A 72,089-nucleotide genomic window follows, 5' to 3' on the forward strand; every position below is an offset into this window, starting at 1 on the left:
TCTAGGAACTAGTTCTTAATCTTGCTGAGCTGGAAAGGCTTTATTCTCCCTGTCCTTACTGATTTTATCGAGTTCACAAAAGGTGATAATATCTGAATTTTGATACTGACCTCTCTCCACAGAGAGCCCCTCTTTCTAAGTGCAAGAATTCCTCAGAGGTGTCCAATGGGACTTGATCCTGGGGAACAAGCAGCAGGAACCATAAAGACGGTGAACTTTTCGTGCATAAAGTATGAATTCTTATTCACAGAGACCGTAATGTTTTATCTATAAAAACTACACATTATAAAAAACCTTTTTCTTTTTTAGTGAATGGAGAAAACATTGAGAAAACCAGATGAACTTGTTAGTACTACATTTTTAAGGCATTTTATATTTGATGGTGCCGTACTTTTAATATACCTGAAGTTTTTTAGTGGCAATACTGATTTATTTTTTAAACCAGAAAGATAATCCATAGTGATGACTTAATACAAAAGGGAAAAAAATGCCAAAAATACAAAATTCATTTGAAGCAACATAAATGTTAACTGAGCATTTGGCTTCAGTGCTCAAACTGCATAATCTTACTATATGTGTTTGGAATTATTAACCCCACACTCAGGATTAACACAAAGTTCTGGGTAAGTTTTAGAACATTTACCATACCAGCTAGGATCTGTTTTACAACTCTAGAAAAGGTAGGCAGTCTTACTTCTAGCGAGTTTAATGCCAACCCTAATTATGCTGTAACTAAAAGTCTTGATCCCATTCTAAGATTGTCTTTATGGAAAATTTTTTATCATGAAGTCACTGTACATTTGATTAAGTCTGAAAGAGTCAGCTCAGGAACTGCAGCAGCAGGGAGCTCTAAACACAAGCGGCGCCCTGCTCTGGCCCAGAGCTTAGGCTGGGGTCCCTCTTGTTCTTTCAGATCCGTAACCCAGCAGTACCACTTCAGGCTCACTTCAAGAACCTGGTAACTCCCAGATCATAGCAGATTTTGCATAATCAAAACTAATTGCAGAGTGATGGAAATGACGAAGTAACATAAAGGCAAAAAGAACTGGGAGAGATCAGGTTTTAAGTATCTAAATATTTTTTATGACAATTCTCAGTGGTGTTTGCTATAAACCAGACTTTCATTTTTTAAAAAATGAAACTTGGTGGTATTTAAAATCTAGACATACCATGTTTGCTGTTTCACCTTCATTGCTTTAGTTGCTTAATATTTAAGCTTTGCTTCATGCTACCTTCATCTGTATTTCAAATCTTCACAAGCCTATTTCATTTTGTAGACTTGAATGACAACAATTGTTTCTCATCTAAACTATGCTGAGACCTAAATGTTAAAGAATGTTGTGTAACATATATTCAATAAAGTCTTGATTTTTTTAAAATTTAGTTATTTAAAAACTATTTGTTTACTACTTAGGAGTTAGGTTTTAAAGATCACTTTTAAACTGTTAAGATTCAACCACTTGTTCTCTAGGAAGCTGTTTTTAAGTAGCACTGCTTCCTTAGGAGAACCACCTATAGTTTTAATCACTGGGAGATTTTATGGGATGTCTTTATGACCACGGATAGAGGAAGGGAAACTAGCTTAATAAGGAACTTGTGCACAAACATTACTGTTTTCTGATAGAAACAAATAATCTACCATTCAGAGCTGGATGTAACTAAACATCTACTGTTGGGTTTGTCTTAATTTCAAGTAGTTCTACTCTTATGGATAAATGGTTGCTTCTTTAAAAGCCAAGTACCTCCAATCTGAGGTCAAGTGTTTGACCAGAAACACTCAATTGTTAGGAAAAATTACACTCTGGATACCTACCAGACAGCTGAGATTTTTTTAAGGCTGATTCAGAAACTAAAGTCAGGTAAATTTTTTTTTTTTTCATTTAAGTAAAGCAATCCTTTAGAAAGCTGCCTGTTATTCCAGAGTGTATATACACAGAGTCTTTAACCGCAAACATTCTCCCATTTCAGTTTTCCTAAATGAGTAACAAGGAAACCACTGCAGTGTCTCCCTGGGAATGCTGGCATGTCACTGCACATAAAAGTAAGCCGTTTTCTAGCTTTTATACGTGACAGCTCATTTCTACTCTTTCAAGTAATGATTCTTCCCTCAGTGCTTTGAAGAGAGTATACTGTAAGTGTTTCTTAAGCATAGTTTTCTCTGGTGAACAGCACCCTGCCAAATCTTGGCTTATTCACAAAGAAGTTTCATGTCCTTTGCTTTGATATCAAAGGGTGATGACCTTGGAATGAAAGAATACAACTCAGGCCTTCTGTGCCAGAGGAAGAAAGAGCTGGCTAAACCAGTGGCTAGGTCACTGTCCTAAAGAGTGAGTACTTCTAGGATTAGCCCCTCATTGCACTGTGAAGCACGGTTTTAGAAGCAACCTCACATTCAGGAGGCAAAGTGAGTGGGTGATATTAGGATGATGCTTCTATCTGAATAGGCACTTCCCTTGCAGCTCAGTTGGTAAGGAATCTGCCTGCAGTACAGAATAACCTGCTTTACTCAGAGACATGGATTTTAATCTTAGTTCCATCAGTTACCTTATTGACAGAAGAATCACTTAGTGGCCACACTGGCCAAGATGAGGTATGGAAAATAGGTCTCAGTCAACCAGCCCGAGTTCCTATTCAGCCAAGGCCAAAAACATCAGGGAACTCTACAGAATAGTTCGCTTGGGGAATAATCTTACTTTTCTGAATTCTGCCTGTGCCCAGTGCCTGACACCTGTAGATACTGAGCAGACCGCCCACACCTGTAATCTAATGGAGGCAAATGGATTTAGCAATGGGCAGTGCCCTGAGGTAAAGAGGAACTTGATGTGTCCCTGCCCTAGAAAAGCATGGCCAGGGGCTTCAGTGAGACAAAGCGACTTTACAGAAAGTGCTTCCACAGAGCTGCTTTCATGCTGGTAGAAAGGAAGCGGCTGGAAAAGCTGCCTCCTGGCCTCTGGAGCCGACTGAGAATCCAGTCAGTCACACAGCTCTTGGAAATAAAACTTTGTCTCCCAGCTAACTCCCTGAGGTAGCGCTGCAGATAGCATATCTATTCTGGGCAGCCAAACTGTCCCTACACAACAGTCCTGTGTCCTTGAGACCAAGTACCAGAGAGTCCTCCAAAGCCTCCATCCTTTGAAATGTAAACAGTTTCCCATCTCACACTGTTCCTTCGCTTCCCAACCCTGGCCTCCTCATCTTCAGTTTGCTTGATGACTTCATGCTAGCTGATTTCTGGCTTGGAGGGTACTGTGTGCCTGGTGTGATAGGGTGGGGTGTCAGATGTGGACCTCCCCTGGCACAGCACTCCACCTGGTACTGGGAGGTTCCAATGTCTGCAGATCTGGCTCCTCACACCTGGAACTAAAGGCTTCCTGAAGAGCATCTGGGTTGATTCCCTTCACATCTGTCAATCATGACATGTTTGGAGGAGCGAGCCCCAGTGCCTGACTTGGGGTTGCCATCTGGGTAGGCTGTATCTTTTTTTTTTTTTTCCAGCAAGGTAGAAGTAGCAGCTGGGAATCGATCTCAGCCACAGATTATTAGCTGTGGCCTCCCCGGCAGTGGGGGTGACAGGCTTTGCCATGCTTTAGCTAAGGCAGGAATGTGAAAGGAAGCTGTAGGGAGTCTAATTCTAGTCTGGCCGATAGAAATTCTCAAGAGTTTATTCCTAGCTTGCAGCCCTCAGAGGGTTGAGAAATTAGAAGAAAATGGAGTATTTTTTAAATCCTAGAACATTTCAAACATCTGTAAAAGCAGACTAGTATAAGAAATAAACCCCATGTACCCATCTTTACCTTAAAAAATTACCAACTCACAGGAAGACTGAAATTTTTGATACTCTGAAATACAAGGACTTCCTCACTAGTTTCATAAACTAACCTCATTAGCGTCCTTGATTGCCCTTTGGAAGTTCTTAAGCAGTCACTCTGATGCTCTATGGGCTGGCTGGTAGCAAGTATCCCATTTTTCATTTTCAGGAGTACTAATGGACTCAGTCTAGTGTGAGCTCAATGCTGCTCTCCAGACAACAGATAGTGACTGGAAACTGCCATTCTCTGCTTTAGCTGTGCAGCTTCCCTGAAGAAAGAGAATTTCCAGCCACTTTTGCTGGAATGTTCACATATCAGCGCTTCCTTTTCTAAAGGGAATCCAGATGATAGAAGGACTAAGCTGCTTACTACTGAAGTGCAGAGAGGGGTAGGCTGCAAAGGATGAGGAACTTGCTTCCAGATTTTTCCTAGGGTGTGGGAATGTGTTATCAGGTACACAGTATACACCCACAGGAGGATTAGAAGATTTCAGTGCCTCAACAAGTAAGGCAGGGTCAAAAGCAGAAGTGATCAGAGAGCAGCATGGACAGAACTGTGGGCTGGCAGTGACCCCAGGGCTGCAGGCTCAGCAAGACTGAGCTCTGGCAGCCATGGGCCTTCCTTTCCCACAGGGGAGCACGCACACAGAGCTGAGGAGGAAATGAGTTTAAGCTGCTGATGGCTCCTGTCCAGTGTGGTGTCTCAGACTTACACTCTAGTCTTGGAAGGTTATTGGGTCCTGTCCTTTAAAGATCCTTCTCAAGATTAAAGCAGCCATTAACTTCTTTCGATCCTCCTTGAACTCCTATCATAGCCTTCCCCTCTGACATTCCAAGTTTTACTAAACCGGTTGTAAGGCAATTTGCAGGTCTGCTCATTAGCTCTTGGGAACAGATAACCTTCCGAATACACCTTCTAATCGGGCTTAGATTTAACAGCCACTGCCAAATCCCCATTCCAGGCCAGTCCAGCCTGACGGTAACATGCCTGCATAAAGTCCCTGTGCCTCTTCCTAAAGCAGTCTGGACTGAGAGCTGTGAGAAACTCAGCAACAGGCTCGGACACCAGCAGAGATCAAGGAGCACCAGCGAAAACCACAGGCCCAGCCACACTTCCGCAAGCAGTTCTCAGTCTTCAACTACACAAAGTGCTGTCAGTTCAGTTCAGTTGCTGTCCGACTCTTTGTGACCCCATGAATCACAGCACGCCAGGCCTCCCTGTCCATCACCAACTCCCGGAGTTCACTCAAACTCATGTCCATAGAGTCAGTGATGCCATCCAGCCATCTCATTCTCTGTTGTCCCCGTCTCCTCCCACCCCCAATCCCTCCTAGCATCAGACACTTTTCCAGTGAGTCAACTCGTCGCATGAGGTGGCCAAAGTATTGGAGTTTCAGTCCTTCCAATGAACACCCTGGATTGATCTCCTTTAGAATGGACTGGTTGGATCTCCTTGCAGTACAAGGACTCTCAAGAGTCTTCTCCAACACCACAGTTCAAAAGCATCAATTCTTTGGCGATCAGCTTTCTTCACAGTCCAACTCTCACATCCATACATGACCACGGGAAAAACCATAGCCTTGACTAGACGGACCTTCGTTGGCAAAGTAATGTCTCTGCTTTTTAATATGCTATCTAGGTTGATCATAACTTTCCTTCCAAGGAGTAAGCGTCTTTTAATTTCATGGCTGCAATCAGCATCTGCAGTGATTTTGGAGCCCCCAAAAATAAAGTCTGACACTGTTTCCACTGTTTCCCCATCTATTTCCCATGAAGTGATGGGACCAGATGAAACTCTGGAGGTCCAGTGTGTGAGGTCTTGTCATCTTGCTGCCGCTCAAACACAGGCCCAGTGCCGCAACGTTCAGGTCATAACCTAGCAGGCTCGGCCAACTCCCTGCCTCAGCATCTCGGCATGAGGTAACATTCTCTCGTCCAGTAAGCACGATAAGTTACGGTATTTGGGCAGTGGGTCAGACAAGAAGCAAAAGGAAAGGGAAAAAACCCAGCTGCAGTACTTGTAATGGAAGGGAAACGCAGAAAAAGAGTTCTTAGAAAAGGGCTGGATTTTAAGAACATTAACCATATTTCAGGTCCATGATGTGTGCGCAAAATGAACTAAATCCACAGCATACTCTGCACAGAAAAACTACCACCCAAGTGTGACTGTAACAGAGCCAAGCCCTGGGTAAGCCTACTGCAGAGGCTCCTGTGAATGAAAAAGCTGCTCACGTGAGAACCAGGAGGTGGCTAAGACAGTGTGGACTCACAGAGAGAACATAAGGTGACCTGGAAGATGGAGGGGAGCAGGAAACCAGAGGACAAGCTGGGGATTTCTGAAAGTCTCAAGACAAATCCTTGTAAATATCCAAGATGCAGAAATGAAAATATAAAAATCAGGAGGCATTATGTTTACAGGCCAGGGTGAATGATCACCAACTGAGGATATTCTACATGGCTGCACAACATGGGCTTGACTGGCTTTAAGGGACTCACTATATATGTCTTTTTAAGCTGCAAAAAACGAACCAACCAACCAACACAGGTACTAAATAAAGAAATAAAGGCCACAGAACCTAGAGACGTTTGGATAGAATGATTGTTCACACTGAGACCACTTCTTGTGGAATAATATCCTTTAACAACAGTTTACTAAGTTTCTAGTTAAAGCAGTAGGGCCCTTACCTTCCAGAAGCTCACGGTCTATTCATGGAGGCAGATAAGGAATAAGTAATACTTTAAAAAATGTGTTTGAGTCTTCAAGGAAATTATAGAAGATCCAAAATTTTTGGATCCACTGCAATGTCACTGGCATAAAAATAAATGTCACAGCGTGGATTACCTTAGAAGTCTATTCTGGTATACCTTTTTTGTGGGGTGACAGAAGCATCACAAACTTTTAAATCATACACCTTGTAACACAAGAAAAATAACAGGCCACCATAATCTGACAAAATGACTTTCAAGGTGGTCCAAGGCTCCCCAAGGGTTCCTGGGACCCTTTCAGGTGTCTACGAGGTCAAAACTTTTCATAGTGGTTATTAAAATAACTTACTAACAAAAAATAAATTTTATTTTAAAGGAATATTTTTAAAATTTCTATTTTAATTTCTCTATAAATATTGATAAATATCAAGAGACTAGTCCACATAAATCAAAGTGCTCTTTAAAATTTTTTTTTTTGCTTTATTTTTTTGGCAGCACAGTGTGGCACGTGGGATCTTAGTTCCCTGAGCAGGGACTGAACCCATGCCTCTTGCAGTGGAAGCATGGAGTCTTAACCACAGGACTGCCAGGGAAGTCTCCTCCTTCCATTGTTCTGAGCGTGGAGTAGCGCTGAGATCAAGAGGTTGGTGGAGTGCTGGGCCAGCAGGGTGCTGCTGCACAGGGAGCATGTGCCACCACCAGCTGGACCATGTAGCTTTCAGCCAAGGTTTCTGTGCTACTTTTGTGATTTCTCACACACCTTCTGGGAAAAATTAGATGCCAGATTTATCATAAAGACAGCAAAGCAAAATTAACCACATTCTTTTCCCTTCTCCCCTTCCCCCTTATAAACTGCATGAAGAATTTCATTTCCATCTAGGAGACAGGACTTCCCTGGGGGTCCAGTGCTTCCACTGCAGGGGGCTTGGGTTCAGTCCCTGGTTGGGGAGCTAAGATCTCTCATGCTGCCCCTGCCAAAATACCTGGGAGACAGGCTTAACGAACCACAGAGTGTGGATACAGCAGATCATTCCACTGCCTAACAACACACGCTAAGAGGCTTTGAGGAACTGATCAAAAGAACAGCACAATTCTTAACACTGGGAGCATGCTTACTGCATGTCATTTACAGAATTATATGTGTACTTCATTTCTAACATGAAACCTGAATGTCACCGCTTTGAACACTTAAACCATAACAATCAAAAGCTTTTCACCAGCATTGAGGATTAGAAAAAAACTACCTTTGAAACTTCTGGGTTCATGGAATCTAAAAGAATACAGTTTTGTTCAGGGATTCACATACCAGCATTCCTAAACGAAGTTAAGTTGAAATCACTAAGACTGGTACTTGGGTCAAAAACACTGATTTCATAAGCATCTGCACAAACCTGGAGAGGCCCGAGACAGCTTGTGAAGTGGGGTTTCTGAATCTTAGTTTATGGTGGACGCTCAGCTCCTCCAGATCGTCTTCAAGGTGGCAGCTAAGGCTCTGGGAGGACTGGACTCCAGTAACACTGCTTGAAATCAACACTGCCTCCTACAGCCAGGACACCTTCTGCTCTAGCTGTTATTTTGGGGACAAAATTCACAACCCAGCTCAGACTGTCACAGAAAGCATTTATTACCAGAGGAAACCAGGAGATGCTGGAGCCCACGCAGGGCAGTGTGCGCGATTGGGGCGAGGGGACAGCAGGCGGGGACCCCATCACGCATGGCTGGGTGGTCTCTGTCCGGCAGGTTTGCTTGGCCCAGGAGACTCCAGCTGGCTTTGTGTTTGTGGAGCTCAGGGAAGTGAGTCTTGATAAGCAGGCTTTCTCCTGGACAAAACAAAGGACAGCCGGAACCAGGGCAACAGCAGCACAGACACCACCGTAAAATGGAAATCAAATTAGGCTCACTGTATCAGGAAGTGCGTTTTACCCTGATTGTAAAACAAGGGGGAGGAGGGAGCGCTGGGCTCTACGAGACAGCCTGTCTCTGAGATCAGATGCTTTTAGAAGTTAAACACTGGCAGGGCCTTTCCCCTTGCTAATCCAAGCAGCACACAATTTCCAAGCCAGCTTTAAAAGCTACTGTTATCTTTGTTATCTGTTGTTATTTGGATTTTGAACAAAATTGATGGAGTAGGAGCCAGTAGAGGAATCCTGTTTGATCTGGAAATTCTCTGTGGAGAGTCCAAAAGGCCGGAGAACCAAGTTCCCAAGATCTTTAAGTTTACCTGCAACGTAAAAGCAAAAAGTCCAGTAAAAACAGGGAGTCAGCAGAAGCAGGAGATTCCAACTGCCTTCCTATCTGAATACAAAATAAGAGTATTCCTCTGCAGTTAAAGAAACTCCTGCCTTTAAAATTATGAAACCCTCAGCCCCCAATGTACCAACAGCAGAGCAGTCATTTCACTGCCATCCACCTGAGCCATTGCTTGCACAGATGAGCACAAGGGGCCCCGCTGGGACAGGAAAGCTTCTTGGCCACACTGGCCAGAACCCCCAGGGGACAGGCTCTCTGGGCTGAGTGATGAGCTGCTGCTCTGGGGACTGAAGGCCAAGCCTGGCAGGGAGGGCCGAGGCGCCTCCAAGTCTGTTCTCCATGAAACAGCAGAGCTACTTGCTGAATCTAATTCCACTCAGCAGATTTCTACTGAACCTGGGTTGAAACTCAAGAGCCTCCTACTTTTCCAAGTCAAGTCTCAGCTTCCAAACCAAACTCATCATTTCTGGGGAAACGGGAGATCTTGTTCTCCTGCACAGCTCCATCAACCATTCAACAGCCTAGTTTCCCTCCCCAAGTTTCGGGCTTTCTTTGTCAATCACCAGGTGAGTTCATGTCATAAAGTCAAATAAACACACACAGCATAACCATGGATTTTTATGTTGATTCTCCATGTAAGGGGGACATGGAGCTTATACAAAAGTTGGAGTTTCCAGGACATTTGAGAGACCGGGATTTGTGGGCCAACAGGATTGAATATTTGAAACTAGGGTGTTTTGGAAAATCTTGGCTAGGATGGGTAGATACGCATTTCAATCACTTCTAAACTGTTCTAATTTTTCTTGCAGGTCTGCTTCCAGTGAAGAGGAGGAAGAGGGTAAAAGAGAAAGAAACCCCTGCTCATCAGAGGTACAGGTTCCTTCTCACCTTGCTGCCCTTGTTGGCAGCTTTGTTGCTCTGAGATCTCCCACTTTGAAATAAATCCCAGGTAAAGAACGTAAGATGCATGCCTTTAAATGCCAAGGCCTTTCCTGGGAACTCTTGGAAAGAACTTTTGGACTCAGAGACTTAGCCCCCAGAGAAGCTCACCATATTCACAGAAATCCAGACGGACCACTCTCCAGACAGGCTTCCCAAACCCGGAACACACATGCTCAGTGCTGCTGACGGAGGAAGAGTCATAGCACAGGCCTTGTCCCTGCGCGCCTGGGGCAGCAGAGAGGCCCCATGCGTGGGGCAGGAGACGGATGCGTGAATAGGAAGCCAGGAAAGATGGGGCCTCCCCAGGGGAGCATGAGTCAGCCAGAACTCTGGCAGTCTGTCTTGGGACTGAAGAAAGAGGACAGGGAGGGAACCAAACATTTAAAGAAGCCCAATAAAATGTCGCTGCTGGCACAGTCCTTGGCCCCTCTGACACAGAGCGAGTGAAGCAAGGAGGTGCCTGTCCCAAGACTCTGGACTGTCAGCCAAGCCTGGGGCCACCACCCGGGGGCCGTGGTGTCCACGGCCAGAACAACAATCTCCAGGGAAATGCGTGTATCATCTGGTGTCCACTACAGGAGGCGCTGGGATCTAAAGAGTATGGGTTACTCTGGTGTAGCTTCTGAGATGCTCACAGTCTAGCGGGCAGACACAGATTGGGGTGAGCACAGAGGAACTGCCTGGCCTGTGCTGGGGTATGAGGCAGGTATTTCAGGAGGGCGGAGGCTCTGAAGGATGGGAGCAGGTAATGAAGGTGTTGAGGAGGCCCCTGTACCATGGAGATGGCAGTGGAGCCAGGGCACTGGCCCTCGCTTTGCCCATCCGGCTGAAGCACCTGCACTGCAAGGAGCTGGGGACCTCGGCCTGGCTGATTCCACTGCGTGGCAGCCAGAACATGCACTTCTCTGGGTCCAGGGTGCCTCCATGCCAAAGTCGCAGGTCCCACGGCTGTTCACTCAGCGACCGAGCCCTGCAGGACAGAGCAGGGCCCCTGTGATAGGCGGCGTTGGCCCCCCAGTGGTTTTGCTGGAGTGTCCCCGGGACTAACCTGCAGGGCAGGACTTCTCTGACCCAGGTCCCTGCTCCTCTCAGGGACCTGACGGGATCCCAGTCAAGTCCAGTTCCCTCTCTCTGCTCACTTCCCCTTGCAGGTGTTCCCTCCAATAAACCCCTCATATTTCTAATCCAGTCTTTGCTTCTGTTTCTCCAAGGTCCCAACCTAACACACGTGGCATCACTTTTTCCTTTTATTCTTGTATCTCTGCCTTCATAACATTCCACAACAGCTTGACTATTATCACCAGAACAGCAGAACAGAAGATGGGAAGTCTGCCTGCTAAAGAGATAACACACGTAAAGTCCCTGGCAGTTACCAGACACGTAATAAAGACACATGATTAAACAGTCTCCACGTAAGAGAAGACCTGAGGTTACCTGACTTGAATTAACCAACATGAACCAAGTATGTATGTGCAGTGGGGGATGCAAAGATACATGACACTGTCTTTACACCAAAATGACCTTAGGTCTGATGGAAGAGCACACACACACACACAAGCCAGTTCACATGGAGTCGAGATGCAAAATGCCGTGAGGGGCAGTAAGCAGATGACCCCCTCCAGCTGGGGCAGGAAGGAGGGAGACCTGGCAGAGCCGTGTGTGTGAGCCTGCATCTCAGTCGCCAGAGAGGCAGGACTGCAGTGTCTGAGACAGAGGGAGCAGGCAGTGCAGGCGAAAACGGATGGAGACAGGTGGCCAGGGAGGGCAGCGAGCCCACAGGACCGAAAGGAAGGCAGGAGGCTGTGGCCAAGGCCACTGATAGTTGGAGAACAGCTTTCAGTGTTCATAATGCTGTGGGGCAAAGTGAAGAATAAACCCAAAGGTTCAGACAGAGAGCTAGTGCAACATGACAGGAAAGAGGCCATTTATTCACCAAACAAACCGCTGACGTCTATGCTGTCGGGTAAAGAAGCTCTGAAATTAGGGGAATGGAAATAAAAGACACAAAAGACAAACTACTATAGATAAGCAAAAAGATACACTGGGAATTATACCCGTTATCCTGTAAAAACTTCAAATGGTGTGCTGCTGCTGCTGCTAAGTCACTTCAGTCGTGTCCGACTCTGTGTGACCCCATAGACGGAAGCCCACCAGGCTCCCCTGTCCCTGGGATTCTCCAGGCAAAAACACTGGAGTGGGTTGCCATTTCCTATAAGCTGTAAAAATACCGAATCACTATGCTGTACACCCGAAACTAACACAATGGTGGTGACGGTTTAGTTGTCAAGTCATGTCCGACTCTGTGCGACCCCATGGACTATAGCCTGCCAGGCCCTTCTGTCCATGGAATTCTCCAGGCAAGAATACTGGAGTGAGTTGCCATTTCCTTCTCCAGGGGATCTTCTCAACCCAGGGATGGAACCTGCCTCTTCTGCACTACAGGTTTTTTTTTTTTTCTTCTGCTGAGCTAAATCAACTACAGTTCAGTCTGACGATGCTCTAGAATCAGCATGGGACCAATGGGGACATAAGGAAACAGAGCCCAACATTAAGGTAGAACCAAGTTGCAGTATCTGCACAAGTCACCCTTACTGTTTACGATGGTGGTGGTGAAGCGCCTTCAGCAAGAGCAAGCTTTTGGCTGTGCACACGATCACATGCTCACAGACTTCCTGCTGCTGCCCAGTCAGGCTGGACTCTCAGAGACTCAAGCAGTTTCTCCAGACCCCAGACAGGACCATCTGCCATCTGGCCCATCTCCCACACTCTCCACTGGCTGCCAGATTTCACCCGCCCCTTATCTGGGCAGTAATCAACCAGGTTCCCTTCCTTCCACTTGTAGCAAACCTGGCAACCACCACTCAGCCTGAACGTGTCCACATGTCCTTACCTGTAAGGATCTCATCTCTCAGACCAGATCCCATGGTAAAGAGAAGAGCCCAACAGTGCTTGGGCTCAGACAAGAACACTTGCGACTAGAGACCAAGGCTTGGCACTGGATCCAGTTCAGATAAATATTAAATTTCTGCGTCTGCAAGCAACACTGTATTATAATAAAGCAACTGACTTGTTAAACATCACTTCTCTTTGGAGACAGTGACTGTGCAGCCGTCAGCTTACTGTCAGCAGAGGCAGGAAGACCATTTGTTTTCACCTTCTCAAGATCACTGAGGTCTGGGCCTCGTGGAGTAGATCCTCTATTAGGAGAACCAGAATGCACCCAAGTGAATCCTGACACAGAATTTCCTCTTCTGAGGCAGGAAACTAAGCCGGGCAGCTGACTCCTAATTTCCTCTGAGCAAAAGGCAAATTAAGAGACAACATAGAATACAGAAAATAAAATTTACACCCAATTCAAATGCTTATAAATTAGCTCCTGGGTGAAAGCAGAAGCTCAAAGAAGCCTTACCAAGAACTAACTATCAAAGCAGCAGGACTGATTCTCCCGAGAGGAGGAGCTATGGGAATGAGGCAAAAGGCAGGGAGGGCACTGAAAACCCCAAACTGGCATTCATTCCCTACTGAGGGGGCGCAACAGCAACGTGGAACTGGCTGAGATTCTCTGGTGGCCAGATCACACCGCATGGCAAGCGCACAGTCTGAGGTAAGTACTAGGGAGTGCAGCAGGAAGAAAAATGTGGGAGAGGAGCCTGGATTTCCACACCCACACGTATGGCTGCAGCAGCTTTCAGGGACAGTAACAGGCGAGGGAGCGACCCGATTCTAGGACCCTGAATCACTTGCACATAAGCACTTAATGCATAGAACAGTCAAAAGAACCCTTACAATGACATGAACAAGTTACCTCCAGCTCCAAATCTCACTTTTTAACACGTATCATACAAGGTGGTGTTCTTTAGCTCACAAATGCACACGCATTAGGATGCTAATGGCCAGGCGCGAACACCTGAGTAACTTCAGGGCTCAGGGGACCGGTAACATGTTCCAAGAAGGTGGAAGGAGGGGATGGTACAAGTGGAAAGCTGGACTGGATGACAAATAAGGCCCCTGCGTGTGCCAAGCAGCTGGAAGCTAGTGAAACAAAGGCAGGGTCACTGGGGCAACACCTCGCCCACGGCTCTTGACCTTTGAGGGAGTCAATGAGTTTCATGTCCAGCTCTAGGTTTTCCAGGTCAGGACAGACTCTCAGCTGACGTGGGAAGACAGATCATCTGGAATGGGTGGAACAGAAGCTAGATGCTCTGTCCAGGGCATCTCTCCCACCTCATCAAACCACTGATTATATCCTGCTGTTCTTTTAAACCTTATGTTCCCTGGCTACAACAGGGAGGCTGTCTTCCCAGAGAAGAGAAGAGGGCAAACAAGTAAACACTCCAGTGACTGACCCCTTCCCTCCAATCTAACGTCGGCACGGTCAGCCTCTCTGGCAAGGACTGTGGTGCTATGACCCATGGCCACTCCTGTTCTAAGGATGACATTTACAAATGACAGGCCAAGAAGAGAGGAGCACATATGTTCCGCCCACTCATAGTTTCAATTAGAATTTTTTTCCCAAGGAGGGGGGAACATTTCTAACAAAAAGGAAGTCAAGTTACAGAGAGAAAAGGAAAAGAAAATCAAGGGTACTGAACAAACTAGAAGTCATGCAGTCCATTGCAAAAAGCCTGCACAGGACTTCTAAGTAAGTGACATGGCTCTGCGCCTCTGGAGGGACCAGCCTCCAAGGATCTCAAAGTGCACGAATCAAAGCTAGTTCATCTGTAACGAGGAAGGAACACGCCAGGAAGCTCATACAATGCTGAGAGTGACTTCTCCCTGTAAGGGTCTCTTATGGTAGATGACACCAAGAAGCAGTATCTTGTTCACTATCATTATATTCATGAAGAAAATAAAGGAGTCCAGTCATTCACACTACTGATGTGTAACAACAAACTGACGTACCATTTACCAAGCAACTTAAGTTGTTCATGAAAGGAACAACATTAAGTAACTGCCAAAAACACAAGAAACATCAGCTTATGAGAACTGAGTGACAAGGACAGAAGGAACTTAATTCCATCTGGAACTGACAATGGCAGTAAGATTCAGTTTATATCTATCCATTTATCGTTTCGTGGTGATTAAAAAAAAAAAATGGACCCAGAGATCAGTGCCTAAGTGACCAGTACGGTCATTCACCAAGTCTTCTCTTTCAGCATGAAATCCAGCTCAGCTAAATGCAAATACCTTAATCCTTTTTGCTAAAATAAATAATCATTGTGAATAGGTGAGGAATGCTCTTTTCTTCCTTCTTTGAAGAAAAAATACCTCCAAAATAACTTTTTGGCTCAAACATGGTGTCAAATTTGATTAAAAATGTAAATTAGGGGAAAAGCCAATTCTGGAAGAACTGAGGAAGGCTCCAGAGATCTGACCATGTCTGAAGCAGCTCTCCTAGGAGTCTGAGTCCAGCCAGCGGAGCCCACACTTGGATTTACTAGGTCAGCAGTTTCTCCTCAATCAACTCTCTGTCAGTGATCTTTTGGGAAATTTGTCTCATTCTCTGATACTGATGCCTAAAGGCCATAAATGGCCAGGCTCAATTTAAGTGATCTTTCTTTTTGGCCCATGCAACTGCAATTCATGATATAGATTATTCATAAGGAAAACATACAGGAGGTCATGAACAGACAACTATCACAAAGGCTATAAGCAGACTGTGCTGGGCAGGTCTCTGTCCAGGAACCTTTACTCCTCTTGGTCAAGCAGAATGTTTACAACGAAGAGCCCTCTAATCCCAACCATAAACACGGTTTGGCCAATCTAAGAACTAACTAAAACATGGGTCAAATGGAACCATTTCCCTGACCCTCCACCCACACAGTTTTTTCCCCTCTTCCCATTTACTACTAACTCTTACCCTCTTTTGTCTTCTCAAATACTAAAGGGCCTCTGAATGTTATTTCAAAACAAAAATCCCCTTGGTTTTCACAGGGTACTGGCTTGTACTGATTGCATCCTAATGAACTTAAAAATGAAGCTGTTTCCTCAGTGAACAAACTCAATTGTTTCTATGAAACTGATGATCTGAAAGAGAGGTTGGTGGCACCCCCAGGGTTGGGAGTTAAGTATGTTTGCATTTTGAAGGCAGGAAGACTTACCAAAACAATAAAGAAAAGCAAAATGGAAGTTTAGTTTTTGAAAAGCTGATATCCACTCTAAACCACATTGGTTCTTTAGAGTCAAAATTGAGTCAGAACTCACAAGCCCCAAGGTGCTGGTACTGAACCGCAGAAGGGCCTCACAGCTGTCTCCAACTACTGAGTCCTCCTCTAATGAGGAAAAGGACGGAGGGCCGCATCCCCCAGCTTCTGAGCTATTGATGGTAAAGAGCAGGTAAGGGAGGCAGACTTACCTAACATCTCTTCCTTCAGTCTTTCATTACGTTCTTCAATTTGCTTAGGTAATCTCTGAGGGAAAAAGCACCAAAACAAGGGTTGTGAAATCTTTTGGCTTTATTTTGAATTTGAGAAACATTTTTACAAACCTTGTGTGAAAATGAGATCAGGTTAAAGCACACATATATGATCCCACTAACTACAGAAAAATCCCAAATATTTCTCTGTTGGGGCACTACAGAGACAGGAGTTTTGTTTGGTTCAATGCTATACACAGTTCCTAGATCACTGGAGTGGACTCAATAAAAATTTGATGAAAAATACACACACACACACATATAGCACATCTGAAAGGATAAACATCAGATGTTTACAGTGGGACATTCAGGTGGTGGGACAATGGCTGATATTTATATATATTTTCTGCTCACTTGTAGTTTTTAACTTGAGGTCCTTTCTTTATGTAACCTAATTGTTGAGAAAGCATCAGATCGATATTAGATATTCCGAAATGATCATCCAGTTTAGGGTTTTTCAACCTTGGCATTACTGACAGTTTGGACTGGGTACTTTGTTGCTGGGGTTGTCCTGCGCACAGTGGAGTGGTCAAAGCATCCCTGGCCTTCAGGTATGCCAACAGGATCCTCCCCACCACAACAAAGTGACCCCCACATAGCCAAATGTCCCCCGGAACCAGACCACATTCGGCTGACAGCCATAGATCTTCTCTGGGCACTTTTAGCTCTGGAGTTGCCCCCACACACTCTGCGATTCCAGTTTTAACTCTGCTGTAATAATTCAAGATAAAATAAATTCTTTATGCCTGTAACAAGCTTTAATAAAAGACTCGCTTTGTCTTAACACTAATTTGACAAGGATAAAGGCCACCATGAATTTAGCCAAGATTTTAAGTCCTCTATTTCCTTTCCTCATGTCCAATTTAGGTTAATCCTAATACCATTCAGAGATATGTTAAAAGTCAGATAAAGGATTAAAACCGCTTTCAAATTGTGTATGTATTTTAATTATCCAAATGAACCTTTCTCCAATTACTCCATTTCGAGGTAAATAAAACACCCGTTGTGACCAAAGGAACTCACCTCAAGTGGGTACAAAAACAAAACAAAACCAAACCAAAACTACCCAGGATATTGATATTAATGCAGGGAGATGAGTCAACATTTCTCAGGTCTGCTTGGTGGAAAAACAGTCCCATGAACTAAATGGGAGATCCTGTGGAGCAGGGGCTCAGATGCCCTCAGGGGACTGACAGGAAACGTAAATAAGTAATGGACTGGGTGTAAGGCAATAGCACTGGTGTGCTCAGCCATGTAATCGGAGCACTCCAGCCCCACGCCAGCATGTGCCAGTTCAAGGAGGAGCCTGCATGTCCACAATTCCCAATTATCAAAAGGAACCCGACTTAGATTTTTATCCATTTAAATTAAAAAAACAAAACCAAAAAGTCTGGCTAAATAAAAGATGCTTGTAGCTCTCTGGCTCCTGCCATCTCTGCTACATACTGGGTTCAGGACAGACCTCCCCATTCTAATGCCCTCTGAAAAGTCTGGCAATGAAGAAACCTGTTTAGTTAAAGCCAGTGTCAATCGAACTTATTTGAAGACCTATTATTTTGGGGCAGTGAGATACACATCGAATTTTCTAGTAAATCCTTAAGAGTATATGTTACTCTATGCATTGGAGATAAAGAGTGGTGCTAAAGGGCTTCCCTTGTAACTCAGTTGGTAAAGAATCTGCCTGCAGTGCAGAAGACCCGGGTTTGATTCCTGGGTTGGGAATATCCCCTGGAGAAGGAAATGGCAGCCCACTCCAGTATCTTTGCCTGGAAAATCTCATGGACAGAGGAGCCTGGTGGGCTGTAGTCCATGGGGTTGCAAAGAATCGGGCACGACTGAGCGACTAACACTTATTTACTTCCTTACTAAAGATAAAAGCACAAATATACAGTTATTTTTAAAGACAGGAAAACAAGTAATATTTAGTTTTAATTTACTACTGACATAAAAAATGACGTTTAGAAGGAAAAGGATTTTTAGTGACAAGGATAAGAACTGGAGTCATTTTAAGAAGGATGCAAAGATTAGGATATATTCAACTGGAAATGTTCTGCACACATGACAGTGAGCAGAAAGCTGGTGGCTGAGTAGGGAAAAGAAAACCAGAAATCTACCATCTATAATATCAAGGCTCACTGTCGACTAAACTGCACACCTATATGCAGACAAGGTTTCCCAAGTCCAACAACGAAATAAAGTTCTTGCTAACCCTAGAGGTCAAAGGTTTATACCAGACAACAGTTTCAGAACGAAGGTTAAATAGTACAGGGCGCCGGGGGTTGCGGCCACCACTTCAAAGCTCTATCTCCTGCATATTCCTTCCAATAAGCTTCTCAAAAGCATAGAAATGGCATGTAGTTGTGTCTCAAAAGATTATTTAAGATTCAATGACTAGTAACACAAGGAATAGAAAATATTTTTGTAAAAAATCAGGTTTACCATGCAAGCTTCTCTTGCTTGATGTACTGACGGGTCTTTTTCTAATATGGATTTATAGTCTTCCAGGGCTTCATCCAGCTTGTCAGTCTTCTCATACAACTCTGCTCTCCTCAGTATTGCCCTGATATAGCTGGGGTTTAACTGAATTGCTGTAAAAAGGGAAGAAGTAACTGTTACCATGAGGAAAAAGGGCCCACACACCCTTAGTTATATCAAATTTCCTCAATAATCATTCTCCATGGCTCCGTAGGAAGAGTTATTTGTTAAAGGTTATACCGAGGGTCAGCAAACTTTTTCTGTAAGGGGCAGGTAGTAAAGATTTCAGGTTTTGTGGGACAGACTGTTACGACTACTGAACTCTGCTACTGCAGCATGAAAGCAAGCACAGACAATGCATAAGCAAATAACGGTGATTGTATCACAATATAATTTTATTGATGGGTACTGAAATCTGAATCTCACATAATTTTCATGTGTCCTGAAATATTACTTCTCTTCTGATTTTATTTCCAATGATTTAGAAATGTAAAAACGATTCTGAGCTAGAAGGCTGTAAAAAAGCAGGTGGCATGCAGGCTGCATTTGGCTTGTGGCTGTAGTTTGCCCAACCCTGGTCTATACCCCAAGTCCTGGTTTCCACCTAGTTATCCTTCACCCACTTCAGAACAGCCCAGAACAACAGAGCTCAAGTGCACAGTGAAAAAGCAAGAGGGAATTTGAAGGTGCATGTTAAAGAACTGAGGGAGGACAGCGGCAGACTATCATTCACTCTCGTTTTCTAGGCCTCAACTACGGAGGTCACACAATGACAAGGAGGTTATATTTTTAGCTAAGTGCTCACTGTTCCTCCACACTCTTGCTCTAACACCCTTAGGTCACTAGTGTATAATATTCTTTCTTTTATCCAACAACAAATACCTTAGAGTAATCCGGTGCCCATGTTTTGGTTCAAGTACACTACATTCTTCTACTCTTTTTTGTGTTTTTCCTTTTTCTGTTAAAAAGCAGTATCATGGCTCTAAAACTTTTTTCTTTTCAAATGATATCCTCATTTTTAAATTCATTCATGCTTTCAGTAACTGTTTGTTTATACCTAATATATGCACCTAGGGTAGTGACCCTCCAGAGTATAGTGGTAACCAGAACAGACCAGGTCCAAGTCCTCATGAAGCTTTAAGCTATTCTAGGAGGCAACAGAAGATGACATACAAATAATTTCAGATAGCTACAGAGCTACAGAGAAAAATAAAACAAGGGGATGTAAAGTCAAGAGAAGAGGGGAACAAGGGACTTTATAAAGAGTGGAAAGAATATGAAAAGGGATTATTTGAGGGAAGCCAGCTATTTGAAAAGCTGAGGGAGACAGTATAGGAAAAAGAACTAAAAAGAGTAAAGGATCTAAAAGCAAGAAAAACTTTGGCATCGTGGTGACAGGCAGAGGTGCAGAAGAGATGAGGCTGAAGATACACGACAAGCAGGTCATGGAGGCCTTGCTGGCCACGGAAAGGAGCCTGGACTTTTCCTGTTGTGTATTTTTTAAAAAGCTTTTATACTGGAGTAATACAGTTGATTCACAATGTTGTGTTAGTTTCAGGTGTAGAGAAAAGTGATACATATCTATTCTTTTTCAGATTCTTTGCCCATTTAGGTTAATACAGAGTACTGAGTAGAGTTTCCTGTGCTATAGAGTAAGCAGGTCCTTGCTGATTGTCTATTTTAGTTATTTATTATAATTTTTATTGGAATACAGTTCATTTATTAGACCTTTTAAGTGTGATAAGAAGCCACTGGAATCATTTCAAGCAGATTAAGACATAATCTGATTTACAGTTTTAAAAACTCACTTTGGCTATAGTGTGAAGGGTATGGGTGGAAGCAGTAAGACAGCTGAGAGGTCACTGCAGCTCCTAAGGATGATCACTTAGTGAGGATGCTCACTAAACTGCTAAACTTGGAGATGGAAAGGAGAGGCCAGATTAAGGAAATGTCTCTGAATCAGAGCCCGATGGACTTGCTAATTAATTAAGCCATGTGGAATGAGAGAATAACTCAGGGATGACTCCAAAGGTTTTAGAGTTTCAGCAAGTGAATGGATAATAATGCCCTTCATTAGTATGGAGAAAACTAACTGCAAGCTGTTTTCATGCATTCATGTACGCACGGGGACTGGGAGGCACCAGAGTCTGTTCTGGGCACGTTACATCTGCCACACCATGGGGCCAGACGTCCCAGGGAGATGTCAAGTTTGCAGTGGGATACAGGGCTCCAGACTACAGGGCAGGGCCGAAGATATAAACTACACGGTATGGATGGGCTACTTAATGTGCAGAGTCTTTCAATGAAGCAGATGACAGAAATGGTGCAGTGGCTGGAAGGGGATATTGATTCAGGAGAAGGTTTTCTGAAAGAATCTAAACTGTAGGATTTCAACTTTACACACTGTCAACCTCCCCTTAGTCTAGCACACCATATTCTCGTAAAATACTCCAGTGACCTCTACTACATCATCTTTTAAAAAACTGAACACCCTAATTTACACTTTAACTCCTAAACTACCCCTTTCTCAACTAGTGGATAACTTCTAACAATGCAAGCATTGTCTGAAGAGATGAAATCCTTCCAGGATTACTCTTTTTATTGGCCGCGCAGCTGACAGGATCTTAGTTTCCCAACCAAGGACTGAACTCGGGCCCCGGCAGTGAAAAAACTGAGTCCCAACCACTGTACCACTAGGGAATCCCCTATGACTACTTTATAAAAACCTCTAACATCAGCTTATCACTCTAACTTGAGATTTGCTTTCTCAATCCATATAAAGAGAATTAGACTTTACTTACATGCTAAGGCTAAAAGCATAAAGGTGACTGGCATTAAATACTGTTCCACAGTTTTCATACAGTTTCTTATATAGTATTTCATAGTAAAGAGCTCCAAATGAGTTAAGTCCTTTGCCAAAGTTTGTACATAGTGGGCATGTGTTCATTTGGGGGGCAGGGGAATGAAAGATCCTGTATATCCAGATAATCTGTACTACTTAATCCAAATAAACTGTACTACTGTTAATGTATTTTGCGCATGGACTCAATAAACCATATGTAGCCATAACAATTAAGTATAAGCACATGTATTTTGGTTTAACCAAAACCAAAAACAAATCTGGAAAACATACACTTCCCCCCACTTCCTCTTGGCTCCTAGACTGAGGGCGACAGCTAGAAATGTACTGTTTTCTAGTGTATTCCCCGCTAATCAGCTTACAAGCCATTTTCTCACCATTTGGTTACCAAGAAAAGAACTGAGAATCGCAGCTTGTTCCTAACTTAAACTCGTCAAACCTACACATCTCACAGAGATTAAGGTTAAACACCTTCTTCCAAACAAAACAGTACATTTAGAATTAGTTCCAGCCCAAGATAGTAATAGATCAGAATAAGTTTGCTAGATCCTAATGTGTTAAGTTTCATTCAGAGACTCTAATGAATTGCCAAGTATAAAGAAGAGAGGGTGACTAATTAATGTTATTAAAAAATCTCAAGAAACAAAACAGATGAGGGAATTCATGCTCGGTCTGAGAGGATTAGATAATATATAAGGTTCTTTTTTCTTTTTTAAATAATGTTCTTTTAAACTCTGATTCTCTCACAGAAAACATTATCCAAAGGAGAAAATACTATCCAAAATGGAAAAGAAAATACAAATTTAAAAAACAATATTAGCTTGAAAAACTCATGCAAGTAGCAAGATGCAAGGAACAAGATTATGTGTGTTCCCTACACCAAGCAGGTTATAAAGACAAGACAACCATCTGGCCTGTCAGGAAATTTTTGGGGAAAAAACCGAAAACAGTAAAGACCCTATGTCTGGAGCTGTGTCTATGAGGCGGCAGAATGAAAAGATCATTATGAAACTCGGACATCAGATGACAAACACTGGATTCACTGTGTTGAACTTGATAAAAAATGATGGCAACGAGGTTTGGATTAAGTACAACGACTGAACGGAGTACCATTTCCCTAAGAGCAACCACCACCACTATCCAAGCACATAGATTCAGAAGCCCCAACAGCAGCTAAGATCCTCAGTTTCAAAGGTGAGCAAACGAGAAGTACACACTGTTCTGTGGCCAAGGTAGGTGTGGATTTTCTCCACGTATTTACCAATACAGGGTAAACTGACTGAACTACCCGTTCAAAAATGCTTTCACTAAGATGACTACCGTGCAGTACACCTCTAAGAAAGACCCTAAGCTTCTCACTTAGCAGCCCCAGAAGGGTGCATGTGTACAAGTACACACCTGACAGACAGCCTCTGTATTTGCTGTCTAGCTGAAGTAATAGGCTTCCCAGGTGACTCAGTGGTAAAGAATCCACCTGCCAAAGCAGGAGACAAAGGTTCAATCCCTGGGTCAGGAAGAGCTGCTGGAGAAAGAAATGGCAACCCATTTCAGTATTCTTTGCCTGGGAACCCCATGGTCGAAGGAGCCTGGTGGCCTACAGTTCGTGGGGTCACAAGAGAGTCGGTCACAACTCAGCAACTAACCAACAGCTGAGGTAATGCTCCTGTATGTTAACATGTACAAGACCAAAAAGCTGTACCTTTGCTGCAGTCACTGATGGCCATCTCTTTCTTGTCCTAAAAGGAAATAGATCATTAATATGTGTCACCCTAATTCTGTCTCAACAGCTCAAAGGCTCAATGACATAAACTGATCATTAATAATTGCTTACAGAGATAGATGCATGCTTTTCAAGGAAATCACACCAAAACATGCATGCCACTTTCAAGCTAAAATTCAAACCTGGCTGACAGCTGACTTGAAAGCCTCCTGACAACTAATTATTCAAGGAGCTTCCTTGGCCCAAGACATTTTATATTAGAATGTTGATAGTGAGAAAACTCTGACCAATAAACAGGACAAATGACTGATACATGAATAACGGCATGAGTAACCCTCCTCTCTGGTGAACTGTTACATGTCACACCCAAAGTGGTATTTTCCAGAAAGTACACAGGTGGCCCATATACAGACAGAGCATGGCTTGTCACGTAGTCTCAGCTATGAACCTTAATTGATTCACTGACCAAACAAAAATACAAAAGAATTTGCCAAATAGCTAATTTGCTGAATTGAGAAGCATGGCATAGTGAAAAGAACACGGGATTTCAAAAGAACTAGATTTCTAGCTTGAGAACCAGATTCTCAAAAGAACTAGATTCTAGCTCTGATATTCATCTATTTAATTTTTCTAGGGTCTAAAATGTCTCTTTTTTTTCCAAATTGGAAATGTTCTACAATGTTAGAGAGATGTTAGTTCAAATAGGTGTTTAATACTTCCATAATGGCTACTATGGCAAATGCCAAATAATTTGTAGAATATTTTAGAGTACTTACTACCAAATTGAGTTTCAGGATTCAATCAAAAACAGTTCTAGGATGGGGAGTGACCGCTTTAATGGGTTTCTCTTAGGGTCATAAAAAAATTTCTGGAACTGGACATGATGATCATTGCCTAATACTATGAATGTATCTAAAAATGGTTAAAATGGTCAATTTTATAGTATATGTACTTTACCCACAATAAGCAAAAAAAGGTTCCAGAGTCATCTGGGAAACACTAACTACATTTTATCTCTTCCGATGTCCAAAACAACAATTCACATATTAAAAACTCTTTCAAGAAGTCCTGAAGTACAGAAAACTGGAAGTCAGTATTTCCCCAACTTTTAGATAACTGTTAAGTCTGAGACATACAATGTCATACAAGTTTCTGATATAGGAGTAAACCTCTATAACTTGTGTGTACAGCTGATGTGGTGGTATTCTTTGTGCCCCCAAGTAACTATTCTTAGAACCTATTTTTGGGGGGACTTTGTTTACTCTTGTGTAGTCAGGCCTAGAGCTGAAACCTGCCCTAACTCCAACTTTGCCTTTTTCCCCTCCAGACATGAAACATAAAGCTTGGCCAGGCATACCCCATCGGGGATGCTGAGTCTGCAAACTTGTCTTTCAAAAATTCTTCTTAAAAATAGCTAACCCATCACTTCCTTAAACTCAGAATAGGCTCCTTAAATCACTTCAGTGCATTCCTGAAAGTCTCCAAATCTGCAATTTTAGAATCTTTTTAAAATATTAAGAATGAAAGTTGAAAGAATAAAACAAACAAAAAGAGCCCACCAGCAAACCTATCCCTTGTAGAGGTCAGAGTTACACAGCAAGTCTCTTCTGAGTTCCCCTCGGCTGTGACAGACAGAAGATTAGCAAGGCCATCCATTTTCCTAACTTAGGAACAAGTTGCTCATACTAACCTAATGCTAGCCATGTCATTAATTTGCCAATTGTGAGAACAAAGAATCCCAAATTCCAAGAGCCAAATGGGTATGGTGCATTTTCTCTGACACTGAAGGTGTCCTCGATCTCAATTCATAAGGACAATTTCCAGGCTATGAATGTGGTTTGATGTCTCCCAGAGGCAAAAGTGAAATCAGAATTTTCCAGCTTAGTGGAAAGACCGTTAGTTGCGAATTCTGACCGATGGTAGGATGTATTAATGAATGTTGTTTTAAATAAATCTAAAAATTGTTTTATTTCCCTTAATACAAAATGTCTGTTTGTATACTCCGTATACTCTAGAATTATTCCCTCTCTCATGTCACATGAATCGCTCTAAAAATAGTAAAACTTCACCCCGGACACTGAAATCCAGTAACAAAACATACAAGCCTGGATTAAAATAAAACTTTTTGAATGTCCAAATATTCAAGCGCAGCCCCCCTACTTTCCCCTTTAAAAACCCTCATCAGTCAACATCAAAAAGAAAATGACATAGATACCTGATCAAAACAAACAGAAAACCACTTCACCCAATCTTACACCTGGTTTGTGGTTGCTTAAAGGTGTGTTAAAAACAAACTCTACCCTTGTGCTTTGAATATAAGTAGTCTTTAACAAGTGGTACTGTTTTTTTTTTCAAGCTCTCACCATTTCAATCCAGCAAGATTTACTATGCTGTCTAAACAGGAATATCAACAAATCACCAACCTAACTTTTAATACCAACATGATACTAAACAAGTATCACTACACTCTCCTCTCCTCTACATTCACCCTACAATACCAGGTTCTCAATCCTTTGGAAACACAAAAATGCTTTTGAATTTTCCCTGACACCTATTTTGCATTTAAGGGTATTTTTCACCCCAACTCTTGGACGCTTCTCCCTATGTCCATACTTTCAACAGAAAATCAGAATCTCAGGGATAAGCACCTTGAAGTCCAGTTTCAAGCACTGCTTCCTGTCCCTTCGAGTCTTATCTAAAGTTCCAGAGGCCTGGAATAAGCAGCTGGAGCTATTCTAGGACATGTACTACTTGGCTGTTTGATTCATTAACCTACCCTGGTTTGGTAGAAACTGTGCCAGGCTTCCTTCTGTGAAAGTCTTCACTCAGCCACTTTAATAAGGACTACGAACAGTAATCTGACTTAAGTTTTTCAAAACTATGCTTCTATCCTTCCCATGCCCTTTAAATCAGCGAAATACAGCGGTAGGAAAAGAGAGGCAGCAACTTTAAAGCCCCTAAGCTTGTTTCTGGAGAGAAGCTATCCTACAAAAACAGTGCAAGTTCATGTGCTTCTGAAAAAGACAGGGTCCAAGATACACACCTGTTTCATCCTTGCCGCAGCTCTATTTGAAAACAGAATAGACCGGTCTTTCTGGAAGCAGGAGGGACACGTCTGAAGGGCTCGAGTATAAGAACTTTCAGCTTCTATGTAATCTGAGGATAAGAGAAAATATAAGAAGTCGTTATGATTTTATTTCTGATATCACTGTATTCCAAATGACCTCAGAATGTATAGCTTTCCATTCTATACACTCACCTTTCACTTGGCTTATCAATTTAGTAAAGAGTTTTGAAAGGGGATTAGGAAACTGGACAGATGAAAGAGACTAAAATCTGGAATTGACAGCCCAGGATGAAGAAAAAAATTCTCTCTCTATATATTTTTCATTAAAGATATTCTGCTTTCATGGAGTCAACCTGGCTAAAATTGCTTCCATGAAATGTCTGGAGAGACATTTTGTAGAGCCAAAAGCAACTATGTTAAAAACCAGTAGTTGACTAAACACCTTAGAAAATGGTGATAAACTCATATATTCATTCTCACATACAGAATTATAGTTAGGGTACTAAAACATAACTGCCTCATCACTCCTTTCTCAGGTTTGAAATATTTAATACTAAAATATAAAGAGATAAAACTTTCAGAGAATCCTTAGTTCTCTTAGAAAAAAGAAGTGATAATTGATAAATCAGGATATATGGAAAAAAATTTTTTTTAATCTAACAATAACAAAGGGAAGAGGTTACTACTCCTAGATATCCAAAGCATACATATTCTGAGATGTGACAAATTTGATAATAAGATCAAACAGTTCTCCCAAGTTATAAAAATGAACTTCAATTATCCCTAAGCAAACACAAGAAATGCAGAAGGACCATCTCTCTAGTTAAGGCATCTACACAAAAAGGAACTTGAAAGAGCAACTGAAATGGAAGCAAAACCCTTCCCTAGGCAGCACAGGACGCACGGGGCCAGGATGCACAGCAGTGTCAGAGTAGGGGACTGAGACGCTCTTTTCACGGCACTGCAGCCAACAGCCTCTTAACATTCCAGACTAGAGTTTCCCAAAGCAAAAACTCAAAGGGCTTTGTTCTTCAGTACTGTCAGCAGTTCAGATCTGCTAGCTGTTTCCAAACATTCTTCAGTGTTTCTTCACAGACTCTACAAAAGAATGAGGAGTCAAGACAGCCAGCATCGGTGCTGAAAACACATCTTACCTCCCTTCTTAAACTGCTCATTTCCCTCCTCCTTTAGTCTAGAGCTCTCTTCTCTCCTTCTCTGAAAAAGATCAGAGAGTGACATAAATACAGTATTATGATAATTGAACAGAAAGGCCAGCTTTCATTACACATTAGGCTTTTCAACGGGCAGCAGCTTGACTTTTGAGAACTGGGTCAGTTTTATCTAAATCTCAAACACACAGAAAAAAAACACATGACCATCTGGCTAAACATCAAGTGAATTCTTGACACTAAAAAGATAAAACCCAGGTTTTGTTTCCGGCTTTTGCATGGAACAGTAATTTCCATTTACTAAAAATGAAACTAATATACCCACGGGTATGCTTTATAAATTAAAATTCTAGATCTGCTACTTATTAACTGTAGATGATCTTGGACAAGTTTCAGATCTTTCTGGGCGTTAATTTCTTCATCTAAAAATGAAGGCTAATAGATTTATGGGTTAATGTGATAATGTATGTAAAGCTTCCAATACACTGGTGAATAAGGGTTCAAAAATTAGCTATTATTTTTCTGTAAAATAAATCATGTAATACTTATTTAGCTACAACTGCACTCTGTGTCATAAAGCAGACGTACAGAGACTAGCAGAGTGCCTGATGGGGGATGAGCCTTATTTGCAGGGTCAGGCTACGGTATGCTGTCAGCAGGCTGACACAGGGAAATCTGAAGAAACCCAGAGAAAACTCTTTTCCTAGTCTCTTCTAGCAACAGAAATTCATGCAGATGGCAGAGCACTCATGGGACTCAAAGGCAGAGTGAATGTTAGTCTGTGGAGCAAAAAAGACACTTGCCGAGTCCCTCTGTGCTCTCAGCCCCGAACACCTCAGCAAGCTGGCCGGCACACGCAGAGCTAGCATGCCACCTTTGACAGCATTAAAAAAAAAAGAGAGAATCTCCAAAAATCTCTTCCTTCATTCTAGAAGTTTCTGACTCAATAAAAACTCCAATGGGAGGAAACAAACTTAGCAGACTTTTTCATCGACAGTACAAGCTGACATCCTAAACAATTGGTACTCTAAAGATTAGGAACCAAATTAAAAAAATATAATGCTTCTGGAGAAGATCTGTAAATGAGCTGCTGAGATCTGGGTGCTTTCCAAATACCTTATTACTATACTCTGGAAGAAACAGAACATTTGATGAATCTCAACAAAGAAACTTAAGAAGTAGGTATAAACAGAATCTAATTTTTACGACATCTATTATAGGCCAGATATTCAGCAGACAATAATAACTCATTTTAGGATACATCTGAAGAACGCCTATTCCAAGGGAATACAGGAAAAAGAAAGATGGGTAGTGGTGATGACAATCAAAACACAAAAATGCGGCCACACTTACCTACTACCACCCAGAAGAAGGTACCTGAACTGTAACACCCTCTATTGAACTGGTTAGGATTTTTTGTTGTTGTTTAGTCTCTAAGTCATGTCTGACTCTTTTGCAAACCCACAGACAGTAGCGCACCAGGCTCCTCTGTCCATGGGATTGCCCAGGCAAGGATACTGGAGTGGGTTGCCACTTTTTCCTCCAGGAAACCTTCCCGACCCAGGGATCAAACTCATGTCTCCCTGCATTGGCAGGCAGATTCTTTACCACTGAGCCACTTGGGAAGCCCACATAGGACTTCTGGAGGCAAGCAAAAGGACTATCTCGGGCAAAAAAGAAAAAAAAAAAATTTTTTAAGGGCATAAGTTTACTGGAAAGCTACCGTGGGGCTCACACGATCACAGGGAGGCCTAAAATTTGGACTTATAAAACAGACAGGACTCAAGGAAACTCTGAAGTCAAAAAGCTAAAAAATATTGATGTGTCTTCTAGGAGAAGAGTCTTGCCAAGATAGGGCTGTAATAACAGCCAACAGACCCTAACCATTCCCCTTTTTTGGTCCTAATTTAAAGTTTCGGTCAGAAGCATCCACTGAGCCAAGCACAGTCACATGCCTTGGCTGTCAAGAGCACAGAGTGAACAGCAGCCCCTGCTCACCACACGAGAGAAAGCCTGCACGTGGCAAAGACGACCCAACATAGCCAAAAACAGAAGAAACATATCTCAAAAAAAAAAAAAAAAGGACAAATGGGTAAATAAACTGTGGTTATACACACACAAAGTAATATTATTTAGCCATAAAAAGAATGACATCTTAGAAAAAAAAGAAAAAAAAAGGAAAAAAAGAAAAGAATGATATCTTGCTATCTGCCACAACATGGACAGACCTCAAGGGCATTATGCTAAGTGAAATAAATCAGAGAAAGACAAACACCATATGGTCTCTCTTATACGCAGAATCTAAACAAATTATGAAACAAAAAACACCAGGCTCACAGGTTGGGGCAGGAAGGTATGTGGAGCAATGGGTGGAAAAAAAAAAAAACCACTTAAAAATTTCAAAATAATTTTAATTAGGGTAAAATGAAAACCCTATAAATAGTAGTGACTTCAATCAATCTTAAATTCACACAAACACAAACAACCATATATCACTGGCTAATAAAGTTCTAACAGTGAAATGAAAAATTGGTTTCACGTGAGAAAATATATTAATGCAGGGTAGCATATTAATGAGTTAAGAGAAAATTACAGGATCACATGAATAAATGCATCTCAGGTCTGTAATATATATATTTTAAAAACAGTACTATCAAAAATAAAATTTCTTCGGGGAAGGGCGGCTCATCAAGTTATTAAGAGTTCAATGCCCATCCATTAACAATTTCAATCTCTCTAATTTTAAGCTACTTTCTGATCTATAATCTGTTCTCCAATGCCAACTTACCAGGAACATTCTATGAACACAGATCAATCATTCAGACTGCCAGATCAGGCTCTCATGAAGAGTGTGTTTTAAGAGTTTAATCATTATTTGGTAAATTTAGAACATTAATATTCCAACGAGAAAAGCCTAGATCCAAAGTACACCGAGAAGGAATTACTGACAGGGGCCAGCCTGAGCAGGCAGCCTGAGAGAAGTTCACAGTGTTATTACAACTAGGCCTCAAAGTTGAACTGGCCAAGAGGCTCTGGAACATACTTCAGAGGCCAATTATTCTAAGGAAGGCATTTTATTTTTTTGGTCTGATAAATCACAACTCAGTGACCCATTAAGTAATAAACACTGGAAAAGAGCTGGTGCTTTCACAGATTGTTAAATTGAGGATTAATGCAATTATCAATATCATGCTGAATATCTCCTTGGCAACAGCTAAAAATAGCACTTTGAAAAGAAAGCTGCACTGTCTCCCGGCTGTGCCAGGAGACTAACTTGATCCCAGTACAAAGACTAGGATTTATTCTGCAGCTGGAACACATTCTTTAACCAAAGGATGGCACGCACACTGTGTAATGCTATGGAATCCAAGGACAGATTCCATAGGGCATAAGTCTTACTCAGCCTGGTAAGTGCCAGGAGCATTCACACATAAGTCAACTGGTAGGGCTGGTATCCTGCAGCATTACTGGGTGCGAATCTTCCAGGTTCTGGTCTATTGTGATTAGGGGCCCTGTCACATGCCTCCACATTCTGAGGAGGCCTCATGGGGTAACATCTGTTCTAGAATTTTATTTCCTTAAGAATGGGAACCAAAGAAATTTTACAGGGCTCTAAACTCAGTAGACCTCCCCATCACTGAAAGCTCAGGGGGAAACAATGACGACATTTTGCATTGTGAATCATCACAGGAACTGCCAAGGAAAACCTCAAAAACACAATGCCCTTGATGAAGGGAGTTTACTTCAACAGTTATCACCACAACTGCCAACTTTTCAGCAGTTATTCAGTTCACTATAAACTCTACCAATATAGATTTCACTGCTTGACATCTGCTGTCGTACACATTAGAGCTCTACTCATCTGCTTCCCTGGAGAAGGCAATGGCAACCCACTCCAGTACTCTTGCCTGGAAAATCCCATGGATGGAGGAGGCTGGCAGGCTACAGTCCATGGGGGTCGCAAAGAGTCACACATGACTGAGTGATTTCACTTTCACGCACTGGAGAAAGAAATGGCAAGCCACTCCAGTATTCTTGCCTGGAGAATCCCAGGGACAGAGGAGCCTGGTAGGCTGCCGTCTACGGGGTCGCACAGAGTTGGACATGACTGAAGTGACTTAGCAGCAGAAGCATCTGCTTCCCAAGACAATTCTGAGAGATGGGCATGGAGGTATTTACCTATTTTACAGGTTAAAAAAAAATTCAAGATTCAGCAATCTTTTATTTTTTGCAACACAATTCTATTCGAACCTACTGAGCCTTGTCTCCTATTACTACACAAGTCCTCTCCTCTACATAGTCGATCTCTTATTCTTCATTCCATTCTCTTGCTTACGCACCCATCTTGGAAACGCCATTGTTTTTCTTCCAGATTTTCCTTTCAACTGCCCAAACCAAATTTTGCTCTTTTCCAAGTCTAACAAAAACCAGATTTCTTCCTCCGGACTACCTTCACTTCCTTCCCCAAATGATCTTCCTTTGAATGTAAACTGTACAAAATGCCTCTAACTGGGCAATTCAATTCTACATCAGGTTATTTTTAAAAATTAAAAGAGAATTTTTTTTTAAAAAGCACTGCAGAAAGTCTAGAAGGTTACAAAATGCTTAGATGGTTTCATGAGCTGAAGAACACTGCACATTCCTTAGGCCTGGGCAAAACAGGCCAGTCAAGGCCCTCCTCTGACTGCACTCTTCCTCCCGTAGGGCCCCTTTAGGCCATACTCCAGATTTCTTACCCAAGACTTCTTAGCCCACTCTCAGGATCTGCATGAATCTTTGCCTGGATCTATCCCCCTAAGGGTAAGCGTTGTTGCAGGGGTACATTATATTCCAAGGGCAATACTTTGTAACTCTGCCTTCCCCTTACCAGGAATCAGTCATTTCTCCAAAACCAAGATCTAGGTGTTATGAGGGAGTCATTGCTTTTAGTGAAGAGACTCATGAAAATACATTTTAAATAAAACAAAAATACCAGGAGTCAAAGAATACCTACAAGTGAAACCTTCATTATGTATGTATTCATATAAATGAAAGTGAAAAAGTGAAAATGTTAGTCACTCAGTTGTGTCCAACTCTTTGCAACTCCATGGAATGTAGCCCACCAGGCTCCTCTGTCCATGGAATTCTCCAGGCAAGAATACTGAAGTGGGTAGCCATTCTCTTCTCCAGGGGATCTTCCTGACCCAGGGATCGAACCCACGTCTCTTGCACTACAGGGCAGGTTCTTTACCATCTAAGCCACCATACCACACCAATTCCCAGTAAAAACTCTGATTCCCAGTAACAGCAAAATACTTAACTCATTTTGCTCTATTCAACAATAAATAAAAGTTTCGAATACTATGCGACTATCACTACTTATAATCTACTACATAAAGTTCAAGATTTCATTTTTTTCCAACTTTAGAATATATTCTACTAAGGATATACAGCCAGAGTATTATATCCAAATTTATTGTAATTACCTTCTCTATGTAATTAACTTGAAATAGTTATGCTAATATATAATCAATTTGATATAGTTACAGCAATTTGTTTCTGTTTATAATCCATTTTAAGGGTTAATTTTCCTTATCCTTTCTGATTTAATTTTAACATTTGAAAGTGTAAAATACTTACACAGTTCAAAACAATACTAAGTGAGACTTCTGATGTGGCTAAACAAGGTTTCCAAACCCTCTAAGAGAGCCTACAAAACTGGACAAAAAGATCAAACACAACCATTTCAGTGTCCTGGAAATGGATTACAGGCTTATGACAATGTGAATAATGCTTATTTAGGAAAAACTACTGAACTTTGGGAAATCACCTTGAAAATCCTTGGCATACTTCCTAGGGACTGCTCCCTTTCTTCCTCCCACCATTCAGTGTGGTAATTTTCACACCACAAGGTAGGCTGTGAATAACCAGCAGTTTTCCTGCTGGAGGACTGACTTGATTTAAAGAAGGTGAAATAATCCACGCCTTGTGGTGCTGCAATCTGAGAACCAAGCAAATGGGGAAAGCCAGGGGTTCTACTGATCTATGGTTGCAGTCCTGGTTGGGCAAAGACAAAAGTAAAAGAGACACGGGCCAGACAAATGTAATGGGAAGATAAAAAGAGAGAGAGTCATAGAGGCACTTGACAAGCGCTTCCAATATCCTGACTGACTGGAGTTGGTGTGCACACTCAAGAAGGATGGAACTGTTCACTCATCCTTGTTCTATCAGAAGCCTGTGCACATGTGCTAAGGAAACACAAGAGTGCAGACCTGAAAACAATCTAAACTTGGAATATACTTCTAAATTCACATACAGATCCACTGACAGTAAGTGGAAGTCATATTGGTTTAATATGTTTGAATATAATCTCTGGATGGCCACTACACTGTGTGGAAACAGATACAACCTCAAGAAAGCCAGAATTAAAAAAAACAAAACAAAACAAGAACAAAAACAAAAACCAACTAAACAGAGCCATCAGTAGCCAGACATCCCAGAGGAAATGAATCACACAGCTAAGTCCAGGTAACTCCAGATAAATTACTACACATATAAGCAGACAGGCAAAATAGCAACAACAAAAATAATTGGGGCGTAGGGAATAACCTCAGATATGCAGATGACACTACCCTTATGGCAGAAAGTGAAGAGGAACTCAAAAGCCTCTTGTTGAAAGTGAAAGAGGAGAGTGAAAAGGTTGGCTTGAAGCTCAACATTCAGAAAACAAAGATCATGGCATCTGGTCCCATCACTTCATGGGAAATAGATGGAAAAACAGTGGAAACAGTGTCAGACTTTGTTTTTTTGGGCTCCAAAATCACTGCAGATGCTGATTGCAGCCATGAAATTAAAAGACGCTTACTCCTTGGAAGGAAAGTTATGACCAACCTTGATAGTATATTAAAAAGCAGAGACATTACTTTGCCAACCAAGGTCCGTCTAGTCAAGGCAATGGTTTTTCCCGTGGTCATGTATGGATGTGAGAGTTGGACTGTGAAGAAGGCTGACCGCCGAAGAATCGATGCTTTTGAACTGTGGTGTTGGAGAAGACTCTTGAGAGTCCCTTATACTGCAAGGAGATCCAACCAGTCCATTCTAGAGGAGATCAATCCTGGATGTTCACTGGAGGGACTGATGCTAAAGCTGAAACTGCAATACTTTGGCCACCTCATGCGATGAGTTGACTCACTGGAAAAGACTCTGATGCTGGGAAAGGTTGGGGGCGGGAGGAGAAGGGAACGACGGAGAATGAGATGGCTGGATGGCATCACCGACTCTGTGGACATGAGTTTGAGTGAACTCCGGGAGTTGGTGATGGACAGGGAGGCCTGGCGTGCTGTGATTCATGGGGTCGCGGAGAGTCGGACACGACTGAGCGACTGAACTGAACTGAACTGAGGGGAGGGTCAGACTTTACAGCTGCAACAATATTACTGAAAATACCCAGATTCGTCAACAACAAAACCATAAGACAGGCAAAGAGAAAGTCTGACCACAATCAGGAAAAGGCAGTTGACAGAAACATCTGATTATACAAGGATACTGGATCTAACAGACAAAAAGCGGCTATAGAAGGGAGGAATCAAGATGGTAGAGTAGGAGAACATGGAGTTCATCTCTCCCCACAAATGCATCAAGAATACAACTGCGAGTGGAACGATTCTCACAGAGTACCTGCAGAAAGCTAGCAGAGGACCCTGGACACCTGAAAGGACAAACAAGATCCCCACAGGAGGGACAGGACAGAAGAGAGAGAGAAAGAAGAGAGGAAGCAGAACAGGACCTGCCCCCTGGGGAGGGGTGAGGAGCTGGAGGAAAAGAAAAAGTCCCGCACCTGGGGAAGCCCCCTCACCAGCAGGGAGATCAGCAGGGTCAGAAAAGGAGCTCTGAGGGCTTGGAGCAGAGTGCAGCAACTGGTCGGTGGCAGGCAGGACAGAGTGAGACCTGCCCGCATGGTGCCTGCCACAGCCCCGTGCACCCCAGCCTGAAGTGTGGGTCTGCTAGTGTGGATGGGGGCTGGGGGCTAGAACGTGGGGTTTGGAGAACAGACCCGGGTAGAGGGCTGCTGTTGGCTATGAAGAAACAGCCTGTAGGGATGGGAGCAAGAAGTCCACAACTGGGAACCAGGAATGTTTGTGGAAGAAGCCCAGGCCACCATAGAAATGAAGCTCCGTGGTTGAGCGGCGCATGACGGGTGGGTGCTACTGCAGCCTTTCCCCCCACAGTGGCCCCTGCTGCCACAGGCGCGGATTGACATCCGTGCTGCTGACTCTGTAAATTCAGCGCCTACAGAACATCCCAATAAACAACGAATGCTCCCGAAGCTGAGATGGGTCCAGCTTTAGAACTGTGGTCTTTGTGGGCAGATACACATGGGGCTGGGCCAGGCCAGAGCCTGAGCCGCTTCCATAGCTACCACAGCAGGTCCAGGGGCATAACTACTACAGTGCTGAGACTACCTTCAGTGAATCTGTGCTGGCGGCCTGGTGAAAATAACACCTGAGAGATACCAGGGCCAACCACAGGCCTACCCACGGTTACAATCAGGCTGAGAGCAGTGCCAATAATGGTGTAACCTGTGAGCCTGCACAACGGTGAAAGGTGACAACACAGCACACTCACAGGTGAACAGCTCAAAGGAGGAAGCTTCAGTGACTTCTCTCCCAGTGGGAGTGCCTATCCCACCTATCTTGCACCACAGCTCAGAATTGTAAATCAGAAACACATCTGGGGGCTTCTACTCCAATAGCAAGGGAGCAGACTCCGCCCCTAACAGGGCAGTGACAACCACAGAGCAAAGGGGAGGTCCCGCTCAATATGCCCTGGTCACCACAACGTCAGTCTGCCTAAAGCTGTACTGAGTTCACAGACACCTCAAAACATACCCCTTGACATGGCCCTACCCACCAGAGGGACAAGACCCATCAGGGGGTAGTCACTAGAAGCAAGAGCAACTACTATCCTGCACCCTGTGGAAAGGAGACCACAAACACAGAAAGTTACACAAAATGACATGGCACGAGAAATATGCTTCAGACAAAGGAACAAGATAAAATCCTACAAGAACAACTAAATAAAGAAGAGACAGGCAATCCACCTGAAAAGGAATTCAGAGTAATGATAGTAAAGATGATATGAAATCTTGGAAAAAGAATGGAAGAATAGACCAATAAGATACAAAAAGTGTTAACAAAGAGCTATAAGATTTAAAATACAAATAGAGATGAACAGTATAGTAACTGAAATGAAAACTAAATTAGAAGGAATAATAGCAGAAAAACTGAGGCAGAACCAATAAGTGAGCTGGAAGACAGAGTGGTAGAAATTATCACCACAGAACAGAACAAAGCAAAAAGAATGAAAAGAAATGAGGACAATCTCAGAGACCTCTGGGAGAACATTAAATGCACCAACATTCACATTTTAGGGGTCCCAGAAGGAGAAGAGAAAGGCCTGAAAAAAATATTTGAAGAGATTATAGCTGAAAACTTCCCTAATATGAGAAAGGAAACACTCAAGTCCAGGAAGCACAGAGATTACTTTACAGGATGAACCCAAGAAGGAACACATCAAGACACATATTAATCAAACTAACAAAAATTAGACACAAAGAAAAACATTAACAGTAACAAATAACTTTAACATACAAGGGAATCCCCATAGTTATCAGCTGCTTTTTCAGCAGAAACTCTGCTGAAAAGAATGGCATGACATATTAAAAGTGATGAAAGGGAAATATCTACAACCAAGAATACGCAGCAAGGCTCTCATTCATATTTGACAGAGAAATCAAAAGCTTTATTTACAGATAAGCAGAGGCTAAGAGAATTCAGCATCACCAAACTGGCTTTACAACACATGATAAAAAGGAACTTTTCGAGGCAGGGGGTGGGGGTTGGTGGGGGGAGGAAGAAAAAAGATAAAGGCCATAACTAGAAACAAGAAAATCACAAGTGGGAAAGCTCACCCATAAAGGCAATAAACAGTAAATGTAAAACTCATCCACACGAATATCTTAATACTTATTTATCAAAACCAGCAACTGTGAGATGAGACTACAATTGTAGGAAGTGGAAAATGCATTTGAAAATAAAAGTCCAATAACTCAAAAACAACCTTGTATAGTTGGCTTAAAACTCAACACTCAGAAAACTAAGATCATGGCATCTGGTCCCATCACTTCATGGCAAATAGATGGGGAAACAGTGAAAACAGTGACAGATTATTTTTTTGGGCTCCAAAATCACTGCAGATGGCGACTGCAGCCATGAAATTAAAAGATACTTGCTCCTTGGAAGAAAAGTTATGACCAACCTAGACAGCATATTAAAAAGCACAGACATTACTTTCCCAACAAAGGTCCATCTAGTCAAAGCTATGGATTTTCCAGTGGCCATGTACAGATGTGACAGTTGGACTATAAAGAAAGCTGAGTGCTGAAGAATTGGTGCTTTTGAACTGTGGTGTTGGAGAAGACACTTGAGAGTCCCTTGGACAGCAAGGATATCCAACCAGTCCATTCTAAAGGAAATCAGTCCTGAATATTAAGTGGAAGGACTGATGCTAAAGCTGAAAGTCCAATACTTTGGCCACTTGATGCGAAGAGCTGACTCACTGGAAAAGACCCTGATGCTGGGAAAGATTGAAGGCGGGCGGAGAAGGGGACAACAGAGGATGAGATGGTTGCATGGCATCACCAACTCAATGGACATGAGTTTGAGTAAATTCCAGAAGTTGTAGATGGACAAGGAGGCCTGGGTGCTGCAGTCCATGGGGTCGCAAAGAGTCAGACACGACTGAGCGACTGAACTGAACTGATACAGACTGCTATATCATAACCTCATGGGAACTACAAACCAAAAAGCTACAACACACACAAAAAAGAAATGCAATCCAAATACAACACTAAATAAAGATAATCTTCAAGTCACAAAAGAAAAAAGGGGGAGGGGAAAAAAAAGACCTACAAAATCAAGCTGAAAATAATTCACAGAATAGTAGTTAAGAATTCAGATAGATAATTACCTTAAATGTAAATAGATTAAATGCTCCAACCAAAAGATATAGAACAGCTGAATATATACAAAAATGAGACTTCTGAATAGGCTGCCTATAAGAGACCCACTTGAGATCCAGGGACACATACAGACTGAAAGTGAGGGAATGGAAAAATGTATTCTGTGCAAATGGAACCAAAAGAAAGCTGACATAGCAATACTCACATCAGATAAAACAGGCTTTAAAGAAAGACTGTTAAAAAGAGACAAGGAAGGACACTACAAAACGATCAAGGGGTCAATCCAAGAAGATGATGTAACAACTATAAATATATATACATGCAACCGAGTCACACCTCAATATATAAGGCAAATGCTAACAGCCATAAAAGGGGAAACTGACAGTAACACAGTAATAGTGGGGGACTGTAACACCCCACTAACACTAATGGACAGATCAACCAGACGGAAAATCAATAAGGAAACACAGGCCTTAAATGACACATTAAGCAAGATAGCCAATTGATATTTATAGAAAAATTCATCCAAAAGTAGAATACACTTTCTTCCAAGTTCACATGAAACATTCTCGAAGATATGTCACATCCTGGGCCATAAATCAAGCCTCAGTAAATTTAAGAAAACTGAAATCATATCAAGCATCTTTTCTGACCACAACACTATGAGATTAAAAATAAATTACAGAAAAAAAAAACTGTAAAAAAAACACACACACAAATATGTGGACACTAAACAATTTGACACTTAACTACCAATAGATCACTGAAGAAATTAGAGAGGAAATAAAAAAATACCTACACACCAATTATAATGAAAGCATGATGATCCAAAACCTATGAGATGCAGCAAAAGCAGTTCTAAGAGGGAAGTTTATGGCAATGCAATCTTACCTTAGGAAACACAAAAAATATCAAACAACATAGCCTTATGCCTAAAGAAACTAAAGAAAGAAGAACAAACAAAATCCAAAGTTAGTAGAAGGAAAGAAATCATAAAGATCAGAGCAGATAAATGAAACAGAGATGAAGGAAACAAAGGAAAATATCAATGAAACTAAAAGCTGGTTCTTTGAAAAGATGTAATTGATAAACCTTCATACCAATACAAAAAGGCAGAAGGCTCAAAACAATAGAGTTAGAGATGAAAAAGGAGTTACAATAGGCATCACAAAAATACAAAAGATCATAAATTCTTAGAAAGGTACAATCTTCCAAGGCTGAACAACAAATAGAAAATATGAACACATCAATCACAAGTACTGAAATTGAAACTGTGATCAAAACACTTGCATCAAATGTTAAGTCCAGGACCAGACTGCTTCACAGGCAAATTCTATCAAACATTTAGAGAAGAGTTAACACCTATCCTTCTGAAACACTTCCAAAAAACTGCAGAGGAAGGAACATCCCTAAGCTCATTCTATGAGGCCACCATTATCCTGATACCAAATCCAGACAAAGACACCACAAAAAGGAGAAAATTACAGGCCAATATCACTGATGAACAGACGCAAAAATCCTCAACAAAATCCTAGCAAATCAAATCCAACAATATATTAGAAGGATCACACACCATGATCAAATGGGGTTTACCCCAGGGATGCAAGGATTCTTTGACATATACTAATCAGTGTGATACGCCACATTAACAAACTGAAGAAGAAAAACCACACGGTCATCTCAATAGATGCAGAAAGAGATTCTGACAAAATTGAAAAACTCACTTATCATTAAAAAAAAATCTCCAGAAAGTGGGTACAGAGAGAACCCATCTCAGCAAAATGAAAGCCATATATGACAAACCTACACTCTCAGTGGTGAAAAATTTAGATCATCCAGGTGGCACAAGTGGTAAAGAATCTGCCTGTCAATGCAGGAGACGCAGGTTGGATCTCTGGGTCAGGAATAGTCCCTGGAGAAGGAAACGGCAACCCACTCATTTCTTGCCTGGAAAATTAAATGGAGAGAGGAACCTGATGGGGACATCCCATGCACAGCAGAGTTAGACATGACAGCACACACACGCCATGCCTTCTAAGATGAGAACAAGTATGTCTACTCTTCCCACGTTTATTCAACACAGTTTTGGAAGTCCTAGCCATGGCAATCAGAAGAAAAAGAAATCCAAATTGGACAAGAAGCAAAACTGTCATTGTTTGTACATGACATGATACTATCCACAGAAAATCCTAAAGATGCCATCAGAAAACTATTAGAGCTCATCAAGGAACCTGGTAAAATCGCAGGATACAAAATTAATACACAGAAATCTCTTGCATTTCTATAAACTAACAACAAAAGATCAGAAAGAGAATTAAGAAAACAATCCCATGTACCATCACATCAAGAATAAAATATCTAGTAATAAACCTACCTAAGGAGGCAAAGAGACCTGTACCCAGAAAACTACAAGATGCTGATCAAAGAAACTGAAGATGACACAGATGGAAAAATATATAGTGTTCTTGGACTGGAGGAGTCAATACTGTCAAAATGACCATACCATCCAAAGCAATCTACAGATTCAATGCAATCCCGGTCAAATTACTGACGATATTTTTCACAGAATTAGAACAAAAATTTTAGAAATTTGTATAGAAACACAAATGACCCTGAAGCCAAAGCAATCTTAAGAAAGAAAAATGGAGTTAGAGGAATCAGGCTCCCTGACTGCAGACTATACTACAAAACTACAGACATCAAAACAATGCAGTACAGAAACAAAAACAGAAATAAAGATCAGTGCAACAGGACAGAAAATCCAGAGATAAACCCACACACCTATTTTCAACTAATCTGTGATATAGGAGGCAAGACTATACAATGCAGAAAATATGGTCTCTTCAATAAGTGGTGCTAGGAAAACTGGACAGCTATATGTAAAAAAAATGGAAATCAGAATCCTCCCTGACACCACAGACAAAAATGAAAAGGATTAAAGACCTAAAAGTAAGGCTGGAAACTATAAAACTCTCAGAGGAAAACATAGGCTCAACTTAAGTCACAGCAATATCTTTTTTGACCCACCTCCTACAGTAATCAAAATAAAAGAAAAAATAAACAATGAGACCTAATTAAACTTTAAGTTTCCCACAGCAAAGGAAATCATAACAAAACAAAAAGACAACTCACAGAATGAGAATAAATATTTTTAATGAATGCAATTGACAAGGGGTTAATCTCCAAAACACACAATTCACGCAGTTCAATAATAAAAAACAAAACCCCAAACAACCCAGTCAAAAATGGGTGAAATATATAAATAGACATTTTTCTAAAGAAGATATACAGATAGCCAAACAGCACATGAGATGCTCAACATCACTAATTACTAGAGAAATGCAAATCAAAACTACAAGGAGATATCACTTCACACTGGTCAGAATGGCCATCATCAAAAGATTATATTAAGTGAAGTTAAGTCAGACAAATATCATATGAAATCACTTGTATGTGAAATCTAATAAAAAATGATACAAATGAACCTACTTACAAAACAGAACAGACCCACTGATCTCAAAATCAAACTTATGGTGACCAACGGAAAAACACAGGGGGGAAGTGATAAACGGGAGATTAGAATTAACATATACACACTACAAGTAGGCCTTAGGAAGCATCACTACGAACAAAGCTAGTGGAGGTGATGAATTCCAGTTGCTGCTGCTGCTGCTGCTAAGTCACTTCAGTCATGTCCGACTCTGTGTGACCCCATAGACGGAACCCCACCAGGCTCCCCTGTCCCTGGGATTCTCCAGGCAAGAACACTGGAGTGGGTTGCCATTTCCTTCTCCAATGTGTGAAAGTGGAAAGTGAAAAGTGAAAGTGAAGTCACTCAGTCGTGTCCGACCCTTAGCGACCCCACGGACTGCAGCCTACCAGGCTCCTCCATTCATGGGATTTTCTAGGCAATAGTGCTGGAGTGGCTTGCCATTGCCTTCTCCGGAATTCCAGTTAAGCTATTTCAAATCCTGGAAGATGATGCTGTGAAAGTGCTGCACTCAATACACCAGCAAACTTGGAAAACTCAGTAGTGGTCACAACACTGGAAAAGGTCAGTTTTCATTCCAATCCCAAAGAAAGGCAATGCCAAAGAAAGCTCAAACCACCGCACAATTGCACTCATCTCTCACGCTAGTAAAGTGATGCTTAAATTTCTCCAAGCCAAGCTTCAGCAATACGTGAACCGTGAACTTCCAGATGTTCAAGCTGGTTTTAGAAAAGGCAGAAGAACCAAAGATTAAATTGTCAACATCCACTGGATCATCAAAAAGGCACAAGAGTTCCAGAAAAATATCTATTTCTGCTTTATTGACTATGCCAAAGCCTTTGACTGTGTGGATCACAATAAACTGTGGAAAATTCTGAAAGAGATGGGAACACCAGACCACCTGACCTGCCTCTTGAGAAACCTATATGCAGGTCAGGAGGCAACAGTTAGAACTGGACATGTAAAAACAGACTGGTTCCAAATAGGAAGAGGAGTACATCAAGGCAGTATATTGTCACCCCGCTTATTTAACTTATATGCAGAGTACATCATGAGAAACGCTGGGCTGGAAGAAGCACAAGCTGGAATCAAGATTGCCAGAAGAAATATCAATAACCTCAGATATGCACATGACACCACCCTTATGGCAGAAAGTGAAGAAGAACTAAAGAGCCTCTTGATGAAAGTGAAAGAGGAAAGTGAAAAAGTTGGCTTAAAGCTCAACATTCAGAAAACTAAGATCATGGCATCTGGTCCAATCACTTCATGGCAAACAGATGGGGAAACAGTGGCTGACTTTATTTTTCTGGGCTCCAAAAAAACTGCAGATGGTGACTGCAGCCATGAAATTAAAAGATGCTTACTCCTTGGAAGGAAAGTTATGACCAACCTAGACAGAGTATTAAAAAGCAGAGACGTTACTTTGTCAACAAAGGTCCATCTAGTCAAGGCTATGGTTTTTCCAGTGGTCATGTATGGATGTGAGAGTTGGACTGTAAAGAAAGTTGAGCGCTGAAGAATTGATGCTTTTAAACTGTGGTGTTGGAGAAGACTCTTGAGAGTCCCTTGGACTGTAAGGAGATCCAACCAGTCCATTCTAAACGAGATCAGTCCTGGGTGTTCATTGGAAGGACTGATGTTGAAGCTGAAACTCCAATACTTTGGCCACCTGATGCGAAGAGCTGACTCACTGGAAAAGACCCTGATGCTGGGAAAGATTGAGGGCAGGAGGAGAAGGGGATGACTGAGGATAAGATGGTTGGATGGCATCACTGACTCGATGGACATGGGTTTGCGTGGACTCCGGGAGTTGATGACGGACATGGAGGCTTGGCATGCTGCGTGCGGTTCACACGGTCACAAAGAGTAGGACACGACTGAGCGACTGAACTGAAATACAAAACAGATAACTAATAAAGACTGACTGTATAGCACAGGGAACTCTACTCAATATTCTGTGGTGACATATATGAGAAAAGAATTTGAAAAAGAATGGATACACACACACACACACCTGATTCATTTTGTTGTATATATGCACTAACCAAATTATAAATCAACTATACTCCAAGAAAAATTTTAAAAATTTTAAGATGATAAAAAAGTTATAAATAATTTGTTGAAAAGAAAAAACTAAAAAGAGTATGTTTAAAGACTTAAATGAGCATAATGACAATGATTAAAAAAACAGAACCATGAAAAAAGGACAGACATTATTTACAAATAAAAACAAAATGAAATCAAAGATGAAAGATTCAATAACTGAAAATATTCACAGATGGGCTCAGCAGACTTGCATTGGCATAAGGAATAAGTAAAAGTCCTTATGGTTTTTCCCGTGATCATGTATGGATGTGAGAGTTGGACTGTGAAGAAAGCTGACTGCCGAAGAATTGATCCTTTTGAACTGTGGTGCTGGAGAAGACTCTTGAGAGTTCCTTGGACTGCAAGGAGATCCAACCAGTCCATTCTAAAAGAGATCAACCCTGGGTGTTCACTGGAGGGACTGATGCTAAAGCTGAAACTCCAATACTTTGGCCACCTCATGTGACGAGTTGACTCACTGGAAAAGACTCTGATGCTGGGAGGGATTGGGGGTGGGAGGAGAAGGGGATGACAGAGAATGAGATGGCTGGATGGCATCACCGACTCAATGGACATGAGTCTGAGTGAACTCTAGGAGTTGGTGATGGACAGGGAGGCCTGGCGTGCTGTGATTCATGGGGTCGCAAAGAGTCGGACACGACTGAACGACTGAACTGAACTGAAACTTGAAGTTAGAGCAACAGAACTCCAATCTGAAGAACTAAGGGCAGAAAAAAAAGATGGGAAAAAAAAAAAAATGGACCTGACACAATATATGCGATTAGAGTTCCAGAGATGAGAGAGCAAGTATTAGTAAAAATGACTAAAAATCTCAAAACTGTGATGAAAAAGATTTAAAGATAAAAGAAGCTCAATGAACGCCAAGTATACAGATCCATCTCTAGAGACACCAGAGTCAAATTTGCTCAAAGACAAAATCTGAAAGCAACAAGATAAAACAACTTACCAAGTATAGGGGAACAACAAAACTCTCAGTATCTGATTTCTCACCAGAAACACCGAAGGGCAGAGGCAGTACAATGACACATTCAAAATGGTAAAAGAGAAAAGACTGTCAATCAAGAATTAGATGTTTAAGAAAACCATACCTCAAAATAAAGCCTAAATAAAGACATTCACAAATAAAAAGAGAGGATTTGCTGCTATCATACTGGCCTTACGAGATATACTAAAGGAAGTCCTTTGGACTGAAAGATGACACCAGACAGTAAAAGTTCATGAAGAAATGAAGGGCATTATAAATGGGAAATACACCAAATGCTCTATAAATACGTTATTTTCTCTTTTAGGGCTTCCCATGTGGCTCAGCTGGTAAAGAACTGCCTGCAGTGTAGGAGACCTGGGTTTGATCCCTGGGTTGGGAAGATCCCCTGGAGGAGGGAAAGGCTACCCACTCCAGTACTCTGGCCTGGAGATTTCCATGGACCTGTAGTCCACGGGGTTGCAAAGAGTTGGACACGACTGTGCAACTTTCACTTTCAAGAAACTTTAGCTAAGAAACAGATGGCTAAAAAATCAGAAATATTAAAATGGTACAGTAAAAAAAATTATCTAACACTAAAGACTGTAGTAAAAGAAAAAGGAATAAAAAAGACATGAGACATACAGAAGACAAAATGTCTGATATAAATTTAACCATGTCAATAAGCATAATGTGAATGGACTAAACACTAATGAAATGGCAGAGACTGTCAGACTGAAATTAAGAAGATCCAATCACATTCTGTCTCTAAGACACACTTCAGATTCAAACATGCAAACACGGTGAAAGTTTAAGGATATCAAAAATATGTCAATCAGTAACCATAAAAGAGAGTGGATGTCTTAGTTTTGGGCTGCTATCACAAAAGTATCAAAGATTGGGTGGTTTATAACACAACAAGCATTCTGGAGGCTGGAAGTCTAAGATTAAGGAGCTGGCAGATTCAATATCTGGTGAGTGCCTGCTCTCTGGATCATAAGGGTCTTCTCACTACAGCCTCATGTGACAGAACGGTCAAGGGTTCTTAGATCTCTTATTAGGGCACAAATCATATTCATGAATACTCTACCCTCATGACCTAATCATTTCCCAAAGGCTCCATCTCTTAATTCTGTCACACTGGGAGTAAGCTTCTAAGATGTAAATTTTGGGAGGATGAAAATATTGTCTATAGCAGTGCCTATAGAAATATCAGACTAAATAGTTTTAAAAACAAGAAATAATGCTAGAGACAAAGAAGGAACATTTCATGATGATAAAAGAGTCAAGTTAGGAAAATATAATAGCTATAAAAATCGATATGTACCTAACAGTAGTCATAAAATACATAAAGAGGACAGTATCCAGAGCCTCAGAAGCTTCCCAAGTGTCCCTTCCAAATCTGTAATACCTTCTTTCTCACCCCAGTCCCACATCCCCAAGCAAACACTCAATTTTTTCTTCATAAATTAACTTGAAGGATAATTTATGTATTATTAACTGAGGTTAAAATAATTCTAAAAATCTGAAATATTCTTATGCTTGCCACCTTGTGAGAAACGTGTCCAAAAAGGACTCAAGAGGCTGCTCGAGACCCCCAAGTATTTTGCAGTCTACACTCACATTGAATTTTGGCCACAACTAGCTAACAACTAACAATTCCTGATTGCTTTCATGTGCTAGTCATTTAATCCTTACAACTCTGTGAGAAAGGTAGTATTATTATCCTACCTTATACCAAGTTAAATGATGAGACTAGGACAGATCTGTCTAACCCTTCATGCTTTTAACTCCAAGAGTATATTGTCTTTCACTGTATGGAAATAACAAATTGTTTGCAGGAAGAAATAACTGAGCAAGACACAGAAACTGCTGCAGAAAGGTAATAAGCACAGAGCTTACACGTTTCACTGTCCTGAAGAAAAAAGGGACTTTACATTCCCTTGCTACCAAGAATTAGGGCACCTGAAAGGAAGATGACACTACTTCAGAACACGTCATCAAGTCACAGAGATCTGATCTATAAAGATTCTGAGACCTATGTTAAAAATAAACCTCTACCTCACTGTGAATCAGGGCCTTGTATCACTGGTCTTGGGCTTTTCTTCTACAGTTAATCCAAGTTCATTTTCCAGTAAGTTAGCAAAATGGATTCCTTGAAGATGGATGAATTCAATCTGCAAGTACTTATTCTTTGAAAGTGAAAGTCACTCAGTCTTGTCCAACTCTTTGCAACCCCATAGACTACACAGTCCACGGAATTCTCCAGGCCAGAATAATGGAGTGGGTAGCGTTTCCCTTCTCTAGGGTATCTTCCCAACCCAGGGATTGAATCCAGGTCTCCCTTACTCTTCGCCCTTACAAATATAGAGATGCATGGGATCTTTTATTCTGTTTTCTAGGAAATTATTTTCTTGGGTCATAGGGTAAAATAATTTCACATGACATGGGGCACAGCCCTTTATGAAAGAACTGAAATATTATACTGCAGAAAGCCATCTCCACAGCACGCTTTTATACTTTTAAAATAATTAATTCTCCAGTTATTTTTAAATTATATTACTACTCCAACCTCTGGCAATCCAATCTGAGTCTAAATGAGGTTCTAATGCCACTATAACCTAAATTTAAATGATAATCTGACAAACAGAAAGAAGGTAAGCATTTGGGAAAGGAAACTCAGTTGACACTAAAATATAACTAGATCATTGAGGCAAAGGTGAACATTTTGAAACAGTCCTGGGACAAGTTGGTAGTTATTTGGAAAATGAAAAATTTGGATTTCAATGTCACACCACACAAAAGAATAAACTCCAACTGGACTGCAGACCTAAATGTAAAAATCTATAACTACTGGGGAAAAAAACAGGTGAATTTCTCTTTAAGCTCAGTGCAGGGAATGGCTTTCTGTAACTCAGAATCCTACAGAATTTCAACTGACACAACTTTAGATATTGGTGTAACCTAGAAAAAATATCAGGTGTTCAACCAACCATTCCCTTATTAATCACAAAACAACCACTCTCCACCAGAGACCCTCTTGATGCAGTGGCTGGCTAGGCATATTTCCTATACTTTAGGTCAGTGAACAAAACATAAATACAATACGCTTGACTTGGAACTTACAAGTGTATATCCCTTTTATCATTATTAAATGATAAAAATTTGCATTAAGTACATTAAAAAAAACTTCTCTTAATTAAATAATTCTGTAGTGAATATGTGTTTACAGACAACAGGGAGAAAAACAAGAGGTTCACTATCTGCAGATTAATTTCCCTGTTGTAAATCTATCAGCAGCTCTCTGCTTCCCTCTGCAGCTTTGTAAAGTAATTGCTACAAAATAAAACAGTGCAAACTTTTAAAGCACAGTAAGCAGAAATCAATCTTATCTGGCTAAAAAAGAGGAATAAAAAAAGTTACATACTTGCTAAAGGGCTGGAAAGTGGAAGCACAGACAACAAAACTTTCTGCTTCAGCCCTATTTAGATGGGAAGAGGAAACCTTAGGTAGAAAGGGCTAGATACACTGACCTACAAATTATCCCAAGGGAATGGTTTATCATTAAAAAGGAAACAGAAGCTTCAGTTTTGTTTTCTTTGAAATAAGACATCATTTGCTTTACACATTTGTTCTTTCCACAAGTCATTTTTATTAGTCTACTAGGAGTTGGAGGGAGACTTTCTAGATTGAAGTTGTAGTTAGAACCTCTCACTAAACCTTATCCTTCTGAGGAAAGACAACTGATCTTGGAAATAGTTTGCTGTTTCTTAACTCAGAAAATCCCATCTCCCAAAACTCAATTCAAAAGAAATAAATTTTCTTATTTTGGTACTGCTTAAATTCTGTCCAACTCTTTTAATCTTTTAGAACCCTGAGCACAAGATCAGGGTTAAAAAAAAAAAATCCTATTAGTAAGCTCTTCTTCTGATGTTAGATGCAGTCAGTATACTGGTTAGTCAATACTTTTTATTTTGAAATCTTAGTCATCTGCATCCATCTAGCTCTGTCTCCCAAAGTGCAGTCACAGTTCTACCTGAACCCAAATGACATGGAAAATAACTACATTCAATATCTTGTAATAACCTATAAAGAAATATAATTGAGAAAAAGTACAACTGAATCGAACTGATGCTTCTGAACTGTGGTGTTGGAGAAGACTCTTGAGAGTCCCTTGGACTGTAAGGAGATCCAACCAGTTCATCCTAAAGGAGATCAGTCCTGGGTGTTCATTGGAGCGACTGATGTTGAAGCTGAAACTCCAATACTTTGGCCACCTGATGTGAAGAGCTGACTTATTGGAAAAGACCCTGATGCTGGGAAAGATTAAGGGCAGGAGAAGGGGACGACGGAGGATGAGATGGTTGGATGGCATCACTGACACAACTGACATAGGTTTCGGTGGATTCTGGGAGTTGGTGATGGACAGGGAGGCCTGGCGTGCTGCAGTTCATGGGGTCGCAAAGAGTTGGACACGACTGAGCAACTGAACAACTGACTCACTATGCTGTACACCTGAAACGAACACAACGCTGTTAGTCAACTAACTTCAATTGTTAACAAAGGTGATTCCTGGCTGCTACCTCACAATTTTGTGGTAGCAGACACTTCTCAGGGCTTTGCATGGTTGGTAAGTTTCCTGTGATTCTAAGACACAGTTCAGTTTGAGAACCACTGATCTACACAATGAGACCTTCCTTAGTAAACAAAAGAAATACTAAATGCCATTTTAACTCTTTCATCAGCAAATAACTTCCAAATGTTTTAGAGTAAACGACCCTTACTTCCCCTGGTTTAAAATCAGGATCAAAAATCTAAAGTCCCTTCCAGTTCTTAAATTCCAGGATTTTATTTAATCACTTGTCAGTAGCATTCATTAAACTTAATACTGGTAAACGCTATGAAATTAATAAATATGGCAACCTTAGTTCAAAAGAATGCACATTAGAAATAAAAGGGAAAGAACAAAACAGAAAGGGTTTTCTCATGAGGTTAACAGAACATGCAGGGCATTATAACAGTTACTGAAAACTTTCTGGAAGCAAACAAGAGAACTGTTCCTGGAAAACATGCCCACAGTTACAACAACACTGATAAGATTATGAAAACATGCAATGGGGACTTCCCTGGTGGTCCAATGGATAAGACTCAGTGTTCCCGATGCAGGGGGCCTGAGTTCAATCCCGAGTCAGGGAACTAGATTCAACATGCAGAAACTAAGACCAGCCACAGACAAATAAATAAAACAAATAATATTAAAAAAAAAATAATGCAACGAGGCAGCAGATACATGGAAATCAAAAGGATAAAGTAATGTGGGATTTAAGAAATATGGGAGTGACGGGGGAAAGACTAACAAAGAACTTCAGCATTAAACCAATAACTGTTTCTGGTTAAACAGCCCTAAAGGAAAAAAAAATCTGTTACAATTTCAAAACCTAAGGAAAATGTTTTAAAATCGCAGAAACAACATGCTCTGAGTCCATGCTCACGAAGCAACAGACTTTTTGTAAACGAACTCATGCAAACAACTGGCAACAGGGAGCAAATCCGTTAAAAGGATGCAATCTGCACTCGGGCTTACAAATAAAAAACCTTTTTCATTTGCACACAAAAATGAAATCACCAGAGACCTGACAAACTCAAAAAGCCCTACATCATCTGCCTATTTCTAATGCGCATCGCCAGCTACCCAGTAGCCAAAGCCAAGGAATCATGCTTATTCCTCTGTCCAGCCCTCACAAAGGAATCCAGTTCAGTTCAGTTCAATCACTCAGTCGTGTCCGACTCTCTGCGACCCCTTGAATCACAGCACGCCAGGCCTCCCTGTCCATCACCAACTCCCAGAGTTGACTCAAACTCATGTCCATAGAGTCGGTGATGCCATCCAGCCATCTCATTCTTTGTCGTCCCCTTCTCCTCCCGCCCCCAATACCTCCCAGCTTCAGAGTCTTTTCCAGTGAGTCAACTCGTCGCATGAAGTGGCCAAAGTATTGCAGTTTCAGCTTCAGCATCAGTCCTTCCAGTGAACACCCAGGATTGATCTCCTTTAGAATGGACTGGTTGGATCTCCTTGCAGTCCAAGGGACTCTCAAGAGTCTTCTCCAGCACCACGGTTCAAAAGCATCAATTCTTTGGTGATCAGCTTTCTTCACAGTCCAACTCTCACATCCATACATGACCACGGGAAAAACCATAGCCTTGACTAGATGGACCTTGGTTGGCAAAGTAATGTCTCTGCTTTTTAATATACTATCAAGGTTGGTCATAAGTTTCCTTCCAAGGAGTGTCTTTTAATTTCATGGCTGCAATCAGCATCTGCAGTGATTTTTGGAGCCCCAAAAAATAAAGTCTGACATTGTTTCCACTGTTTTTCCATCTATTTCCCATGAAGTGATGGGACCAGATGCCATGATCTTTGTTTTCTGAGTGTTGAGCTTCAAGCCAACCTTTTCACTCTCCTCTTTCACTTTCATCAAGAGGCTTTTGAGTTCCTCTTCACTTTCTGCCATAAGGGTGGTGTCATCTGCATATCTGAGGTTATTGATATTTCTCCCAGCAATCTTGATTCCAGCTTGTGCTTCTTCCAGCCCAGTGTTCCTCATGATGTACTCTGCATATAAGTTAAATAAGTAGGGTGACAATATACAGCCTTGACGTACTCTTTTTCCTATTTGGAACCAGTCTGTTGTTCCATGTCCAGTTCTGACTGTTGCTTCCTGACCTGCATACAGGTTTCTCAAGAGGCAGCTCAGGTGGTCTGGGATTCCCATCTCTTTCAGAATGTTTCACAGTGTCTTGTGATCCACACAGTCAAAGGCTTTGGCATAGTCAATGAAGCAGAAATAGATGTTTTTCTGGAACTCTCTTGCTTTTTCCATGATCCAGCGGATGTTGGCAATTTGATCTCTGGTGCCTCTGCCTTTTCTAAAACCTGCTTGAACATCTGGGAGTTCACAGTTCACATATTGCTGAAGCCTGGCTTGGAGAATTTTGAGCATGACTTTACTCACATGTGAGATGAGTGCAATTGTGTGGTAGTCTGAGCATTCTTTGGCATTGCCTTTCTTTGGGACTGGAATGAAGACTGACCTTTCCCAGTCCTGTGGCCACTGCTGAGTTTCCCAAATTTGCTGGCATATTGAGTGCAGCACTTTCACCGCATCATCTTTCAGGATTTGAAACAGCGCAACTGGAATTCCATCACCTCCACTAGCTTTGTTCCTAGTGATGCTTTCTAAGGCCCACTTGACTTCACATTCCAAGATGTCTGGCTCTAGGTCAGTGATCACGTTATCGTGACTATCTTGGTCGTGAAGATCTTTTTTGTACAGTTCTTCTGTGTATTCTTGCCACCTCTTCTTAATATCTTCTGCTTCTGTTAGGTCCATACCATTTCTGTCCTTTATCGAGCCCATCTTTGCATGAAATGTTCCTTTGGAGTCTCTAATTTTCTTGAAGAGACCTCTTGTTTTTCCTATTCTGTTGTTTTCCTCTATTTCTTTGCATTGATCACTGAGGAAGGCTTTCTTATCTCTCCTTGCTATTCTTTGGAACTCTGCATTCAGATGCTTATATCTTTCCTTTTCTCCTTTGCTTTTCGTGTCTCTTCTTTTCACAGCTATTTGTAAGGCCTCCTCAGACTCGCGTCAACTCCTCTTCCAAAATGTATCCTGAAGCATTCACTCAATCCACAGTTCAAGCTACCATCATTTTTCACAGCCTACAGATTAGGCAATAACTGGTCTCAGTGTTCTGCACCATCCCTGTCCCCATGACCAACAGAATACTCTTAATAAAATGTTAATGACTTTCATCTTTCCTCTGGCTTAAAATTACCCATGTTTTCCATCTGTGCACTCAGACAAAAAGTTCAAATTCCTTACTCACAGCTCCCAAGGTGTTCCATCATCAGACTCTCTCTTACTTCATCACCCCATTCTCTTCCTTAATCACTTTGCTCCAGCTCCCGACCCCTGCACTCCCCTTGCTCGCTCATAAACTGTAGCCCTCCAGGCTCCTCTGTTCACGGGATTTTCCAAGCAAGAATACTAGAGTAGGTTGCCATTCCTTTCTCCAGGGGATTTTCCTGACCCAGGGATAGAACCCGGGTCTCCCGCATTGCAGGCAGATTCCTTACCATCTGAGCCACCAGGGAAACCCATGTCAAAAGTACATCAAGTTTACAGCTACCGTACAACCTTTACACTAACTGCTCCCTTTACATGGGATATTTTCCCATCAGATCCTCACACACTTGACTCCCTTTTCCTGCAAAGTCTTTCCTGAAATGGCATGTCCCCAGAGAGGTCTTCCCTGACCAGCCAATTTAAAGTAGTCCTGCCTACATGAAGCAACCTAGACAGATGTCCACTGACAGATGAACGTATAAAAAAGATGTAGTACAGGTACATAATGGAATATTACTCACCTATAAAAAGGAGTGAAATTGAGTCAGTTGTAGTGATGTGGATGAACCTAGCATCTGTAATAGTGAAGTACATCAGAGCGAGAGAAACAAATACCACACATTAACACACATATATGCAATCTGTAAAAATGGAACAGATGAACCTGCTCACAGGGCAGGAACAGAGATGCAGACATACAGAACGGACTTATGGACACAGAGGGGAGAGGAGAGGGTGGGACAAATTGGGAGAGTAGCACTGACGTGCATACATTACCACGTGTAAAACAGAGGGCTGATGGGAAGCTGCTGCACACCACAGGGAGCTCAGCTTGGTGCTCTGTGATGACCCAGAGAGGGGGTGGGAGGGAGGTTCTAGAGAGAGGGGATGTGTGTATACATATGGCTGATTCACGGTGTTGTATTGCAGAAACTAACACAATATTGTAAAGCAATTATATTCCAATTGAAAAAAATAAAGTAGTCCTGCCCACCCCTCCAGGCCCCATGCGTTTTTCGTTTTATCACTCCCCCCACCTCCCCCCATACCTCCCAACTAGAATATGAGAGATGAGTGTTTTATTCACCACTGTATTCCTAAATGTCTCAAACGATGCATAGCATGTGGAAAAAATGCAAATCTTTCTTGAATAAGTGAATGATAAAATCTCTGATATCTGTAAGACCAATTACTGGCCCTCATGGAAGAGAGAAAACCTTACTTACTCGGCTATTTAATGAAGGAAGACAATGTGCAAGGCTCAAGACAGTGGTCTTCGAATTTTAGTGTGAGCATAAGAACACCCAGAGAACTCCATTTTGATAAACAGCCCACAAAAAATGATTCTCTTACATCAATACCACCACAAAGAAATATATTCTATAGTTTCCCAAACTATAAGCATCTTTGTATCATAATATTATTATAGTAATAATTCTCATCTGCTACCAGGTAAGTCCACCTTAGTCAAGCCTTTAAAAATCATTTATTTGCTTTGCAGATCTAGTACATCTCAAATGTGAGTTAGAAATCCCATCCCTCTGGGTAGTCATGTCTACATTTAAGTTTTCACAAAGAATCAAGATTGCTGCTGAAGCACACACACAGTGCTTTCTTGAAGAGATTCTGCCGGTTTTAACCAAACCTTAACTGCCTCCCTCCTCCATTACTCCTGATCTATGAGTTCTGCTGAGAACTGGCACTCACTTGAACCTGGATCTTCTTCTCAGCCACAGGGCAAGTCAAGTTAGCTTGAATAACAGACTTCAGCTATTGATACCTGATATGTTTGGCAATACATAGATCCTATGATAGTAAATCTTTCCCAAATCCCCAAAGGTCAGCTTTACGTACTTATTATAGTAAGAAGTCTGTCCTGGTTATAAAGAATCGAAATTTTACTTATTTATATACTCAAACCAGAGTTACTTTTTTTGATGTTGGTCATAAATGTAACATATGCTTACCACTAAAAAAAAAAATCCTGCAAACATTATAAAATTGTATTAAATATAAATGAAAATTCTCCAATAACTACATCCTTCAGGGCTACTCACTTTTTATAATTTGGTGTATACCCTTCCAAGCATTCCTGTATAAACATATTTTCATGTATAAACTATTTTCACACAGGTTTTTAACTTAAAAGGAATCACTGACTGTTCTATGCCATTGCTGCTAAGTCACTTCAGTCGTGTCTGACTCTGTGACCCCACAGATGGCAGCCCACCAGGCTCCCCCGTCCCTGGGATTCTCCAGGCAAGAACACTGGAGTCGGTTGCCATTTCCTTCTCCAATGCATGAAAGTGAAAAGTGAAAGTGAAGTCGCTCAGTCATGCGACCCCATGGACTGCAGCCCACCAGGTTCCTCTGTCCACGGGATTTTCCAGGCAAGAGTACTGGAGTGGGGTGCCATTGCCTTCTCTGGACTGTTCTATAATCTCCGATAAAGAAAACACCTGCATGTCTCTTCTACTCTCAACACTCACTTAGAACATGTGTACAAGTTTCTCCCACACCAAGCAACTCCAGCTCTACAGTGGATACCAGCCAGTGTCTTACACTTTAACTTCATTATGTCGCTATCTACCTGGAGACAGTGCCAGACTCCACAGGTTACAGGCCGAGTTCCACAGGACTGGCTCCAGCCCCACTTCAGATGCCAACTGCAAGTCCAGGCTGTCACTGCTGTTTTTTTTTTTTTTTTTGGTCTGTTTATATGTATATATATATTTTAAACTAAAGTATAGTTGATGCACAATATTATATGCTATATATGAAGGTGTACAACACAGTGATCCCCTGAGTTGTACAGTATATTCCCATAGCTTGTTTTATGCACGGTAGTTTGTGCCTCTTACTCCTCTACCCCTATACTGCCCTCCTTTTTTCCCTCTCCCTACTGGTAACCATTGGTTTGTTTCCTGTAAGTCTGTTTCTTTTTTGCTATATTCACCAGCTTGTTTTATTTTTGAGACTCCACATATAAGTGGTATCATGCAGTATTTGTCTTTCTCTGACTTCTTTCACTTAGCATTAATGGCCTCCAAGTCCATCCATGTCGTTGCTGTCACCTCTGCTTTTGACCCATGGGCTATAAATGGACAGTTTCCACGACAACCTCCTCAGGTTCAACTAATTTGCTAGAGGGGCTCAGAGAACTCAGAAAAAGAGTTCACTTATTAGATTATCACTTTATTATACAGGATATAACTCAGGAACAGTCAGAGGGAAGAGATGCAAGGCTTGTGTGAAGGGGCACTGAGCTTCCAGGCTCCATGGATGTGCACCCTCTCAGGATCGATATGTGTTCACCAACTCTGAAGCTCTCTGAACCCCATCCTTCAGGGGTTTTATGGAGCTTTTATTAAGTAAGCATGACTGATTAATCACTGATCATTAGTGATTAATTCAACCTTCAGCATCTCCTCCCTCCCCAGAGGTGGGGCGGAGTGGGGGTGGGGCTGAGAGCTCCAAACTGACAACCAGACCTCATCCTTAGAGGTTTTCCCAAAGTCATCTCATTAACATTAACTCAGATGTGATTGAAAGAGCCTTGCTATGAATAACAAAATAAACCTTCATCTCTTTTCACTTAGGCAATGTCAAATGTCTTAGGAACTCTGTCAGGAACTGGATAAACACCTAATATATATTTATTATAAATCATATTATAACACCTGCTTAATTCATTTAACACTGAGGCATTAATCCATGTCAATACAAGATTTATCTCTTTATAATGACTATGTTGTACACCACACATAAATATGCCAATACTATTTAAAGTAATACCCTCTGTTCAACATTAGTTCTAGTTTTCTGAAATTATGAATGATCCTGCAATGTGTCTTTATGGTACTCACCAGCCATGTGCGACTATTTAACTAAAATTAAAAAAATACTTTAAAAATTCATTTTGTCAGCTGCACTAGCCAGATTTTAACTGCTTAATGGCCAGATGACTGTTAAAATGTGGTAGCCAGTGGCTACCATATTGGACAGTGGAGATATAGAACATTCCCATCACTGCAGAAGGTTCCATGGTAGCCCTGATCTAAAGAAATGCTCATATAAAAATCTGCTATCTGTACACCATAGAAATGATGTAGCAATTCAAACTTTCACTGTTAGTACATTAGTTCCTACTTCCTTTTCCTGTCAACATCTGAACAATGCTCTGATCTGAGAAATGAGATGTTTTAATTTGCACTTAAAAATTATTACTGAGGCCGAAAGTCTTCCCATATAGCCCTCTGTGTTTATTTTTGTTGAATTATCTGAACTGCGTCTACTTTAAAAGAATCAAGCTTAAACATATCCTTTTCCCAATGACCTATAAAACCTTATGTGCAACAAAGAGACATTTCTTCATCTGTTTAGCTGATTTCCTAATACTAATTTCACAAAGATATTTATCAAAGTATCATAAAAAAAGCTAATACTACAACTGGCCTGAGTTACACAGGTATACACAGTTGTCAAAACTCAGTGGGTAATACACATTATAACTTAAACAGTTTTACAACATGTAAATTATATCTTAATTTTTAAAAGGAATAAAGTTTAAAAAGTATTCTTCTATTTAGAATATTAGGTTACAAGCAATAAAAATAATTATTTCTAATGTTTATAGAACTTAAAATTTTCTGGCCAGGAGACAAAAAATGTTTTGCTATAATGAGGATGAGAAGTATAGTATGTAACAAAGCACTCAACTGTCAAACCAATGGCATTGGAGAAAATTCACTATAGCAGGGCAAACTACATTAAGGTATCAGAAAAGCATCGCTAATATCTTAACATAGTCATTTCATGTCTACACCAGTGTTACAAAAATTGAGCCAAACACTCTGGAAAATCATTTCTGTAATGTTACTGAATAGTACTTGATTTAGTTTTCTGAGCCATTTCTGCTGGAGGCAGTTTATGAACTTGGCTCATTTTTGCCTTTTATCGTTCTCCTCCAGTGGCACACACCAGCACAAAAGCTAACGCATGCATGTTAAAACCAAAAGAGTTGATAATGAAAAGTGCCCAAGATGCTTCTCCTCACTTCCTGCTACATTCCCCCTCCCATTATTACACTGCATGTTTACCATCTCAGCCCATCACCAATGCATCATAACATTTTCAGCGCGTGAGTGCTTCAGAGGCATAAGCTACAAATCTCACTCATATTTTCTGCAGACAAACTCAGATGTTACAGTACCTCTTTAAGCCACCTTGCTTATGAGATCAGAAGGAAGAATATATGGAAGACACCAAGCCTCTGTCTCCCAAAATAAACGCTTGCTCAGTCACTAGCCCAGGGGCAGAGTAGCAGGACAGTATACATTTTATTAGTGCATCTGCTTTGTAGGAAGACAGTTGTTTTTGTTATTAAATTCTGCATTATATTTTACCTTTGGAATCAAAGAGATCTGGGTTTGACAAACAGTTCTACTACTTAATAGCTTTGTGATTTCAGGTAAGTTACTGTACTACCCTAAGCTGCTGTCTTATGGAGATGCTAACAGTATACATTTCATAGGCATGGTGTAAAAATTAAATGAAAACACAAGCAACATTTTAAGCTTAGTGGTTTGCATATTACTGGTGCTTAACAAATGAGCTACCATCACACACAATTCTGTTCCTCAAGAACAAAATGTAAATGACACAGATCCCAGTCACTGCCCTCTGTAAGAAGGATATTCAGGCAGTCATTTTTTGCTAATGAAGGATTAGCAAACAGGCAGCATACCAAATTCTAAAGTCTGACCAAAAAATATCCACGACAGGAGTTTCAGCAGCCAACCATCGATAAGGTCATTAAAAAAAGCTAAAAGGTAAACATATAAGAAATAATTACACAAGATGAATATAGTAACTCAAAGTTCACAGAAAAAAGTGGAAACTTCTTTGCTCAGCAGACACACTTAATGCAGCCCCACCACGTCACTGATTTATCTCAGATCCATCATTACTAAAGCAATAAGGACACAGATGGGCAAGTCACTCTTAACCACAAATGACGCAATCTATGATAATAGTATCAATCAAATTTAGCACTTTAAAAAAGTTTACGTGGCAAATCATGCACAATAAATAGAATATTTTACCTTTTTCTCTTCATCTGGCATGTTCTTTTCCAGTTCCATTAGATATTCTTCATCTAGTTCAGAGGAATTCATATCATCCTCAGGTTTGTTCTCAATCTTGTCCACTCCCGGCTCCTCCGTCTCAAATGAGGCACTGGCATCATGAAAGCACTCCTCCTCCCCCTGGTCCTCCTGGGGCTGGGCGTCGGCATCCTTGAGCTGCTCGCTCTGGGAATGATGCTCTTTGCCACTGGATATTGGAGGGTTAACACACTCTGCTTCCTGGGGATCTGTAACTTTCAAACCAGTGAACAGATCCTCTGGAACCCTACAGTTCTCTGACTTTTCCGCCATGCTGAATCAGTGAGGGAGGTGAAGCTGAAACTGCGAAAGAGAAAACAGGGGCTGGATGGCGTCACCGACTCTGTGGACATGAGTTTGAATGTACTCCGGGAGTTGGTGATGGACAGGGAGGCCTGGCGTGCTGTGATTCATGGGGTCGCGGAGAGTCGGACACGACTGAGCGACTGAACTGAACTGAACTGAATGCTATCTACTTGCCTATCCAATCCTAACTATCTATCACATTTAAACAAACTACTGCATCAAAATTAAAATCACATCCGAACTTCTTTTCATTGATTCAATTATATATTCATATATAAAGGCTTTCATAAGCCCACAAATAATGCCAAATGTAATTCTAACTGCTACCCTTTTCAGAACTTCTTACAAGCCAATAGGAGACACCGATTTTAATGTGATTCTTCTATCTTCTACAGGGTTGCAAAAATTGGCAGGAGCGAAAACAATGGCAAGAAAAACGATGCGTTTCTAATTTTTATTCAGAATGAATAACCAGGTCGTAAATAAGAAACTATGACCTGTCCTTCCAGCACCACCGCACGAAGCTCAAAAATAAGTTTCTGGTAGAGCTCAAAATACAATCCATGCCAACAGAGCAATCATCAACTTCACCCACTTGCATGTGATACAGCCCACGCAGTGATACAGCCACGCAGTGGAAGGGAGGCCTTGGCTCAGGTAGCCCTAATGAGGACTCCCGAAGGGGTCAGAATTAGCCATGAAAAGCGTGGTTCTTAACCCTGGATGCACAACGTTAACACTCGAAACGCTTTAGCAAGTCTTGTTGACCAGACTGTATACTCCACAGATTCTGATTTACTGGTCTGGCGTGGAGCCAGGGCATCCGTAGTTTTAAAACGGCATCCCAGGTGACTTTCAGGTGCAGCCAATTGAGAACTAGTGCTGTAGAAGCTGAGTCAGACCGGCAGCAGCGCCACTCCTCCGGTCGCAGTAAAATCACGCCAATGACCCTTGGGTTGCTACAGAGCCCGAATTCGCCCCTATCTCGTCCCAAGAAAACTGAAAACAGCACGATTTTAATACGGAGACTTTGCCTCCATAGCAACGTTTTGTTTTTCCCCGCTCCCAGGACTAGCATAAGAACGCAGGAGTCTGAGGCTCCCGAGTTAAGGAGGGCCACTCTCACACTTCTCACACGTTCCTCCCCTAGCTGTGTCCCTCACCGCCCAGACTAGAGACCCATGTGGCTACTCACAGCTTCACAGCTCCTCTCGTCCTCACCTTCCTCGCCGCTGAGATCTCTACTTCCGCTCAGTCAGGTGCTCTTCCGTCGGCGCCGGCCAATAGCGTCGTCGTTGGCAAAGCATCCTGGGAAATGTAGTAAAACCTCAGGGAGAGGGTGCGGCACGTCGCTCTATCACGTCATTGTACGGACTGAAAATGAGCGATGGTTGCCATCTTGGGTTACTGCAAGACTCCGCGATACTGGGCTCTGGAGAAAAAAAGAAGAGAAAGGCTGTTTCAATGGTATTCCTTTTACTCCTCTGCTCTAACCTCTCTCATGCCAGCTGTGCTGTGTACAGAAGAGTCCTGAAGCATGAACCTTGTTCAAAAACAAGTTTTCTCTCTAATGTTTGCCAAAGTGTCTACAGCTAGATCAAAACAGTGTTAATAAGTTGTTAATGCTCTCTCCATACTCCTCTCATGAATGTACAATGGATTTTTCCAGAGGATATGTGTCCTGTGATAGCGCAATGGATTGAACGCAGGAACGACGAGAATACAGGTGTCTTCTATTAAGCCAGAGATTTGCAAAAATGTAAGACAATGCCACTCTTCACTATCCATTTTTTGTTTCAGAAAACTTAGTTATCTATAGAAAGATTGTTTATGTTAGCATATAATCGGTGCATTGTTATTTTAAATGAATTAATAAACTAATATTACAATATTTTCAGTTATAGGTAGAACCCACATAAACAAAAGCTTTTTGCGGTCCTCAACAACATTTGAGAGTGTTAAGCAGTCCTGGAACCAAAAGCAAACCGTTGGCTTATACATTCATTCAAGAAATGTTTACTGAATGTTAATTAGACCCCAAGCATTGCCCACTAGAAATACAGAACTGAGATATCCCTTTAAGGTAGCCAGATACATAACCAACGATAACAGTAGAATATTAGTTTTCTATAATTCACAGAACCTACTGTAGAGGAAAGCTGGAAGTGACTTTTTCAAGAAGGGTATCACATTTGCCTTTTGAATTTGTGTCTGAATGAGGTTATACATACAGTTATTTTTTTGTGTAAATCAAAAGTTTTAATATGCCAAAAGTAAATATTAAAAATATATCAGAATTTTAGAAACCTTTTTATATTTTTAATTTTTTTAAATACAGTAAGACTGAACTGAACTGAAGACCTTCAAAAAGTTAAGTGGTTATGTCTCATGATCTTAAGAAGTCCTGTTAAATTCTGGTGTGATAGACTGTAAATTTCAGAGCAAACTAAGTAAGTAAATAAATTCGACAGACACATTACAATGTCAAGTTTTTTTTACTAGCTGTCCAACTTTGGATGATAGTTCTAGTAGCTAGCCTTTATTGATTACATACTTATTAGGTGCTGCTGCTGCTAAGTCACTTCAGTCGTGTCCGACTCTGTCTGACCCCATAGACGGAAGCCCACCAGGCTCCCCCATCCCTGGAATTCTCCAGGCAAGAACACTGGAGTGGGTTGCCATTTCCTTCTCCAATGTGTGAAAGTGAAAAGTGAAAGTGAAGTCTCTCAGTCGTGTCCGACTCTTAGCGACCCACAGACTGCAGCCTACCAGGCTCCTCCATCCATGGGATTTTCTAGGCAATAGTACTGGAGTGGCTTGCCATTGCCTTCTCCGTATTAGGTGCTATATGCTGTGAAAAATGCTCTAGGTGGATGATTTGATTATTTGAATCTTAATTCTAGCTCTGCCATTTGACTAGCTGTGTGACATTGGGACAAATTACTTAATGCTTCTAAGCTTAATATATAAATGTGCCTCATACGTAAAAACTGTGATGGAGCCAAGGGAACATTTCATTCAAAAAAGGCACAATAAAGGACAGACATTGTATGGACCTAATAGAAGCAGAAGATATTAAGAAGAGGTGGCAAGAATACACAGAAGAACTATACAAAAAAGATCTTCATGACCCAGATAACCACAATGGTGTGATCACTCAGCTAGTGCCAGACATCCTGGAATGTGAAGTTAAGTGGGCCTTAGGAAGCACTGCTATGAACAAAGCTAGTGGAGGTGACGGAATTCCAGTTGAGCTATATCAAATCCTAAAAGATGATGCTGTGAAAGTGCTGCACTCAATATGCCAGCAAATTTGGAAAACTCAGCAGTGGCCACAGGACTGGAAAGGGTCAGTTTTCATTCCAATCCCAAAGAAAGGCAATGCCAAAGAATGCTCAAACTACCGCACAATTGCATTCATCTCACACACTAGCAAAATAATGCACAAAATTCTACAAGCCAGGCTTCAATAGTACGTGAAGCATGAACTTAGGGATGTTCAAGGCTGGATTCAGAAAAGGCAGAGGCACCAGAGATCAAATTGCCAACATCCATTGGGTCATAGAAAAAGCAAGAGAGTTCCAGAAAAACATCTACTTCTGCTTTATTGACTATGCCAAAGCCTCTAACTGTGTGGATCGTAACAAACTGTGGGAAATTCTTAAAGAGGTGGGAATAACAGACCACCTCACCTGCCTCCTGAGAAATCTGTATGAAGGTCAAGCAGCAACAGTTAGAACTGGACATCGAACAACAGACTGGTTCCAAATAGGGAAAGGAATACATCAAGGCTGTATAGTGTCACCCTGCTTATTTAACTTCTATGCAGAGTACATCATGAGAAATGCCAGGCTGGATGAAACACAAGTTGGAATCAAGATTTTGGGAGAAATATCAATAACGTCAGATATGCACGTGACACTACCCTTAAGGCAGAAAGTGAAGGGGAACTAAAGAGCCTCTTGATGAAAGTGAAAGAGGAGAGTGAAAAAGTTGGCTTAAAGCTCAACATTCAGAAAACTAAGATCATAGCATCTGGTCCCATCACTTCATGGCAAATAGATGGGGAAGCAATGGAAACAGTGATGGACTTTATTTTTGGGATTCCAAAATCCCTGCAGATGGTGACTGCAGTCATTAAATTAAAAGATGTTTGCTCCTTCAAAGAAAAGCTATGACCAACCTAGACAGCATATTAAAAAGCAGAGACATTACTTTGTCAACAAAGGTCTGTCTCTTCAAAACTATGGTTTTTCCAGTAGTCATGTGTAGATGGGAGAGTTGGACTATAAAGAAAGCTGAGTGCCAAAGAATTGATGCTTTTGAACTGTGGTGCTGGAGAAGACTTGAGACTCCCTTGGACTGCAAGGAGATTCAACCAGTCTATCCTAAAGGAAATCAGTCCTGAATATTCATTGGAAGGACTGATGCTGAAGCTGAAACTCCAGTACTTTGGCCACCTGATGCAAAGAACTGACTCACTAGAAAAGACCTTGATGCTGGGAAAGATTGAAGGCGGGAGGAGAAGGGGACGACGGAGGATGAGATGGTTGGATGGCATTACTGACTCGATGGACATGAGTTTCAGTAAGCTCCGGGAGTTGGTGATGGACAGGGAAGCCTGGCGTGCCATAGTCCATGGGGTCACAAAGAGTCGGACACAACTGAGCAACTGAACTGGATGAATCACAAGGTGGAATCAAGATTGCTGGAAGAAATATCAACAACCTCAGATATGCAGATGATACTACTCTAATAGCAGAAAATGAAGAACTAAAGAGCCTCTTGATGAAGGTGAAAGAGGAGAGTGAAAAAAACTGGCTTGAAACTCAACATTAAACAAATTACAATCATGGCATCCGGTCTCATCACTTCATGGTAAATATATGGGGAAAAAGAGGAAGCAAAGACATTTATTTTTTTGGGCTCCCAAATCACTGTGGCTGGTGACTTCAGCCACAAAATTAAAAGACACTTGCTCCTTGGAAGGAAAGCTATAACAAACCTAGACAGTGTATTAAAAAGCAGAGACATCACTTTGCTAACAAAGGTCCGTCTAGTCAAAGTTATGGTTTTTCCAGTAGTCATGTATGGATGTGAGAGTTAGACTATAAAGAAAGCTGAGCACTGAAGAATTGATGCTTTTGAGCTGTGGTGTTGGAAAGACTCTTGAGAGTCCCTTGGACTGCAAGGAGATCAAACCAGTCAGTCATAAAGGAAATCAACCCTGAATATTCATTGGAAGGACTGATGCTGAAACTAAAGCTCCAATACTTTGGTCACCTGATGTGAAGAGTGAACTCATGGGAAAAGACCCTGATGCTGGGAAAGATTGAAGGAAAAGGAGAAGGGGGTGACAGAGGATGAGATGGTTAGATAACATCACTGCCTCAATGGACATGAATTTGAGCAAGCTCCAGGAGATAGTGAAGGACAGAGAAACCTGGCATGTTGTAGTCTGTAGGATCGCAAAGAGTCAGACACAACTTAGCAACTGAACAACAACAAAACAGTGGTTACTCCCTCTTCAGTTTTTTGGCAGGAAATGATATAAACTAGAAGACTAGGACCCACAGGCTTGGCACATAATATTTAATGCACATTAGAGACAATAATGATATATGACAGGACTTGTGACAATAGCTGGGTACAGGACACCTAATAAGAAACAGTCCCTGCCTTCCTCCATCCTCATGAGCTCACAGGCTAGAGGCGAAGGCTGGGAGACTGGGGATGAAGGAAGGCACTACTGAGCCTAAAGGAAGAAGCACTCCTTTCTTTTCTTTTTATACCAAGAAAAAACAACTAGTTGGACCTGTTTGGTAGAGCTTCACTAAGAAGATACCTGAGTTAGTCTCTTGGAGGAGAAATAATTCATTAAGAGGATAAAAAGGACAAAAAGAGAGGTTGGAGGACATCATGAAAACCTTCGGAGCATTTCGGGGAATGAGAAGGAGTTGGATGTTGCAGAGGTATAGAGCATGAGACAAGAAACATTTTTAGAGATGAAAGCCCACCAGTCAATTCCGGAAACTAGAGATTTTGTCTCTTCATTCTTGCAACCCCGCTTTGTAAAAGGAAAAGAAGTGTTTTCCATCCAGGGGGTGGTTCTGTTGTGATTTTCCCAGTGCAGAGACCACGTCTGTTTTGTTTACAGTTGTAAGGGGTCAGTGAACATCCTGCTATCACATGGGTGAATGACCCTCTTTCAGGAATTTATGGCCAAAACACTGAATAACCCAGTGCTCTCATGGGTTGTGTAGTATTTTGAGGCTTCTGGAATTTCCTTATACCATTGTTGTGAGAATTAAACACAGAAAATTAAGTGCTCAAGATAGAAAAAAAATTACTAAGTGCTAAGTAATTAAGTGATATTAATATTAATAGTACTTAGCATGGCAAGTGCTCCACAAATACTATTAATGAAGGTGTTACAGTATTACCACTATTAAGACCAATTACTAATAGTAATATAACTTGATTATTAGTGTTACTAATGATGACCAGTAATATTACTAATAGTGATAGTATTTGTGAAGTTTTCATTCACGTCCCACAAGACAGGGAACTGGTCACCTAAGTTTGTTGAAAGAACGAAAGCTGAACATGAATGAATGAATAGTGAATGAATGCTAGGCAGCATACTAGATCCTGTTGTAGGTACAGTGATAAATCTGGAGAATAGCAAAATAATCATTTACTCTTTGTTTTTCTTTCTGGAGGGAGCAACTGGGTGATTTCTTAGTGGCACACACCCATCTCTCAATCATAAGGAGTTGCCCACTTAGTCGTGGCCTGCTAGCTCAGGACTGGGAGCAGAGCAGGGACTTGCAAGGGGTAAGCAAGTCTCAGCAATGGCTAGAAATGATGGAAGTAGAGAAGAAGTCTTATATTCAAGGGTGGTCCCTTGGGTCGCTGTCATGTCAACAGGATTGCTGCCTGTATGGTGACTAACAGTGTAGGTTCTGGTGTCAGGCTGCCTGGGTTTGAATCCCTGCTCTGCCTCTTAGCAGCTGTGTGATATGATTGATCTTGGACAAGTCACTAAACGTTAACACCTACCTCAGAAAGTTTCATGAAGTTTAAATGGGGTAATGAACCTAAAGCACTACATACAGACCCTGGTACAAACTTTAACTATACTTTTAGTTAAAGCAGTTTATTTAATTGCTTTGTGGAGAATCTGCAGGCAGAGATGGAAATCACTCCTACCTCTCCCAGTGATTTACTATGAACACACTGTCCTAAACCTTTAGGAGGCTCTGTGCATCTATGCTCACTGGAGCTAGAGATTTCAATCTATGCTAGACTTACTCAGTCCTTTTCCTGCTCAAAGTGGATATATTAATACCACAGGGTTGCTGAGCCCGGCTTTGGGGAGTCAGCTTTGCACCTGCAGGTTCTCTTAAGTCCTGGGCTTCTTGTCCCAGAGTTGGAGTTCTTGAATTTGCTAAAGTAAGGTCCAATATCCAGGAATATTCAGGGATGCCAAAAGAATTCCCTGAGGTTGAGATACACATCAAATATGTAATTAACATGCAGGTCATGTATTCTTAGTGTTTCCAAAAGATGCTATTGCTTTTTATTTTTTACCAGTTCTAATCTTCAAATTGAGATTTCTAGATAGGAGACATAGTCAAGAGTTAACATCCTGTGCCTTTAAATTTCTAGATTTCTGTCTCTTTTTGATCAGCATGTCCAATAGTAATAGACGTGAGACACTTATGTGTAACAGACAAGAGCAAAACTGACTCCATATTGGATCTATTTCTTTAGCTCGAACCCATGTGCTCTGTGGCCCATGCTTAGTCATGGGGCTTTGCACCTTTGTAAAAGAATGTTGCCTATAGCCTGCAATATACGGGAGAACCCATTTTCAAGGCTCTGACCTTTAAAGATATAACACTTTTCCTCTAAAGACCACAGAACAGAGAATGACATTTGTCTTGTTGCAGGTTTATAGGAACATTGTTACCAAACAGCCCTACAGGGAAGGCAGGAACAAAGGATTCTGGCACCAAGGTTTACAACATGGAGCCATATCCCCTTTCCTTTTAGCATAAAAGAAGCCTGAATTCTAACTTAGGGAAGATAGTTCTTTGGGACACTAGTCTGCCATCTTCTCAGTCTGCTGGATCACTGAATAAAGTCTCTGTTCCTTGTCCCAACATCTCACCTCTTAATTTATTAGCTTGTATGGCAAGAGTAGTAATCTTGGATTCAGTAACATATGTTAATTTAAAATTTTTTAAAGCTTTAAAAACAGTAAAATAAGTGAAATTAATTTATTTAAATAATATTTAATTTAACCTGCTGCTGCTAAGTCACTTCAGTCGTGTCTGACTCTGTGCGACCCCATAGACGGCAGCCCACCAGGCTCCCCTGTCCCCGGGATTCTCCAGGCAAGAACACTGGAGTGGGTTGCCCTTTCCTTCTCCAATGCATGAAAGGGAAAAGGGAAAGTGAAGTTGCTCAGTTGTGTCCGACTCTTCATGACCCCATGGACTGCAGCCTACTAGACTCCTCCGTCCATGGAATTTTCCAGGCAAGAGTACTGGAGTGGGTCGCCAGTGCCTTCTCCGTTCCTTCTCCTAGTATGTCCAAAATTTGAACATGTAATCAATATGAAAATTATTAACAGAATTTTACATTTTCTTTTTCATACTAAATCTTTGAGATCATGTGTGCATTCTACTGTTATAGAACATCTCAATTTGGACATTAAATTTTCATCAAAAATAGTTGAATCTGTACTCAGATTTCATAAAATTTACAGCTAAAAAATAGACTCATATATCCAAGTTTTTCAAAAGTACTTCCCGAGTGACTGAGTCAAATATGAGTTTTTAAATTTAATTAATATGAAATAAAATAGATTTGCATGATTGCACTAGTCACATTTCAAATTCTCAACAGCCACATGAAGCCACTGTCTACTGTATTAGATAAGACAGGCTGAGATTTTTCAGAAAAACAGCTAACTAACGTTCATAGAGAAATTCTACGTGTCAGGAGGTGTGCTTATTATTTTACCTTTGTAATTGTAGGTAATCCTTACAACCTTGGCCTCCCTGTTTTCACCCTTTTCCCTATGATCCCTTCACCATGCAGTAACCAGACTGATCTTTCAAACATGTGACTCCTATACATATCTCAGTCACTTTCATTGGCTTCTCAGGCTGATTAGAATGAAACCTAAAACTCCTTGTCATGACCCATAAGGCCCATGTGAGCTGGTCTCTATCCACCTCTCTGACCTTGTCTTGTACCACTGCCCCTCTTGGATAATGACTACTCTGTCTCCCTAAAACACATTTTCCCAGCCTCCAGACCTTTCTCCCTCTGCCTGATGTCATTTACAGCTCTTCCCACGGTTTGCTCATTCTTATTCTGCAGGTCTTGCCTCAGTATCACTTAAGTAGCTCACTCTATTACATCACCCTGTCTCCTCCATATCACTGATCACATCTGTAACAATCTTAAGCATTTATTTACTTGATTATAATAACTCCCTCTACTAGACATAAGAGGCACAAGGATTGAGATCTCATCTGTCTTATTTGCTGTGAAATCCATAGAGCCCAGCACAATGCCTGGCACATAAGAAACACTCAAATATTGTATAAATGGATGACAGTAATAGATATTATTATTACAAATGACAAGACTGAGGATCAGAGAAGTTAAAAGTTTTCCCAAGGTCACACAGCAAGTTGAACAGAACAAGGACCTAAAGCCAGGTCTATCCACAAAGTCTGTGTTTTTCTAAAGAACCAAAGGGGTGGGCAGATATAGTAACCTTAACTGTTAAGAGAAGGAGTGGCTTTGAAGGCAATTTATATCTATAAAAAATATATGGATATATACTTGGCAGGAAAACTCAGCAGTTTTTCACTGTCAAGCAAATGGCCCAAAGCCCGGTTAAAGATGAGGCCTTTAATGTTGGTAATGGATGGATGAAGGTACCATATAAAATGGAGACGGACAGTCTTGGAGGGACTCATGCAGAAGACTGCCAAGGCAAATATCCTGCACCCACTCGCCCAACCCCCCGCTGCCCTCAGCCTTGGCCATTTGGATCAAAAAGGGAATCTGTGCCCCAACCACAAATGGAATGACTTAGCTAGCACATTTCTCCCCCTTGGGACTCATCCAGTGGACCAAACAATTTATTCTGAGTTAGGACACATACTTCTAACCCTCACTTTACTATATTAAATGTCAATGCCCATTTTAAAGCATAAAGCATTGTGTTCATGATGTATAAACCTTTGCAAGTTTAGGCAGCAGACCAATTTTGGTTCAGCAGGTGGCAAGGACAGGAGACAGAAGGAAGGAGGGCTGTTTGGGAAGTGCCAGCTGGGTGTCAAGTACCATGCTGAACATTTTCATCTGTCATTCCCCTCACTGAATTCTCCCAGGCTCCCATTTAAAGGGAGAGGCAATCTTTTAACTCCAGAAAACAGACTGGCTTCTTTGTCATCCTTTGCAGATGTAGTGGATATAGGGGGAGATAAATAAGCTACAAGTTCTTCAGCGAGAAGCTCTGTCCCAGGTTTCAGATCTCAGCTTAGAGGTCCCCTCTCTGCGGACTCACATTTTAAAGAGCTCATGCCCCACCACTCCAGTGATTCTCTTTCACAGGGTTCCATTTCATGAATCATGCTGCTGCTGCTGCTAAGTCACTTCAGTCGTGTCCGACTCTGTGTGACCCCACAGATGGCAGCCCACCAGGCTCCCCCGTCCCTGGGATTCTCCAGGCAATGTTAAAAAATTATTTTCAATTATTTTACTTACCTCTTGTCATTTCTGTGGGAGAGGAAGCAGCGGGAGTTGGAGTTTTAGAGCAGTCTCTTTCCTGTAAAGGGACAGGTAAATATTTTAGGCTCTATGGGCCATGTGGTCTCTGCTGCAACTACTGGACTAATACTGTTACATGGAAGCTGCCAAAGGCATCATGTAAATGAATGGGAACTTGTCTGTTTCAATAAAACTTTATTTACAAAAGCAGACATTGGGCTGGACTTGGCCAGTGGGCTGTAGTTTGCCAACCCTTGTTTCAGAGCACAGATGTGGCATCAGACTGGCCAAGACTGAATCCCAGCTCAGTCCCTGACTAGCCCTGTAAACCTGAACAAGCTCCTTAAACTTGTGATTCTTTATCTGTAACGTAACATGGGGTAACAGTATTTTCCTTCTAGGGTGACTGGGAAGTGTTAATGAATTCACATAAGTAAAATACTTAGCACAGTGCCTGTCTCCTAAACTTGTTAATTCTATCAACATCAGTCTTAAGTGTCAGGAGGGCAGGGGCCACATCTATTGTGCTTGGCATAGTGTCTTGCCAGAGGTGGGCAATCAAGGAACACTTGTAAATAAAGGAATAAATGAATGACCTCTCATTAATATCAAGATAAGAAAACCAGAGTTTTTTTTTTTTTTTAATATAGAAGTAGGTTTTTCTTTTTCTATTTTAGTAGAATAAAAATTTTCCTCAATTCTAACTTTTAGCCGAGTTCTTCTCTATCTGGCTAAGACAGCAGAATCAGACTTCCATTCCCTCAAAGCCAGAAAAAAAGGGCAGCTTCCATTGTGCAAACCAGACATCCTCTTCAACAAAAACAGCCCAGGGTATTTCCAAAAGTCCTTGGGGAGACCAATCAAAATATCACCTTGTTTAGAAACCATCTTTCTTGGCTAAGCTGACTACCTGCCAGTACACTGTGTCTTTGAGTTTAAGACTATGAAAGCATGAAGTTAACACCTCAAACATAATTTGAGTTCATTTCTAAAATACTGTTTAACAAATAAGATATTTGTAGATATTTACTTTGCTACTTAAAACATTAATTATAGTCACCTCAGCAGATTTCTTGGATGAATAAATATTTGGTAAGTACTCACAGATATTTTAAAGGCACAGACTATGAAAGAAACAAACCAACTTTCTCAACTTTCTAGTCATTTGTCCAGTTATCCCTGTACTTAGAGATTACAGAGGAAACAATTGATTTCTCTGTGATTTTTTTCTTTCAGCCATGGTTTATTGACTGAAGTTTTTCAAAAGTGAAGTCACTCAGTGTGTCCAACTCTTTGTGAGTCCATGCATGGAGTAGCCTATCAGGCTTCTCCGTCCATGGGAATTTCCAGGCAAGAGTACTGGAGTGGGTTGCCATTGCCTTCTCCAGAGGCTCTTCCCAACCCAGGAATCAAACCCGGGTCTCCCACATTATAGGCAGACGCTTTACCATTTGAGCCACCAGGGAAGTCCAGAATACTGGAGTGGGTTGCCTTTCCCTTCTCCAGGAGATCATCCCAACGGAGGCGAATTCTTTACCAACTGAACTATCTCAGACAGTAAGAGCGTCTGCTTGCAATGTGGGAGACCTGGGTTCAATCCCTGGGTCAGGAATATCCCCTGGAGAAGGAAATGGCAACCCACTCCAGTACTCTTGCCTGGAAATATCCATGGCTCCTAGGCTCCTAGTTTCTCAGAGCTTAGGATAATTGGAGTTATATGATCCATTGGGAAAAATCTCATTTTATCTCTGGTGTTTTTAAGTAGTTCTATCCAAGTGCATTTAAAGTGCAATTTCCCCTTTATTATTGAGTTTTTTCCTATCCCAATCTACATGACTATCTCAGGACACTTATCTAGAAGTGATTGAAAAAATCAGCATCTCTGGGAAATAGGTTTAAAGTTGAACAACTTAATAGCCCTCATTTATTACCACTTCAGAA

General features: G+C 41.4%; 1 protein-coding gene across 1 annotated transcript; it reads right to left on the reverse strand.

The window, feature by feature from the left end:
- Positions 1-8,117: 8,117 nt before the first annotated feature.
- Positions 8,118-60,618, reverse strand: TTC1 (tetratricopeptide repeat domain 1). The gene is made up of 8 exons (XM_055431358.2): positions 60,544-60,618; positions 58,983-59,345; positions 27,398-27,458; positions 26,220-26,332; positions 23,156-23,192; positions 18,561-18,709; positions 16,062-16,116; positions 8,118-8,735 (listed from the first exon to the last, which is right to left on the reverse strand). Exons 2-8 carry the CDS (start codon positions 59,313-59,315, stop codon positions 8,602-8,604), a joined length of 882 nt encoding a protein of 293 aa, XP_055287333.1. The 5' UTR covers positions 59,316-59,345; positions 60,544-60,618; the 3' UTR covers positions 8,118-8,601.
- Between the last annotated feature and the right edge of the window lie 11,471 nt (positions 60,619-72,089).

The sequence above is a fragment of the Moschus berezovskii genome, chromosome 8, assembly GCF_049115385.1.
Source record: "Moschus berezovskii isolate FMDL1 chromosome 8, NW_MosBer_1.0, whole genome shotgun sequence".
NCBI classification, from domain to species: Eukaryota; Metazoa; Chordata; class Mammalia; order Artiodactyla; family Moschidae; genus Moschus; species Moschus berezovskii.

Excerpts from the sequence above, each read along its gene's own strand:
- TTC1 (XM_055431358.2), bottom strand. The coding sequence starts at position 59,315 with ATGGCGGAAAAGTCAGAGAACTGTAGGGTTCCAGAGGATCTGTTCACT. Across the intron at positions 23,193-26,219 it reads CTGCGGCAAGGATGAAACAG|GACAAGAAAGAGATGGCCAT; the intron begins GTGTGTATCTTG and ends ATTTCCTTTTAG. Across the intron at positions 18,710-23,155 it reads CATCAGTGACTGCAGCAAAG|CAATTCAGTTAAACCCCAGC; the intron begins GTACAGCTTTTT and ends CCCTTTTTACAG.